This window comes from Diuraphis noxia, unplaced genomic scaffold (assembly GCF_037042655.1).
Source record: "Diuraphis noxia isolate RWA-SAM2 unplaced genomic scaffold, SU_Dnox_SAM2 contig0004, whole genome shotgun sequence".
In the NCBI taxonomy this organism is placed as follows: Eukaryota; Metazoa; Arthropoda; class Insecta; order Hemiptera; family Aphididae; genus Diuraphis; species Diuraphis noxia.
In genome coordinates this window covers 49,159,225-49,212,747 of record NW_028301714.1, presented here as the reverse complement: position 1 = coordinate 49,212,747, position 53,523 = coordinate 49,159,225, and the positions used below count along the sequence as shown (strand labels likewise).

Below are 53,523 nucleotides of genomic sequence, written 5' to 3'. Positions count from 1 at the left end.
AAATGGGAAAACATATTTTTCAGTTTTTTTTTTTTTTTTTGACAGATTTTATTTTATTTCTCTCTTTCCTTATCAAACTACAAACCTGAATGCCAAATGGTCATTTTTGAATATTTATAATTAGAATTGAAAATTAAAAATATTTTGATTCAAATAAAATAAGAAAAATAGAAAAGTAAAAACCACTCTGCTGTATCGTAGTTATCAATTTATAGTCTTATAGATAACATTTTAAATGACGTATTGATGAGTTAGATTTGAAATCAATACTAAATTATTGTATACGTAAAACGATTGTGGATGAGAATGGAGCCAGTGTGCCATTCATATTTGTATAAAACTATAAATAGTACAATTTAATAATTAAAAAACCTAACCTTTGAATTACACTTTTTGTTTGTTAAAGATAGAAAAAACTCATGAGGGATCTTATATTAAATTTTCAGATGTTAGCTATGAAAAGCAACACTTTTATGAATTTTTAACTGAAAAATAATTTGCAAAAGGCAATTATAAAAATGTATAATGAATGTAAGACACTCAACCTTTTTTTAATTACATTATTAACAATTATGATGAACCTCGTATTACATTTTTAAGAGTTTTTTGATCGAGCAAAAAATTATTTATCGGCAATTATTGAAAAATCAAAAACGTCTCATAGATGTAAATAGCGCCAAAATAATTAAAACAATTTTAAAATGTATTTAAATATTTTTGTCATATATGGAAATCAGTAATATTAAATCCCGGAGAAAATTTAAAATTTAAACAGTTAGGTACCTATTAGCTTTTGAGTTACACAAATAAGTCGATTTTTCAAAAATTGGTTTTGTTTAAAAATGTTTTCCAACGCTTTCAAATGTAATTCAATAAAATAATAACATAAACATAATATAATGTTATATAAATTATAATATACATATATATTTGGTATAGATATTGTTATAATGTATTACAAGCGTCTAGTGACAGGGAATCCGAATGGCTGCAGATGGCCGACTTCGTTATCATTATCAGTTATTACAAATTTTACTATTACTTCATTCTCAAAAATGTTGAGTCAAAATAATATATTTCTTTCCCTTACCTTACTTCTACTTAAGTTGTATTCTAAGTCTAATATACTAATTCCAAGTTTATTATACTATAGTGATGATAGTAAAGTATCTGATTACTTTATCTTATTTTAAATATTGAACAGGTAAAATGAACTCGTTACATTAAATACTTCTAAAAATATTTGTGTTTGAACGAATGATTATCAAAAATCAATTTAAAAAAAAATTGTTAAACAACTTGTCTGTTTAATTAAATGTACAATACTGTGAAAGTTTACACCACTACTTATTTGAGTTTAAAATTTTAAATGTTTTATTCATCCCTTTTCTTGATGTACCTACTAACCTGGAATATTGTTTTAATTTGTATTTTGTATTTTGTTTATTTTGTTTATTTATTTTTATTATGGTTTTCGTTAATTATGTTATGGAGGCCTATGTGGTGGCTATGGATGTCATTCTCGGGATATATGGATTTTTCAATGTATTATGAAGGTTATAGCTTATTAATAATTAACTGGAATATTATCATTTTTGATAATTATAGAATATTAATAAACTTGGAATTATAAACAATATAATATAATATTATTTATTATAATTACATATATAGGTATATCATTTTTAGAATAAAGTGATAGTAAAATCTGCGATAACTGATAATGATAACGAAGTCAGCCATCTTTCAACCATTCGGATTCTCTGTAACTATATAAACGCTTATTAATATGTATCACGATTTAGGGAAGATAATATCTTCTCTATATATTGATAAATGATAATGTATAGAGGGTGATTCACCAAGCATGCTCGCTCCCTTTTTTCTTTAATAATGCAGTTATTCAAAATCTGATTTTTAGAATCTTTAAAGTCCATATTTACAAATTCTTGAGATTTTTTTTGTACCACTTAAGGAATGTGCTGTGAGCTTGTGACTAATGTTTTTCAAATGAGAACCCCAATTTTTCACTGTAAATTATTTAGCGGATAGTTTTCTTGAGAATTTTGATGTATTAAAATCAACATGAATAATTTGTCAAAACTATCTAAGGATCATAAATACTAGTTCCAATAGCACGTTTATTTAATACGGTAAACGGAAAAAACGTCCCCTGAAAAAAAGTCCCCGGTAAGAAAGTCCCACGGAAAAAAGTCTCCAAATTAATATTTTATTTAAATTCAGTCTTTTATCATATAGGTATTTATATAGGTATACATAGCCCATAGATAATACATGTTACATATTTTTTTGAAAATAATTCTAGGATTAAAAATTATGGTAGATAAATATTTATATACATAATTTATTAGGTACATTTAAATTTATTGAAAATAATATAATATCTTAAACATATAATAATATTATTTAAAAAATATAAAAGATCTCTTTCTTATAATATTTTGACTTATTTGTTTAAAAATATTAGAAATATCTGCAGATTTGTCTTCATCAAAACGTTGACATAACATGTTCAATCGAACTTCAATTTTTTTTACCAGCTTTTGTTTTTTCCGATTTATTTCTTCTAATTCAGCCAATGTCATTCTTGCCTTGTGATATTATACCATTATATTATTTTCAGATCTTTTATATTTGAATAACTACATTTTTATATTTTTTAAATAATACCTATTATTATATGTTTAAAATATTGTATTATTATATTATTTTCAATAAATTTAAAATGTTCCTAATTATGTATATAAATACTTATCTACGATAAAATATTAATTTGGTGACTTTTTTTCCGTGGGACTTTCTTACCGGGGACTTTTTTTCCTAATATTATTTGATACTTCTGTGAAACGATTATTAAGGATTATTACCTATTCTTAGTGCAAACATTTTAATTACTAAGAAACTACTCATTCAATTTTTTTATTAAATACATCAAAATTTAAAAAAAATCATTTACCAAATAATTTACAGTAAAAAAGGGGGGTCCTCATTTGAGAGACAGAACTTTGTATCGCCACAGGACACTCTTTAAGTATTACAAGAAATCTCAAGAATTTGAAAATATGGTCTTTGAGTATATTTGAAAATTCCAAAAATTAGAATTCGAATAAATTCATTATTAAAGGAAAAAATAGTGGTGAGCATGTTTAGGGAATCACTCTGTATTATATTATTTATATTTAATATTATAGCATCATTATATTAAGTCGGGCGGCTAAGTGTTGGATTCAAGGACCATCATGGAAGACAAAAATGACTACGACGTTGTTTCATTTTTGGAAAATCCATGCTTCACAGACCGTAGGGTCTTGTAAAATTAAAAGTTGCATACAATCAATATTCAATATCAATCATAACTTTAGCATAAAACACCATCTTAGATTATTATATATTTTAACTTGTAGCCTAATAGGCAATTGGGCTGACGGGTTTGTCAAAAATCACAAATTTACAAAATCATTGAAGAAACAATGAGTAAATGACGTCACGTACATCATTCTATTCTAACAATATGCGTTATCAAATTTCTTATCAATCAATAGTTTTCATTCATCCGGACTCCGGAGTTCGTACTCGTATAAAACATCCAAGACGTGTAGCACGTTTTATTGTTTTATAGTCTGTCCGATTTGACGTTTCTGGTTGTTGTCTAATGGCTATAACTTAGTACTGATTATAATAAATAGTAAGAGATTGTGTCTATCGTCTGTCGTCGCTATCGCTGTTGCTCATTGCCTTCCTCGTTCGTTCGTGCGACAATCATTGAAACCATCCGTTCTTGTCCGAAAACCTATTCTGTTTATATAATTTAAACGTAACAGTTAGGAAATCGTTGTTTTATGAAACGAATCTTTTTAGTTGTTTGTTCCGTTAAAATATTATTTTGTAATCCGCTTCTGTTTTTTTTTTTAAATTTAAATTTAAATATTTAATAATATTATAGTAATATACATTATAAATTTGACTTCAAGTATATTACTTTACATTTAATGAAGTAATGGCCGTTTGCAGTTCAGTAGTGAAGACTATTGTACCTGATTACAGTAATGGCGACTGTGTCAAATTATGTAGTGAACACTACTGGCCACCCAAAGATGAAAACAATCAAGTTTATCGACATTTACCTCCAACCACAGACACTGTGCTGACAAAACCATTTCCAATTAGAGGTAAATTATTTCCACACATTTTTTTGCCTTATGAATTAATTTTGATGGCTTGTTTCTGTTAAGTAGGAATTTACTAAGTTAATTATTAGGTAATAGGTACTTAAGTAGTTAGAAATACTATCATACTATATTTGATAGCTTATCTTAGGGATATGGTACAGTTTTGGAATTTAGACAAATATTTAGGTATATAGTTATTATGATATTATTTGTAGGTTTGAATGGAAGATTGCTGTTTTTAAATTTTAACTATTGATTTATTAAAGCTAGGTATCTAAATATAGTGTTCAAACATATTTTAAAATAATTTATAGCCTAATAATACATTTTAAGCTCAATTAGATAATTTGTTAGATGAAGAAATTTATTTAACTTCTTTATCTAGGTAGTTAACTTCGATAATATTAAAGCAAATGTAGGGTAATTGTTAATTTCAAAGTTATTTAACTTAGTCAATTTGAAAAAAAACCACAATATTTTTCTAGGTAAGTAACTACCGGTAACTACTTAAAAATCATTCAGCTATTTTAAATAATATTGTTATTGCTTGGATGTAGGTACATAGGTATATATTTATTTATTTCTTATTTGGTTAGCTTTATACAACTTCGAATAATATGGTAAGCCAATAATGTGTCTATATAAATATAATTAATAAAGTATTATGTTTTTATTTTTTTAATCTATAATCTATATTTCATATTTTGAAATGATTAACCTATAGACGTTTTTAGAAGTTTCTTTCAATGATTTATTGTTACATTAGGTATGACATGATAATTATTCAAAATATTCAGTTATATAGTCTCAACAGTGATGCATTGTCCTTATCATTCATGTTTAAAGATAAATAAAACTATAAAAGTAATTTATTGTTACAGTAATTGTCATTTAATTATATACCTACCGTGGCCTAATGAAGATGTTAAAAATGTTCATAAATTATCTGGGGTACAACTTTAACAGCACTAAGAAAACAATATTCTCTTATAAGTTATAATAATTGTTGGTGTAGTTGATAATATTCGTAATTGAAAATGTATATAAATACATATGTAAATAAATATTGAATTGGTAGGTACAGTGTCAGAATTATAAATGACAATTAGATTGGAAATTTACTAGATAATAATAACAGTATTCCAAAGTTTAAATTATTATTTAATAGTTTCATTATGTTAAACCTAGTATGAAAAGGTACCTATTTTAGATTTTTTTTTAATACAAATATTGTTTAGCAAAGAATAAGGATTATTGTTCAGCAATAGAACTCACTAATTCTGTACATCCTCCCCCGCTGTGTCACCCCGTTATCAAAACTGATCCCTATGCTGCTGCATGTTGATGCACAGAATGACCAATTTTTGCTGGTATTCAGCATATTCTCTTACTGGACAGAGTATAAATGTTTGTAAATATTTATTAGTCATTTTTTTTTTTTTGATATTTTAAATTTTTTAGTTTATTCTTTATTACATACATTTATATAGTATTTGATGGATATCGTTAAAAGCTTAAACTTTTTATTACCTAGCTGTAAAAATATATTTCTAATCAAACACCTACCTAATACTCTGTTTAGAAATAAAAATGTACTTAACTACCTACCTCATAAATTTATTATAAATGATAAATCTCATAAATTAAAAATTAAACATTATAGTATTGATTCCATTTTTGTGTCATAAAAACACCTCCATAAAATATGTTCAGATGGTATTTAGATTTTCTCCTACATATTATAATGTAATTTTTATAATATTCATTAAGAGATACCAGGGTTTCTTGTTAAGTAATTTTTTCAATGATAAATACTTATTAGTTATCACCTCGGTTATCACTTATATGTATGTTTAACTAGATATAATATAATATTTTGGTGACAGTTTCATTCAAGTTTTATTTTTATGTTGCTTAAACTTCTACTTTTGGTAGGTACCTAGCTTCCTTTTTAAAGAAATTATAGCTGAATTCAATTAATTTTAATAATTAATTTTGAATTCTTAAACATTATTTTCATTCTAAATTTCAAAAATTATCTTATTCATAGTTACTTAAAAATATATCAACTGATGGGATTTTTTTTTTAATTGTACCTACAGAGGATCCAAAACAACATTTTTGATTTTAATTTTACATATTTTTTATGGTCTTAAATAATTTAGTTTTTAAATATAATTCTTGAGCAACAATAAGTAGCCTATTGAAATTGTATTATTTTAAATGGAATAATTTAGGTTAAGATACCTAAATAAATAACAGTTATTTTCTAGTTCTGTGTTAGTTAATTAAATGCTCGTAATTTATAAGTATGTTTCTATTTAATTTAATCCTAATCATTTTTAAAAGTATTTAAAAAAAAAATTTAATTGTAAATATGAGGTATCTTATTATTATTGTAATTAAATATTTTTTAATAATATTTTTTAATGATTACAAATATTATAAGTGTCAATTGATAATATTTAATATGCATTTACATCTATATATTATTTTTCCACAACTAATGTGCATTAAAAATATTTTAAAGCAAATTGACACATCATAAGTAGGCAAATATGTTTATTAATTGTTTTGTAAATCTTCAAAGATAAATAAATTAAGATTTCAATTACAATGAATAAATGTATGAATAAATAAAGAATGGTTGAAATATTTTTAGGTAGGTGTATTATATGTGCAATATATTACACTTAGGAGTTAGGATAGTGTGGATTATTTTTATTTTGTATTGCATAGTTTTCATTATTTTTTTAAAAATATTTTTTCCAGAGGACTGGATAAGTACCTAACTGAAAACCTGGTACTCTGGAGCAGGCCTGTAGCCAGACCAAATTTGCAAGTGGGGCAAACAAAATTTTAGGGGACATTATATTTAATAACAATATAAATTTATAAAAATTTTAGAGGGGACAACAATTGTGTTTAAGTGGGGTAAGGCCTCCTAGCTACGGGCCTGCTTGAGAGATACTCATTTTGGTCTTATGATATCATAGTATTATTGTATGAGTTTAATTAATATTCTATAAATCAAATAGATACATAAGTAGATTTCAAGCTATCTTTTCTCTTAACAACATAACATAATATGTACCTAAACTATTAATCTATATTAATGATCATGAGCAACCAAAAGTGCATTTTCCGAAAAGTTTTTATTCCAATGTTTGAACAACCAAACCTAGAATAAATAATTCAGATGTAAAGCCATCCATGAATATTATTTTGATTTCAGTTATAGAAGGTTAGTGAAATTAAAACAATTAAGCTATTTTTTCTCATTCAAAATTAATGTTTATTATATAGGATAAGAAAACATTAAACATTTATTTTTAAGTATTTATTTACCTCGTTTTCTGATATTGCACTACAAAAAAAAAAAAAAAAAAAATGTTTTTGTAAGAAAAATAATTTATGAAAGAGTAGGAGAATTTTAATAATCTAAGATATAATATACATAAAATTATACAATAAATACATATAATTCAACACAAATAGGTATTTATCATAATTTATTTATTAATATTTATAAAAACAATGTTTTCTAATTGAGTTATCATAATTCTAAGAACACATACAATCATCTTTTAGGTATTTCTGTAAACATTTAGTTTTCTACAGTTATCACTTATTGCGAAATCATTTTTTTTCCAATAAGCTAACCTCAAAGTTAACCTATGTTACGTGTAACGTGTATGTCAGATTGATAAAATATACGGATGTGTAGTACTCTCATAGGTATATAAGTAAATATAAAGTATAAATGTTACAGAAAAGTAAAAAATAATTTAACTAAACAAAATTATGGTTTATAAATTATAACAAATCAAAAATTTAAACCTATAGATTGATAATTTAAGATTTGGTTTTTATTTAATTTCTTAAGTATGTTAAAGATTTTTAGATTTATAAATATAACACATAATTAAATTATTTTATAATGATAGGTATATATAAAAAAAAATGTAATAACAAAAAGAACATAATTCTACTGCCAGTGGTGTATTTTGGGTGATTTCTCGGGGGCACCGGGGACAACACTAATGTCCAATATATTAGGATTTTTTTTTAAATGACGGGGGGTGTCAAGACATGGAGGACACCCCCCCAAAATACGCCACTGTCTACTGCCCTCATTACTCAACCTACCCTTAAGGAAATAAATTGAATACAAATAATATATTATGTACACAAGCCCGGGAAGGCATAAGAAATGCAAGCCTATGCCTGCGGTGGCATTATGTAAAAGACAGCATTTCTTCGGTGATAGGCAGGGCTGTATTTAGGGTAATATGTTGATGCTTAGACTACAAAAACGAAAGGGCGGCAAATTTTGATTTTGTCTAGAGTTGTTCCTGTATAAACCTACTAGTATTTGATAAATTAATGAGTGTTTCTGTATAGATTTTTGAAAAAAAAAAAACATTTTTTTAGGCTTGAGTGATTTTGGGTTGAAATTTTGGTCAAAATCATCGTTTCAATAAATACTTTATGTATTTACTTCTGAATACATTTTAGAGTATCTACTTATGTGATTAATATCAATTTTAAATTTTAGTGCTAAGTAATATCTCTTAAAATATAACTGTAGTTTATTAACTGATAAGTTGGGCTCAGAAATTTGAAACAACAAACAAAATAATTTGTATCATAATTAGGGCCCAGAATTATATGCACTAAAAATGTACAAAATATGCATGCATATATGCACTGATTTTTAATCAATTATGCATTTTAATTTAATTTATTTAGTTTAAAAATATATATAATGCATTAAATAATTAGTACGGAACAAAAATGTATTAAATGCCTAGTTGATATAATTTAATTGTACTTTGTATGATGTATTTAATTGTTTGTTTCATTTCGAACATTCATTCATCTAAATAAAATCTCATGAACAAAAATCAATTAAAACAAATTTTATATAATTTTATAATACAATATTTCAAAGTTATCTGGAAAGTTACAGTTAACTACTAAAGACTTGGATAAATTTTCAAATAAAAAAGCACTTCAATTTTCAGCAGTTTTTTCTTTTCACATTTGCTGTAGGTTTTACATAGGACAAAGTGTTAAGTATTAGTATTAATAAAATAATAACTTAATACTATTTTTTCATAAACATGCATTATATTTTAGGAAAAACTACTTTTTAATTTAATAAATAAAAATATGCGAATGCATACAATTCCGGGCCCTATCATGATCATTAAGCATTCTTAAAAATTCAAAGGTTCAAAAATCATAATTTAAATTAACTCATTATTTAAATGGAGCCTAGCTTGCACTCAATGAAACACCCTGTTAATTTTTGCTATAACCTAAATAAAGAAGGAGTATAACTATACTGTAGCATCTGAAATTTAGGTTTACAACGGTTTAAACATTCCTATGAAAAGTTACTGGATATTTTCTGCCTCTAACATACCAAAAGCCTAAGTAGGTAGGTACCAATTACATACAATTTGCTTTCAGATACCACCCCTAATGACTCAATGTTAAAACATTCTTAGGGCGAAAAAAAATGATACTATCCAATGATAAATATAAATATTTTGGAAAGTATCGAGCTATTAGTATATTTTAAGCGCTTAAAGAAGAGTAAAGGTTAGATGAGCGGGAGTATTCTATCATGCTACACCACTTATCTTATCATTCTTATCTGAATGCTCACAAAAATTTCGAATACCATTGATGCATTGAATCATGATACAATCGAGCTGTTCAATGTTGTTGTATTTACAATTTTAGTATAGTATTTTTATTTTTTATTAAATTACGCAGTTTTTATCAAGGTCATAAAATATTATATGAATAAATAGTTAATAATAATACAAATAAAATAACTATAGAATTGTAACTAGGTATGAGTATATAAATTATTATAATTGGTGTATTTTTAAAATTTAGTTGTATTGAATATTAATTAATTGTATTTACTAACAAAAGAATCGAACACATTCACCATTTTTAAATTTCTGTGTTTGATTAAGACTTATACCAGCAGTTGAATTATAATTATACTTACTGCCTATGACTCTGTGTACTAAGAGAAAGATTATAGTTTGATGCAAATGACGCAAACTATTAATTCACTCATTGTGACTGACGTTTGTGCTTGTCATTGTCAATATTATGGTATGTATGTGATTGTATAGAATTTTTTGAATATGTCCTTAAAATTGTTAGTAATTGTTATTAAAATAGCACTTGAATATTCGTGAATAAATGCTTTTTTAGTATAATACATTATTTGAATTTAGCGTGTAACACAGTTAACATTACATGTTGAACACTAAGTATGATGTTGTATATATATTTTTTAAGTATAGATAAATTAGTATACACTGCAGTTAATTTTAAAACACTTACTCAATGATGATTTCTATTTATTCATTAATTTTTAAAAATGTTTCATAATTTTATATAATTTACATGGAACAATATTACTTTTAATATTACCTACTGCTAATTATAAATAATATATTAATTAGTTATTAGTTTATAATATTTGATTTGATACCTCTATACATATAATAATAATGTGAGGTATACAGTGCAGTATTTAAAAATATTGCCCCCTCCATGGTTAAAAATTCATGAAGCTTAATTTCAATACATATTTTTTGTATCATAATTTATTAGTATAGTGGTGGTGGTTAAAATTATTAATTTTTATGTTTCTCATCAACTACCGAATGAGTGAAAAAAAAAGTAATTTAAATTAAACATTTTAAAATGATCATACTTCTGAGGGCTGAATAATAAACTATTGCGATTGACCAGTAGTAGGTTGGCTACTCCTGTTTTCATATAATTTCATTTATGATAGTTATATGAATAATCTAATAAAACTGTTCACAAACCTTTGGTGAAAAACTTGAGATGTTAAATACTAACAAAACTAACCATTAAATATTTTTCTAATTTTAGTTTTAAAGGTATTTTCTTAATTACAATATGCAATTTCAATTCACAACAACTTCTGATCTAGATATTATAATATACTAAATGAGTAAACTTTCCTTAAAATAAATTATAACATTACAACTAAGAAATTAAAAATCAAATACATACTACACTATTGAAGGTACAGAATCAACTATTAGATTCAATTTATATTTTTAACTCGCATAATATTACAAAAATATTAAACTAAAATATCAATATAGTTGTTATTTGTTCAGCATATAATTGTTCAGATTAGATATTCTCTTTACAAACAAAATAAAATTTTTGTTTATGGAGATATTTTCTGAGGTAATTTTCCAACCACCAAATTGTCTCACCCTTAAAACTGGCCCTAAAAGTATATTTATTATTGTAGGATATAGATAATCTAATTGTGTTAAATTTTGTTATTTTATAATTTATTATAATGCTGCAGTGTTATTATCAAATGTATTATTTAATTCTATAATTTTTTTATTTTTAAGAAAAGGTACTTAAATATTTTAGTAATTCATAATCCCAAAATTTAAATTAAAAATTTAAATCAATATTAATACTTATTTGATTAAAATTAAATGATAAAATTGCTTGTAATATAAATTATTATAAATTATACTGTATTAAGACATATATATTACTTGATATTTTTTTTAATGGAGGGTTTAAAAAAAAATGTTGTGTCTATCATCACGTTTTGGAGCAGTAAAAATGAACAATTTTCGACTTCAGTACCTTGTTAGATCAGAAAATGAATCTAGTTGGTACTCTGAGAGTCAAAAATAAAAAGTTCTCAATATTTTTCTTAATAATTGGGATAAACAAACAAAAAAACAAAAAGGAAAAACCGGGAATTTTTTGCATAGTAAGTTTTTGACAAAATCGATTTTGGTTTTTGATGTAGCTTTAAAACAAATGACCATAGATACATGAAATTCTCACCGAACGTTTATATAAGAATATTCTAGCCTCCATGTAACTTTCAAAAAATTTCGACTTAATTTGAAAAATTTATAGGCATATGCAATTTTCAATGATAATTAGTTTTTTTTTAAATTAATATCGATAAAAATTTTATTGGTTGGGTCAAAAAGCTTCAAAATTTAATATAAGCTTCCATCATATTGTTACAATAGCAGTTGAAAGATAAAAGAAATACATTGTCACAATTTTATTTTATAAGCATTCAAAGTTTGAATTTTGACAAAATACCTACGTAAAAATCACAAAAATTCGCAAATTATTTTAAGCTATAAATTCATGAAAGATGTTCTTTATAATACAAGATTTTTTACAAGTTTGTCAAGCTTATCATAAAAAAAATGTCCACCAGAATTTCAAATCAAATTTTTATGAGCGTTTAAAATTTAAATTTTTACAACTTTGGATTTTCACTATAGATTTCTTATTTAACGATTTTCTTATTTTGGTGTAACACTAAAACAAATGACCGCAGATCTTGAAATTTTTATTGAATGTTTATATAGGCATTTTCTATATTTGATACCATTTTCAAAATATTTAGATTTGTTTTGAACTGTTTACTGACATTTTAATTTTTCAACTTTTTTAGTTTTTTTTTCTATTAATGTCAATTATTGGTTGGGCCAAAACGCTTCAAAATTTAATATAAGGCTTTCAACATATTGTTTCAATAGCAGTTGAAAAATATTAAAAATACGTATGTACGATTTTTTTTTTATAAGCATTTAAAGTTGATTAAATACGTAAAAATGACGGCAATGTTCAAATTATTTTAGATATAAATTCATAACAATTTTCTTTTTAAATTTATGATTTGAAAATTTTATTCAATATTCCTTATAAGTTTGTCTACCTTTATCAAAAAAAAAAAATATCCACCGAAAGTTCGAATATTTTAATAATAAGTAATAATAATCTATAATATATCCTAGACAGATAAACCGCCTCCGCTCAGAATCATTTTTCGCATACAATGATATAATATCATTGAATTCAAATTTAATTCCATCCATTACAGTAACCCACTTGTAACCTACTGTACAGCAGAGCGATATGCACTTTCCCGCTTTTTTTATTATTTGAGCTACCACGTTTAATTATCCTAAATCGCAATTATTATTAAGGTATGTAATAAAATAATTTAACACTATAAACGATTTTGATGCATAACTCATATTTCACACAGCTTTTGTCTTTAAACGAAAAAAGGGGGTATTGCTCTGCCGAATAGTATAATATGTTTCGAATGAACCTCGATATTGAAGTTTTTTAATAGATCACTGTAAAGGATATTTATTAAATTTGAATTCAATGCAAATCATTGGATTCGAAAAACTACTCTGCATGTGCAGAGGTGTGTTAACTTCTTTTCCTAAGGATATGATGTTTTGATTTATTTATACCTAGTCGTACGCTGTTAATTTATTTATGTTTTCGTTAAATTTCTGAACAATTTTTAGTAACCATAACTCCATCACGGCATCACAGGACTATTTTTTTTAATGCCACCCTGTTAATTTTTACTTTTTGCTGACGATGTCAATGTTTCCTAAATCAATGAAAATATCAGTTTCATATAAGGATGTTTTAAATAGATTTTTAAATTCGAGTTATTGTGATTTGTTAGCTTATTATTTAATATTGATAAATGCATGTCTTTCCACGGATCTTATGTTCCATTTGACTTCACTTACAGCTTGAATGATGTGCCTCTAAGGCCCTATTACATATTTCTCATTACTCAAGTAAAATATAGGTAAGTGTAAGTATATCATCTTTATTCTATGCCATGTATTCAATTTTCATACAGTTCACATATAGCTAATTGCTAATATAGAAATGCGTGTACTTTGTTTTATCAAATTTTATTCACTGCAGTACTTAAATTAATTTTAATTCGCATGCATGGCATGCCTTACTTTACTTTGTAATTCGTTAGTTCGATCTGTCTTATAGATTATACAGAGAAGCACAGTTATGTTTGTCCAATATATACTAGACATATGGATATAAATTGTATACACAACAAATTCCTCAGTTACTCTGTGTTATTGCCAACGGGTATAGACTTAGGTCTTGTTACGCGAATACTTAGTTTAAGAACATTATAAATGAGACGCAAAACTCTCAAAGCGCGTTTAATGAGGTGTTTACTTTAAGAATAATAACTAGAATAATATTTAAAACTAGAAAATATTTTGTATGCCCCTCCCTATACGTGGTTTTAATTGATTTAATTTCATAACATATTGTTAATTTAAATTTAAGAACGACTCTATTAGATATCTTGTGACACATTTTGAACTTTTTTACATTATTTTTATTTATTTTTTAGTGTTTTGAAAAGCACTGAGAAATTTAAGAAATTTAAGTACCAACTAGATTGAATTTACTACCAAAAACTGCTTTATTTCTGAATCCTTTCTTTGCCCTTAAAGCTGGGAACACAATGTCCAATTTTTCATATAATTCTAACCGTTGCGGTAGAAATTATCTGGTTGTCCGGTTTTGAATTAGACCAATCACAGTATCCTAAAAATAATAACCACTGTGGCGCTGTCACTGTCATAAATCGCGCGCAGCATGTTGCTGTAGTTGACCCGATCGGTTTATTACTGCTGTGGTTGTAACCGGACAGTGTGTTTACATAAATACACATAAAAAAACACATTGTTATCCAATACATCTATCGCTTCTCTCGGCGCTTAGAATCTGTAATTTTAAAGTTTTATTTACTATACGATCTATTATATTATATTTAAGAAAGATCGACGTGCTTTTTTTTCTAAGCTTACCTCATCGTATCAAATCAGCCTTCTACGAATGTTGTTTAGCTTTTAGCAGCGTACAGGTGGTTACCCACTTAATTTTTATCTTACTATACATTCTTGTATAACTCACATGTTTTGTACTACAGTATCTACTTACAATATCCTCTAATAGTCTAACTAAATTAATACCTAAGTGAATATTGTGCAACACTTGTATTCATTTCAAGACTCTGAAACGACAAAAAAAAAGTAGAATTACATTGTTCATAAATTATTATTCCTGTAAACAATAAGTTCGAATTTTGTTTAATTTATTTAACTCGATTGTTTTAACATACCAATTAATAACTATCGACTAATAGTTATGTGCATAATACCTATATATTGAAAAATACCACCTATATAAACCACGCATTTATACATAGGTACCAAGGCCTATACTTATAGTATATCTACAGCGTTTTTACAAAAAAAATTCGTCATATTGCATCGGGTTTCTTATAAATAAATTAGTGAGCATATACCTACCGCAATGTTCCTACGTTTTTTTTCTAATAAATACTATGTATATAATTTAATATATTATAATTTATGACTCAGTATTTTAAGGTTTTCACCTGGATAAGATTTTATTTCGTTTATTTAATACATGCAAAGAAAAAACTAGAGTTAAAATTTATAACTGAAGTATAAACAAAAAGCCCATTCATATACACGATATACATATTATACATTTATACATAATTATAATATTGTACTATGATGAATATTTTATAATATATATTATATAATATATAATATTATATTATTTGTATTCAATTGTTCGTATTTGATTATAAACATTAATAAATAATCGGGCGTGCGCGCGCTGCTGCAAGTCATATTGGCACACCGTGGCGGTGGTGGATTCTGTGGTATTGGACCGGTTTTATGGTGGTGGAGTTTCCGTTCGCGAACGCTGCATTCTGCGAACGCTTCATTCTCCGTCAGCCATGCATTATAACCGTGACTGCGGGCCGCAGTTCGTAACGCTCGCCTCCAGATACCTGAATAAAAAGACTAGGATTGTGTCTAAAATCTGCGTCAAGGGTGAGTACACACCATGCACGGGTTCCCTCTCGAATTGAATATTATTTATTAGCAGTAAGTCTCGAGTGAACCACATAATTAAATATAACCTTTTAAGTTATTGTAATGGATGTATTAGATTTTAATCTAATGGTAAATCATTGTATTGGAAATACGATTATGAACAGATAGTCTGTCAGACGATATACCTACCAAGTAACATTTGTACTTTAATTGCCTATAACAAAATAATTGTTTATATATTTTTAAAATTTTTAGGTTTCAGTAAGAACTATTGATGTAGTATATTTTATTACATTTTGAAGTTCTTTGACCGAGCTTAAAAAATGTTGTAATTATGTTTTTAAAAAACTAAAGAAATTTAAACTAAAGATCTTGACTTGAGTAACAATGATGAGTTTCTATAAATTAGATTATTTGAATTACTTTAAAAAAAGAATCGTATGATGATATAAATCGTGTACCTAGGTATTTAATTTGTGAATATTCAAGTTCGTTTAAATTTGAACTAATATAAAATATTCGTGGACTAGCAATCAAGTTTTTTATAATTTTAGTAAGTAAAACTTATATTTAACTTTTTATTGAATTTTCAAACCTATGGTGGGAATATTAAAAATATATGAAAAATTTTGGTGAAAAATTATAAATACCCATGTAGGTACATTAAAATGTATACACAATTTTATACATACAATACTGACTCATTTTTGAAATAAAATAAGAAAATCGATTTTTTGAGAACCAGTTTTGTGTAAAAATCTCTGTTTTCACCTAGAATAGTAAAAAAGTACTGAAAACTTTAACCCACCATAAAGTAACAACTATTAGATTCACTTTCCTAACAAAAAGAGTACTAATCTCAAAACTTTAAGCATTTTTTCATCTAGGTAAATTAGAAATTTTTTTACAATATCAGATGAGTAGCAGCGAAGAGGTTTGGTACTATAAATTATTACATTCATCTATATTCTATATTATACTTGTTACATTATTAATATCATCGTCATGGTTATATTCTCGTGTTCTGTTATTTACAAATTTGTTTTAAAATTAGATATTAGTATTTATAACGCACCTTTATTATCATTTTTTATTCGTGTTTTCAAAGTTTTTACTAATACATGGTCATTTATTTTATAGATTTACCTATCTTTAAACAATACACATGCGTTAAATAATTATTATTTCGTAATCACTGTACACAATACCTATACCTAATTAGTAATTATTTTTAATGCAGTAAAGGAGTATCTATAGAGGGTGTCCCTCGAGGATTTACCCATTGTTTGAAGAAATAAAATATAGATTACTTATATAACTATTAGGAACATGGAAAGTATTCGGCGGCGCGGCGGATCACATGTTTGTTAACATTACGGTGTTAAATAATTCGCAATTTTTCTCGAAACTAAAAAAAAAATCAGGAAATTAATGAAAATACAATTTTGAAACGTCAATATTTTCAGAAAAATAAACTCTACAAAATTTCTACGGTCAATTTTTTGGAAATAATTAAATAATTGTAGTTCTTATCCCTGTGAGTCTTATTTCAAAATCAGAATTTCGATATCACCATTATTTCAGGAGATATCGCAATGGGTAAATCCTCACGGGACACCCTGTATATCTTTTGAGTACCTATAGTTAATTCTTAGATAATCTATACAACATTTTTAATTTTTGTAGAACCTATATTGTAGTATTTATGATACTATAATAATAGGGAACATAATATTCACAATTTTAATCTTTGAAGAAACGTAGTAAATTGTTATTTAAACAAGTTTTTTTCTGAAATCCTCAGCTGAATTAAATATAATTAATTTTTATTTACTATGTAATACATATATATAACTAAGAAGAATATTATGTCATAAATACTAAGCAGCATTACAGTAACACTATATTTTATGCTGGAGGTGAGCAGCAATTATAAATCTGGTGGTGGCTGCGACTAATGAGTCTGTAAAGGAGACATTCAAAATTGTATATTACATAATTAAATTTGCATATACCTAATTATATAAAAACAAAAAATTAAGTAGATATATTAAATTATTATTAGTATTTGAATTTAATGTATGTTGTTTAGTAAGGTGTACAAAGTTATGTTTACAAATACTTAAATAGTTTTTAATCTTCTATTCTCTAGTAATGATATTTACAGTTGAAGATAGTAAAATAATATATATATAGGTACTTTGAGCTATTTTTCAACTACTTAAAGCTATAATTTGCTTCATACTAAAATCATCTAATAACACATAAATTGATAAATACATAATAAGTTTCTTGGCATTGTGAAGTAGGAGGGTGTAATACGTAAATAAATAACGTTAATATTTATAATACTTCACAAGGCTCAAAGTGACATATTTTAATGGCGGTATATTCAAAATGAAATATACTCAATATTTTCGTATTATTCGATGGAACAAATAACATTAATTTACGTATGTGTATCTAATTTACACACAATAACAATTATAGAAAGCAAATTTGAACATTGTACTAAAATTATTTAATGATATAATATGCCACCATTGTGTTAATGGTAAAATATCCGAGAAATGTTAATTGCGGAGCATCCGTCATTCGTATGGATGAGTGGTGTGGACGTGTGAATTATAGAAAGGTTGCAGTTGTTTATACTATAAACAATTATTGTAAAATCGAAAAATTCTATTGCACTCGTGCAGTGCAAATTATACATTTATACACCAAGATCAGCATCCTCTTTACATCAGACTACTTGAACTCCAGACATAGGTACACCATCTATAGTAGTATCATGCGTATATCGTTTTAATTTCAAATTTCATATCATGGCTTTTTTTAAAAACATTTTATAATTGAACTATCAAATATATTTATTGAGACATAAATGATAAAATGTATTAATGTTTAATATGATATAGGTAATGTATTCTATATTCAAATCTGAGCGATGTATGTATGCAATGATTTGTGTTTTTTTAATTTTTTGTGTCTGTGTACACAATAAGAAGCCGAATATTCAGCGTTGTCCTCAAATATGGGAGGGAGTTTAGGGTTATAATCCATATATAATTATACATGTATATTTTTATACAAAAATGTTGTAATTATGTTTTTAAAAAACTAAAGAAATTTAAACTAAAGATCTTGACTTGAGTAACAATGATGAGTTTCTATAAATTAGATTATTTGAATTACTTTAAAAAAAGAATCGTATGATGATATAAATCGTGTACCTAGGTATTTAATTTGTGAATATTCAAGTTCGTTTAAATTTGAACTAATATAAAATATTCGTGGACTAGCAATCAAGTTTTTTATAATTTTAGTAAGTAAAACTTATATTTAACTTTTTATTGAATTTTCAAACCTATGGTGGGAATATTAAAAATATATGAAAAATTTTGGTGAAAAATTATAAATACCCATGTAGGTACATTAAAATGTATACACAATTTTATACATACAATACTGACTCATTTTTGAAATAAAATAAGAAAATCGATTTTTTGAGAACCAGTTTTGTGTAAAAATCTCTGTTTTCACCTAGAATAGTAAAAAAGTACTGAAAACTTTTCATTTTACATTTTACATTTTTCAATGTATTATTATTTATAACATCCCCTCCCCCAATTCAAAATTTCTGGACACGCAATTGCGAATACTCGATCTAATTTTCCCTTTTTAATACCTATTCATATTCATGTACCATCTATAATAGCTTAAAAATTGAATACACGAGGTTTTATATGATTTTGTAAATAAATATAAAATAAATTTAAACGTACTTAATACCACAAATATTTTTCATGGGTGTTTGAAATTTTGATTTTGACGAAATTGGATATTTTCTACAGTAGCGCGTATTAACAAGGTTGGGGGAGTTAGGCGTCGGTTTCCGTGAATTTTTTTTTTACTACATCCCTGATTCACTCGTAAATTAATGATTTCATATCAATCGATTTTAGTATTTTCGTTGTAACTCATAAAGGATGAGTCTCTAAAACTCGAAATATTCTACTGTTAGGTACTTAAAATGATTATTTTCCTTATTCTTTGTTATAATATTCTTCTATACTTTTATATTTTATTTTTAAGACATTATAAAAAGTATACCTCTGTACAATTTCCAAATTACTTCTTTTGGAGTTGTTAATACACTTTTCAAATTTAAACTGTTTTTAGTTTTTTCCGTTTGTTGATTGTTTTTGTTTCCATGTCAAAAAGCTTGAAAATATGTTATAGAGTTTCACATAATTTGTTTTTACAGCAATATAACTGTAATAACTAATAATAACTACTTTACAGTAGAGAAGATTCCTAAATAACTGATAATTTTATTTCTTGATTGTTAGTTTCAAGTTTATTTTTTCGAAAGTCGCTCATTAGTCATTATACAGTTTGAAAGATATTATGTTATTTTAATACTTTATAAAATCTTGTTTGTAAATGGTATAGACTTGTTAATAAATATGAGTAATTTCAAACAAATACAGTCATTGTTATTGATTACATTAGCAATTCTTAACTGTGTTATTAAAGTATAAAAGATAAAACTTTCAAAAATGATAATTTGTGTGATGTTATTGTTTTTTATTTTGTGAAAATATTAGTTGTATAATATATACTTCAGTATTAGTTATAATTTATAGTATAGTTTTTGTTTAATTATTTTAAAAATAAAACTTCTTTACACGATTAAACGATGAATTTTGTACATTATGCAACTTTAGTAACAAATGTTAAAAAACTATATGTTTCACTAACACTTAGATTTTTGACTTGCTGCCCGTTTTAAAATTCGTACGCAATAACATAATATTTTTTTCAAGCTTCTATTTATAAAAATTAAATTTAATAGTTCAACTTTTCTTAAATACATTTTGTCATACCAATGGATAACATAGAGTGGTAATTCAGTAATTGTCTTGTATGCTATTTACCGCAACGCCGTTGTGGCAACTATACCATCACTTTTTTATCTAGTAGTATACCTAAATTGCAATTCTAACAACGCAAAGATCTATTTAATTTACTTTCAGCTTTTAAGATATATATCATCAGAATAAAACTATACAAAGGTATAGTTAGGTTTAGTTAGGACTATATTGATATTGATTTTGTAGTAGTATAATATTTTATATTTATTCAAAACTGATAATTGATTAAAATCTACTGGCGTACAAAATAAACGATTGTATATTAGTAGATTTTGCCAATGATTTGTAATGAACAAATGCTTTAAACGTTGTAGAATTCACTTATTTCTTCTTGATTTGGGCTAAAAAATATGTGTGTATATACTTACTATAAATGAATAGGTGCTATAATAGCAATATTTAGCATATAAATAATAAAAATAACAATACATTGATTATTTGAGTATTAGGTATATACCTATGTATGAAACATTATGCACTTCCTAGGTGTATTAATAAAATATTAAATAATACATTTATGTTGTACCGTATGTAATAACTAAAATAAAAAATGTTTTTGAAAGAAAATCGATGTTGAATAAGAGGTTATCATCCCACAATTATTTTATTATTATTCGGTAGATATACAAGGTAGCTTTTAACGTTTTTAACGAGTTATAACTACAATAATAAGTAATAACTAATCGTTTCGTATAAATGTGCACCTTATAATTTTTCCTTGAAATAGAACAATACGTTACACAATAGACTTAATGAATGTGGTTTTGCAGAATCGTACATATTTTAAGGAGTGCTTTGACTACAAAAAAATAATTTTTACTTATATATTAAGTATATAGGATGTTTTGTACGTCCTTTTTATTACTATTTAGTATTAAGTATTTATTTTTAGGGTTTTAAATATACCTATAGAATGTTTAGGTAGGTGCCTTATAGCTAAATAATAGATTCATTAGATTTTGGTAGTTAGATAATTATAATTGTTGATTTAGTTAACAAGGAGATGGTTATTATTCGTAACATTATTATTATATATTATCTGCTAGCTGGTGCACAGCATTGTCCGAGAAGAATGAAATGCTTATGAATTAACCCCTACAGTTTTAATTGCATTAAACGTAAACTGCACAGATTTTTAACACAATTATATTGGATTGTTTTTGAGTATAAAATATAGGTGAAAATTATATATAAATAAATAAATGATTGTTTTTCGTGAATCAACTAAATCACTCATTTTTAAAATTTTTTTTAGTTTTTTATTAGATATAAACAATCTGTACAATATTAGCACAATAAGCTTATTTGATGAGAGCATAGAAAACAAACAAAACAGAAAAAAAAATTAAATTAAATTAAAAAAATAAATAAATAAATAAGACATGAAAGGTGTGATTAAGCAGCCACCCATTAGTAACTCTTGACTATTGATTAATTATTATAACTACATAGAGACGTTAGCCATTTAAGTTTTGTAAAAGGTCATGGCACCATTTCCTTTTTAATCTGCGGTTAGGATTTCCTGGGAGTGTAAGGATGGAAAGATCTTTTATGAGAGGGTTTGGATGAGTTTGAAGTCGTTTGTGAAAACGTGTATAAAAAATATGTGCTTCCTCTACAATAGTTCTCATATGAAGATCGTTATGAAGAGTTTGGTCAGAGATATAAGGCGGGGCATTAGATAGTCGTCGGATTGATATATTTTGGAATGTTTGGATTCGATTAGTGTTGGATTTTTTGGCAGCACCCCACAGTTGGAGTCCATACGTCCAGATTGGTTTAAGTAGAGCTTTGTAGATTAATAGTTTGGTGTTAAGGTTGCTGAGCATGCGCATGCGATTATTTAAAGTTAGTCGTTTGGTTTGTAGGTGTTTATTCCATATCAGTCTTTTATCAAGGATCAATCCTAAATCACTCAATAATTATGTAATTTCTCGAAATTTGCTAGGCTAAACCGATTAAAGATAATCCCACAATATCCCGCAACGGGATACTGTACCATATAAGACGTGATATGGTCTTTAACATCCCAGTGTGTTTTTTCACACTTGTTTAGTGTATCGAATTTCTAGAATAGTAAAGATTAATAAATTATTTTAATATAATGGAAATATATATTTTATTATGTGTAAAATAATTTTTAGAAACCGTTGTTAACTTAATACACTCGTTGAGTGAATATTCGAAACCGGCTTTATTATAATTATTATATTTTAGCAATACATTTTGGATATTTATTATTATTTATTAGCTCAGCGTTTCCCAACCTTTTTGCAATGGCGACCCATACATTTAATCTTTACTAGGTACGCGACCCCCCCCCCCCCCCCTTAAAAAAAGTATGCCTTAAATAAATAAGATTTTTACTATAATCCATTTTATCATTGAGTTTTTTTATAAAATACAATACGAATACAATATAATGAATAATAATAACTTAATTAATAAATTATAAAAAAATACAAAAAATTAGTATAATAGAAAATTTAGTGTGAATATCGACTAGTCATTAGCACATTTACCGATAAGATAAAAAAAATTCCATAATCATAATAACTTTACGTCATTTATTCTACAATACTAGTTATTTATACTATTTATCAATTTACGACTAAAATAACTGTAATCGTAACCGCGAGTCGCGACCCATCAAAAAAATTTCGCGACCCATGGTTTGGGAAACGCTGTATTAGCTTGCGTCATGTTGAGATTCTGAGTGTAGTGAATAAATGTGTTTTAATTACATTGATTTGGTTTGTTTCTGTCAATCGTCAACATAAAAATCAGAAGTACAAATGATCCTATTATCGTCATCAGCATCTTTTCTGATTTCAAAGTAAATCTAGTTGGTACTTTTGAGATATTAAAATTGAATTTCTTAATACGCTGGAAAGAACAAAAAAAAAAGGTGAAAATAAACGGTTATTTTTATGCAAAATTAATTTTGTAAGTACATTTATAAATTTTATTTTTTTGGTGCAACTACAAAACTAATAACCGTAGTAAAAACCAATTAAATTACTGTCAATAAATTCTTTTTCACTTTATAAAGAATTTTGGAAATTTAACCCAAGGGTCCTCATATAAGATTTACTTTAATAGCTGATCAAAAATATTAAAGATACATAGCTAGACACGATTATTTCTAATGTGCATTTTAAGTTCAAATTTTAAAAATATTTTTCAAAATCCCGAAATTTTAATACAAGATTTCCAAACATGTTTTTCTACCTCCATCAAAGAAAAAACATTCACCAAAAAAATTATACTACGCTATTTATGCTAGGTACCTATGAAATATTTTCGATATTTTCGATGTTTTCGATATTTATTATTTATATTTTAAACTTAAATTTGATTATTTAATATTTATACAAGTACCTATATTGGTGACTCAATGTCTCCCCTCAGAATCGTTTTTCGTCGACAATAAATCATTGTTGAATTAAAATATGCTTACACGACAAGTATAGTCAAAATAATGCTTTAATAAATACTTTAATCCTTAATCAGGAGCGTGCTTATTTTTAATGTTCATAGTCACGTGGGGGTCTATCAGATCCCATTTCTAATAATGTGTAACATAAGTACAGAAATTTCGTTTTTTTTAAATTCAAAAACATAATTGGTTACTACATGATACATAAATATGGATAAAAATGTAACAATAAAAAAAAAATTAAAATAAATACAAAACTATGTGAGTTACTAAAAATTTTATTTAAGGTTTTCAAAAAAAATATTTTCACTTAAAATCTTATTTTTGGGACAATAAACAAAAGTTTTTCCTTTAACAGAATTTTTGTTACACTAATTTTTCAACCTAACTTAACCTCTCAAATTAGGGGGTAAATATGAACCACTCCCATTTTGAAGCGTTTGGCATATTTTAAAACTTTCTATTTTACGCTGATCGATTAAACATTATCATAAAACCATCTTTTAATAATAGAAATAGAAATGAATTATTTTTTCTGTATTATAAAAGTTTAATTTTTGATGGGGGTCAACTAGACCTCTTTGCGATTACTTAAGGGTTAAAGGTGACTTCTTATGCAAATAAGATATAGTTGATTATATTAAGAGGTCAAAATTTAAAATGTCATCGTTCTTTTCAAATTTGACAGAAAAAAAAGCCAAAACAAGAATTATTATTTATTGTGCAAAACCCCTTTAAAAAAATGTCTTAAATTTTTTAGCTGTTTCTAGAAATTTAATAAGTTTGATTTATTTTCTTTGAAGTTCGATGAATATGTCCTTTGGTTACTTTTTATAATAATCAAAACATTGAATTTCTATTTTTTTTTTTTAAACCGTTGAAATCATAAAAATGCACAAATTATTTATAATTACGAGTATATATATTATATATATAATAATTATTATTTATAAATAATTATTTATTATATGTCAATAAACTTAATTATAATGTAAAAATACTTAGTGTATTGAAACAATTGTATAAGTTATCTTAAAAAAAAAAAACATTTCAATTATAAAAATGATCAAACGCATAATACACATATTTATTATTTTTTGTTTTATTTTAAATATTAATTTTTAATAAATTTAAAGAAAATTAATATTTAATTTTTTTCACTTTTAATTGAACTACCTATTACTTAAGCTTTTGTATATTTGTGTAATTAAATTTGGCTGTCTTTTGAAATACACCATGAATATTATCATATTACGATTAAATATGGTAAATAATAATTGTTTCTCGTCAGTTTTTGATATTTTATGCTATTTTTGGGAATTTATACCAAGTTATTTTACTGAAAATTTCACAACTGTTTGCTGACATGCCGTGGCTGTCTCCACTCCACTTTGCATTTTTCGCAATAGCTTATTAATTATCATTGTTTTCAAATTAACACGCTATTCATTACACTCATTACACTAACTTTATTCAATGATGAAATACTCAATAGAAACCTATATAATATAGTTAATAGTTATACTTATAATATAGCAGATCGACTTTCCTGGTTTTTTCTTTTGATATTGTTGTTTATATTGCCCTGCAAAATGTAGTATTATTTAGTATCTCCGTTTTCAGTTCCGCAGATAAAAATTGACAGTTGCTTTTATCATCTACCACAATGATGTATAAATAATGTATTACTGATACCCGTCGCACGATGATGCGTAAGTTGTTGGCGCGCATTTCAGTCCGGTTCCTTCCGGTTCGGGGAAATTGGGTCGGCGTGGCCGCGACTTCGCTGGAGACGCGCTTGCGAGAATAGACTGACGTCTGACAGGCCTAGCTGCTGCCGCCGTCTCGCGCTCGCTAAATCCCTCCGTCTACTATTAATAAACGCTACACCGCGCGCGTCACACAATGGGCTGAAAATACGACTATCGCGCTTAGACATTGATGTTGTATAGAGTACAGCTTAGCGCATGTACGTTTTGTATTATTATCGGTCGTTACGCGGTGCAATTTTTTTTTTCTAACGAATGCCTATACGTTGTTTCTCCGCTGTCGCGTTTGTTCAACGACAACGTGACGCGGCTCGGTGACGTCGGCGCGGCGGCGGCGGCTTAACGATTTTGTTCGACCTCCATACACCCCGATGCGTACCTGCCTACAAACGCACACGAGTATAGTAGTTACCTATATATATATCGAGTATTATTATAATCGCGTAAGTGCGGTTTCGTTCTCTTCTATACTCGCATGCACCGTTCGCTGTAAACTATGCATACAACAGCCGTGTTATTATTGTTACTGCATTCATTCGACTGCGGCATTTATCGGCCGGTCGTTCGGACGGGTCTGCTCGTCGTCGCTGCGAGATAAATTATAATACTTTACACGACACATAATATAATAATATCTTTAAGACACACGTGACATCGTCGATATATTGACCGCGTCCGGATTTGTACGTTTTCCAAAATAAAACTTTTCGCATTCGCACATTTACAGGTCGTGTCCGCGTTGTCGTTCTAGTCGCGCATCGTCGTAGTTGCTATCTTTCGAAACGTCATTCTTAAAACCATGTTCCCTCGGCGGCTGTCGCTTTTTGAGCGACAAGAGTTCATAATGATCGGTGAGTTGGCCAAAAAGCAAAAATATGCGCGCGTAAATTTTTGACCTTGAGAAAACTATAACCGTTTCGTTTTCGTCTACGAGTTTTTATCTTATATAATACATGCATGTATTATATAGTAATAATCATATCACGTGCGTAAAAAGTTATCCTCTCTCCAATCTATACATATCGGGCATATTCTCGGAATATAGACATTTTTAAATAATAACCTTTGTAACTTTTGCATTTCTGTTTCACAACGGGCTGATTAATTTTTGAAAAATAAATTTCTTATTAAATATGTTTTTTCATCGTTGCACTTATATTTGTTCTTCATTTTAAATAGAGTTTATAGAATTGACGTAGTGAAAAAAATCTGAAGACGTCACTCCCGGTATCTTAAGACCTTATCCATTCGGAACTTAGGTGGACTTGACAATTTATTATCGTCTACTATACATATAATTAATATAGATTCAATGTATACTCAAATATACCAAAATTATCACTCCGGTTGGCAAAATATATTAATGACTTATATATATATATATATCCTTTAGTATCGTTTGGTTTTTATCTTTAATTTATTAATCCCGTGGGAATAAGAAGTTAAGTGTGAATAGCGTCAGTTTTTAAATTTTGCAACTATATACATATTATGTGGATTATAAAATAGTTGTATTGATAATACATGATACGAGATGCACAATGAAAATTGATTGATTTAAAAAGTATTAATTTATGATAAACTGAATAATATAGGTACAGTAAAATATTGTATCACTTAAATGATACATTTTACACAAAAACTGTAATTCTTAAGATACATTTATTATATTTAAAAACCTAAGTTTAATATCTTTATTGGTTTTCTGTAATTTACCTATAATTTTTTTCTCACCTTGACATGGTTAGTTTTAAACGTGACAACGAAATTGTGGATCATAAATAAATTATAATATTTGAGACTGTTTAAACTATATTCAACTTTATAGTCTGAACATGTGATTATTTATTTATAGAATTACCTACCTAGTGAAATATTAACAAAACATATTTATAAACTAATGTATGCGTGTATAGTTTGTAAGATTCGTTTAAATTATATACCATAATATAATACTTTTATTAGGTTTCTGGTCCCAGTGGCGAATTTTCAAAAAAAATTCTAGTTGGGGAGCCTAAAATATAAAATGCATTTCAAAGGTATTTTTATCATTATGAAAACAAATGTTTACAGTATTTTAATAATTTAAGTATATTATATGTTTATTTTTAATGATTTAATAATTATGGATTATATAGTGTATTAAGTAAATTATAATGAATATAGGTATATGTATATCGATGTCTTGGGGGATCTAGCCCCTCCTTCCCTACCGTAAATCCGCCACTGCTGGTCCTAACATAACACGACTTTAACGTTTCTTTTAAAATTAAAAATATATTTTTATAAAGGTTATAACTTATAAGTTTTACGATGATCAAGAATAAGACTGTGGTATTTATTTCTAATAATAATGGAGCTTAAGCATAAATTTGTGTTTTTAATATTATATCAATAATAAAGTTTCTTGTGTAATTACCTATATAATTTCAAACTGCATATTCGTATTTGTATATAATAGTACAGTATATTAACTTAAGATTTAAAAATATTTATTGTCTATTGGATACATAGTTATTCTGCCTACTACATATTGCAATGATTAAGAATTATACAATTTTTTTATTGTTTAGCAGATAAAAACGAATTAACGAAACCATATACTTAAATATCACAAAATGTTTTCATGTACATATGTATAGGTATGTACAAATTACTTCAATTTATTTATTAGTACGGAAAAAGTTGTTAATCTATGTGTAAATTTGCGTTATTATTGTTTTTCGAGTATTTATCAGTAAAAAATCCTTTAAGCTGCATAATATAAATTCATTTTTATTTACCTTTACATGATTTATGGCATTGTACATATTAGGTATATTTTATTCCTTTTTAATTTTATTAATATAATTATATATATATATATATATATATATATATATATATATATATATCACGATTATTGTTTTTTACGATAATACGATATAATATTATGTATTTAGTAGTTAGTTATACTTTATTAAGAAGTAATTACACTGACAATTGTAACTGCAGGTTAGTTTTATATTGGTTATTGTACCAACGTATTTATATAACTGCAGTTATAGTAAAGTACGTTAGTTATGATGTGAAGACATCTCTTATTGTTTTCTTAAAACAGTTATATTAAGTTATAACATACACATTATTTTTGTTTCTTAATTTATATGTATATATTATACCATTCATATGACATGTACCTAGTTTGAAGAAGTTGTATTCAATTATGACATTATAAAATATAGACTGAAAAAAAGTTGTATACCTAATATTGTATTGATTAAAAAATTATTTATTTAACCTATTTTTGTAAGAAACTTATAAATTGTTAATAGATAACCTTTGTAACTAAAATATACAAAATTGTATTTTAATAATTAATTACACAATTACATGGTCATAAATTAAAATGTTGATGATAATAATGACTTTTTTAATAGTTTTACTTAAGTGTTATTTAATTTTAATGACTAATAAACATGTTTATCATAACGCAACTAAACAAAATGCATTCTTTGAATAATTGTGATATCCAATTCTATCAATGGAAATTAGAGTAATTTTTTTTAATTACGCATTTTAGTTAATGGCTTATCACCTAATTGTATAATTATTTTATTATAATACATAGCAGTGTGTATATACAGTTATAATATGTGTCAAATTATATAAAAAGAATATTTTCAAAATCTTAAAATTTCGAATAATGAGTTTAAACTTAAGCTTAAACACTTAAATTGATAAACATCGTAGGTATTAATATATTATAACACGTTTATATATTATACATACTTATATACAATATCATATCATAAAATTATATTTATTTAATCTATGATTATACTCGTATCAATATTTTATATATGACACGCCTGACACGGCCAGTCAGTCGTCATGCTAATGAAAATTGTAACCACATTATTTACGTATATTGCATTAAACGCGTGGTAAACTTATAATATTTCTACTAAAATTTTGCAGGTGAACGTCTAAACTATGTCAACACGCCGCACGTTATCGCCATGGTCGGACTGCCGGCGCGAGGGAAAACTTACATTTCGAAAAAACTTTCCCGGTACCTTAACTGGATCGGTATCAACACGAAAGGTGAATATAGAAAGAAAATAATATTTATGTTTAGTATATAATATACTGTATAGGTATATTATATCTGCCTGGTTTTGAGTGTTAGTCAATAACTTACTGTCGTGTATCATGTGAAATTGAAAAATATTTTAGTTTTCAATCTCGGAGAATACCGGCGTCATGCCACCACTGCGTATAAATGCCATGAGTTCTTCCGTCCTGACAACGTTGAAGCGATGGCAATTCGAACGCAATGCGCAATCGATGCGCTCGACGATGTCTGCGCGTGGCTGGACAACGGCGGCGAAGTCGCTGTAAGTACATAAAATTCTATTAAACAGCAATAATTTTTTTAGACATTTTTTTCAAAATGTATTACCTAACGTTTTTGAAAATATTTCTTTTTTAAGTTTAATGTAACTACATAATAATGTTTTTGCAAAAAAATATATTTAACTATTTATTTATACCGTTGTAATGTTTAGTTTTTTAAACTTTAGAATGAAAGCTTATTCATCTTCATTGTATACTCCAAATTTGAATAATTTTGTAATAATATGCATGTTTAAAAATTAAATTTTTAACGACTTTAATTATATATAGTATATATTATATTTACCTAATGTTTAAAAGAGATTAAAGTATGTATATAGTAGACAAACATTTTACGTTGTCACTCCATTGCGGGCTTTGCACTTCAAATCTTATAACTAATCAGTTACTTATTAGTGTAATGTTATAATTAAAAAATTGTTATACATTTGATTTCATTAAAAAGACGAATATTTAATAATATAATTAATATTCATTTTTTTCAAAAATCTGTTATAATCATTAGAATTGTTTGACATATCGCCATGTTTTTAAAATATATGGCTTATGTATCTATGTGTGAAATTTTATTACATAATAATAATATAACTTTGGTTTATAGGTGTTCGATGCCACTAATTCAACGATTGAGCGTCGACAATTGATATTAGATATCGTTGTAAAAAAACGAGGGTTCAAGTTATTCTTTGTCGAATCAGTGTGCGATGACCCAAAAATAGTCGAACAAAACATAATGGTAATAAGCTATAATAATATATTATAATACCAAATACGATAACTGCTTTATGCATATTGTATAAAATGTTGATTATATAATATATATAACGCTGTTGTAGTCTCCAACTTCTTTTGACTTAGAATTCATTTTTGTGGAAATTAAGTCATACAAATGGTTTGAAAACCAGTGTTTTAATATAAATGCGTGTAATTGTTTAATGATGAGTTACCAATAATACCAATTATATATGTATATATATCGTATACCTATATTATATCGATTTATTGCGCAGGAAGTGAAGATTAACAGCCCGGACTACCAGAGTATGGGTGCTGACGCGGCACTCATGGACTTTTTACAGCGGATAGAGCACTATCAGGAACGGTACGAACCACTTGATGAGGTGACCGAATCTGAATTGAGCTTCATGAAGATATTCAATACTGGTGAAAAAGTGTTGGTGCGCAAACACGAGGGTCACATACAGGCACGCATCGTCTACTATCTGATGAACATTCATATCATTCCAAGAACCATTTATCTTACTAGAGTGAGTGTGCCAATACACAATAAACTATGAATATTTTATTACGGAAAATATAGCTTTTCTCGTTTAACTTAAAAATCTGAGATACTCCATTCGTATAAATTTTTGTTGAATTTGCAAACGTTTACTGCCCTGTATTCTTACGAATCGAAATAATAATAATAAATATTTTATAAATTTGACATCAATGACTAATGACTATGCACTTTTGCAGCATGGTGAGAGCGAATGGAACAAGGAAGGAAAAATCGGCGGTGATTCCCAACTGTCGCCAAACGGTGTCAAGTATGCCATCGCATTGGCCAACTACATAAACGAACAGAATATCAAAAACCTTCGGGTGTGGACGTCGTGGCACTACAGGACCATTCAGACCGCGAGCGGCGTTCGAGCTCCACAGGAACGATGGAAATCGTTGAACGAAATCGATGCGGTAAGAAACACAATACCTATATTATTAATAAATATAATATAGTATTACCACAGACTATATTATTATAGTATATTGTTGTACCTGGCCCATGCGCAGTATTTCAAAATGGGGGTGTTTTTTTAAAAAAAAATGTATAAATAGATCATCAATAATTAGCAAATAGTGCAGAAGATAACGTGAAGATACACTATATTATTATATTATAGTATTGTACTATATTATGTTAAACATTATTATAAATAAGGTTATAAAATATTATATATAGGCAATAGATCAAAAATGAATAGCACGATTTTTTTGGTCATGGTGTGGGGGGGGGGGGTGAACCCCCAAAAACCCACCTTTGCGCACGGGCCTGGGTTGTACAACTGTACCCATCACAATCAACGTATGTCGTTTTGACAATATGACCTGTTTTTTGTTAAGTCTATAATTCCGATGAGTAAATGTTTGTTTTTAGGGTGTATGTGATGGTAAAACATACGCAATGATCAAACGCGAGTATCCTGAGCAATTCGCAGCCCGTGACAAGGACAAGTTTGCATACCGTTATCCGAGAGGTGAATCGTATGAAGACCTGGTTGCCCGGCTAGAACCGGTGATTATGGAGCTGGAAAGACAGGGAAATGTTCTGGTGGTCAGCCATCAGGCAGTGTTCCGGTGTTTGCTGGCGTATTTCTTAGACAAAAACTCAGGTAGGTCGCTATAATTGTATTCTTTTTCTATTGTTATGGTATATTTTTAAATTATAGTCTATAGTCGCTGCTTGTGTTTATAGAAAATGCTATACTTATAGCATTGATTATAGAATAGACTGTTTTATAATCAATGCTTATAGTTATTTTTTTACTAATTATTTCTTTACAAACTAACCATCTATCATATAGTGTGAGTAGATTACCAATTAAAAGAATATGTATTTTTTATTTTGTAGAAGAGTTACCATACTTAGAAGTGCCCTTGCATTCGCTGATAAAACTTACACCTGTTGCGTACGGTTGTAAAATGGAGCAAATTAACTTTTCCATCGATGCTGTCAATACACATCGTCCCAAGCCTCAGGTTAGTTATTTAAACAATAATAAAAAAAAATAGCATATTATAAGAATTTAACATAGTATAAACACAAAGATCAAAAATGTTATTTTTTTTTAATCCCAAAACTTAATATGTTTGTTTGAATATTAATATTTACAATTTTACATTTTTTCATGTGTAAATTTAATCACATGTTTTGATATTCAATGATACCTATAATAAACAGATAAAATCTGAGTTTTAGAAGACTTTCTTTACTTTTAAAAATGTGAAAACTTGTTTATTAAACTATTTTAATTTCATTGTTTGTTTTTGTATTCATACAAAATAATTAATCACTAATACAATGCACATAATATGTGAAAAGTTTTTTGTCAAATATACAGGATATTTTTATGTTTTTAAAATGTCCTCAATATTTAAATATTTTAATAGATATCTTCATAGTAATTCTTTTCCAAAGAATTAACTTATACAAATTATTTATGATGTAAAGTTAGCATATTATATTTAAATCAACCTTATATTGTTTCATAGATTTATGTGTCATATACAATATATATTACCAAAATAGGTACTTCAAAATTTGTTCAATTTTAATAACCAATTAGTTATATTCTGTGAATAAGTTTTATTTATGTTTTGTGCATTTTAAATTCTATCAAACACGTGTAAACTGAATATCGAACAAATGACAATGTTTGCATGTCTCTTGATTAAAAAGTAATTTGCACTTATTAAAACCTTATAGTTTCAGTAATAATTATATAATACATGTCCACAACTACAATCTATTTTGGTGACCTATCAGAACAAAATATGGGATGGGTAAACATAAAATCTTAGAACTATATAGTTTCACATGTCATCAAAATGTATAAGACATTGTAAGAGAGTATATTTTTTATTATGGTACCTTGGTACCCAATGTCTACCGAATTTAGTTTCTAATCACATGTTAATCTTCGACCCCCAATTTCATACTTCTAACTTCTATAGTTTTGCTTGTTCTTAACTAATGGTTCAGCTAATCTTAGGATTTTTACTTCAAAATATCTACATTTCAGCTTGGTTTTCAAAAGTCACACGCCAAACATTTTTTCAAAGTGATATAGTCACTTCAAATACACTGTGGTGTCATTCCTAAGATTAGGAAATGGATCAAAATGTTGATTGACTCTTTTATAAATTATAAATGTTTATTTCTACCACATTTTTCTTTTTAAAATAAAGCTGGTAATTCCTCTAGTTTCGTGATACTGTAAAGTCCTTCCATAAACTATATGTAAAAATTGAATACTTAAAACAATAATCAACTTTACAAAAATATATAAAAAAAAGTATTAATTTATATGTAATAGGTATTTTTGTTTAAAAAACAAATGTATGGGAGAACAGTCTATCTGGCCAATCTCAAAAATGTCAACATCAGCACACTTTAAACTTTAAACGATTGCGTAGAGATAGTGAACTCAAATGACGCCACTGAAAATTATACAGACAATTAATATTGTTATACTTATAGATACTTCAATAGTTCAATATAACATTTCTAATACTTATAAATACCTAACATCAAATTATTCGTATATATAAACATTAAATATTTTATTTAAAGCAATTTAGTATTATATGAATTTAAAATGGTCAAAATATTGATAATGACACACATTCTTAATTATTAGAACAAATTTTTAGATTTAGTTGTCATATTATGACAAATAAAATATTACAGTTTAAAGGTAGGTCTGATTGGGCTCATGCACTCAAACAATACCATTCACATTTGAGTCCTAGCTCATTAGATGTGAAGCACTTGCGTTCATGAGTTATACATATTGGAATAATTCTGATTGTCCTGATTCTCAGTATTTATTTTATTTATTTATGGATCTGTGAGATATTAAACACTAAAGTTAAATTCATAATTTAAATAAAGGTATTTAATTTTTATACACGTTTATTTTTACTCACATACTCTATAAACTATATTACCTTTATAATAAAATCATTTATTTATATCAGTTTAGTAAAAAAAAAATTGTATTAAACATCTCGTGTACCTATTCTACCTGTTTATAAAATAGCTTCAATTTTACTTATTGCTAAAATAAGCTATGTCCGAAATGATTTTTTAAGAACTATTGTTCCTCAGTTCCTATAGGAATCCTATTATAATATTGTTTTTCCCATATTAAGATAGCTAAAATCTCAAATAAATCTAGGTATTTAGTTACCTACGTTTATTTAACGTTTACGTGCATATAAATAAAAGATATTGTTCCATTTCTCAAAGTTCAATTTGTAAAACGCTCATTAAAATGTGTTGATATTTTTGAATAATTTTTTTAGAATTTGCTTAAAAACCAAAGACACAAAGTAATTATTTCCAAAGTAAGTCTATTAATGTATTTGATTTTAAATATTTATGCTTGACATGAAAACAAGGGTCGGTATTATTATTAACAAATACATTTTTGTGTAGGTATATAAAACATGATATTTTGTAATAATGTAAATAAACAAATTATAACTAATATAATTGGCTTGATCCCTATATTGTAAGTATCACTGCTGTCTGCTATCTATGATTAATAATAATTAATATTGTATATATATATAGCTATTTTTCACTGATATCAAAATATTTGATACCCTTACTTAACCTTAACTTTAATACCTATACTTAAAAATTCAATATGCCTAAAAATATATATGTGCAATTAAATGTTATACATTTAAGAGTTAACAACCATTAAGTATTTTTAATATTTTTTTACTTTGTTGACATATATTTTTATATAATTGTTATCATTCCTAAACAACATTTTTGATAAAAATAATTTATCGTTATCAAATTCTCAGTTTTTGCTTTTTTAAACGACAATATATATTTCATATTTCTTAAAAAATTCCTAGTTACTCAGTAACGTCGTAAAATGAACTTCCCAAAGTGTGTGAAAAAAAAAATTGTGTGTTAATCGGGACTATTTGTTGTACTATTATGTTTTACTTGATAGATCGTGTGAGTTGGTGTCAAGATCATGGATGACTATTTACTTTCAAGTATTGTGTCCTATAAAACTTGTTAATAAAACATGTCTTCAAAAATTGCCAACTTTTATTCTAGAGAAGGGGGAAACGGGGGACATGCACGAGCAGTCTTTCGAAACTTGTATAATGACATTGTGTGTGGAAAGGAAGCCATTTTTAGCTGCAAGTTGCAACTATGCGTGTTATAACTGTAGGCGTATTACATGAGTCATTGCCATTTGTCAATAATATATATTGCATATTGATTATCATTGCATTATTATTATTTATTACCATCATGTTATATTTTATTTGGTCAAGCATTTTGATTTTTTTTTTTATCCATCTATAGGTTAAACCACACGAGGTTTTTTTGTGCTCGAAAATTTGTCACTTGATTAATTCGTTAATTATATATGTAAATTAGGAGTTAAGGTCTTTGGCGTCGTACAAATGAGTCTTAACGTCTTCACTGTACTAAGATAGATGATTTGGAGACGGCGAAAAACCTTATTATTCAGTCTTTAAGGCAGTTTATTAGAGTTGATATTTATTATTTTATCGTCTGAAAATTTGACTAATGACTGTATGTATAATGAACAAAGTTAAAGACATTTTTATAATCATACAATAAAATATGTAGGATGGTCCAAGCTTTTTTTTTTGGCCCTCCTTAGAAGACATATATTAATTAATTTTAGTGTTTATAAGTGTGAGGAATTTATAAAAAAATCTAAGGTGGTGGGAGATGGCGTGGTGGCAGTACAATACATACATATTCCTTAATATAATAACTCTAGTATTATAATATGTTGGTTATAAAATAAAATACAAATAAAAATATTTTTTCTTTCCCCCCCCCCCCCAAATTGGATCATCCTGTGTTAGTATTTACCATAAAAAACCGATCGCTAAACTTTGGACAGTATTTTTATTTTTGACAGCGTATCACACTAAATACTCATATGAAATCGTATGAAATCATTGTTGTGTTTTGTTTTTAAAGGATTTGCCTACAGTCTTCGATAACACCGGCACCAGATCTACTAATACGGTGTGTGTTCTTGTAATAATTTAGTTATAACTAGTGTTTGGATTTTTATGTTTTTGCACAACTTCATAGAGTGTATATCACAAACTAAGATCTACAGGACTGAAAACGATCTGATCAGTTCAATGCGTGAGATAGGTCAGAAATTGTCTAGCTAATCGTACTTATTAATTTTGAGTGCCATCTATATTACAACAAAATGTTACCTAATCACCAAGTTAATTTTTGATTTGCGGTTACAAATGCTATATAACTTACTTAAATATAAATGTGAGTTTATGATTTGATAACCATTTTTTCATTCGGTGTTTTAAAAGTGTATGTACATCTAACTTTAATATATTATACAGTTTAATTGAAAAATATACGTACCTATTAAAAAAAGTACATACTACTTATTAGATATTTAGATTTTTAATTCATTGTTGTTTTCTTATTTTCTTATTGCTTACAATTTATTATCAAATTTCGAAAACATTAAAATTATAATTTCTAATCTATTGACATCAAGAATCGTTGTGTACCGTTATTGAGTCAATTGGGTTCCCTATGATATTTGGCAGTTTCCAGTCCTGTACCTACGTATATCTCAGTTCGTGGTATATACCTATGAAGTTTGATAGCAGTAAAAAAATTATAAATGATATATAAATGTTTTTTTTTTTTACATATTTAAAAATATTTCAAGGGTTAGAGTACCTATTATATTTACTAGTACCTATATCATGTATTTCGCAGTAATTTTTATAATAATCGGAAAAAATATATATGAACATTAATTATTATTATCTATTAAAGTAGCTTTTTGGTAACCATGCAGCTTAGTGATTACCAAAAATTTAAACTGTTTTCGATCAGGATCGTTTTTCGTTTAAATTAAAATTGTACACTTCCATTATAGTGACATACTCATTAACTATAATTCACTTAACCCTAATGTATACTGTTACTGTAGTAGAGATACCTACTTAAAGAATTTTTTTTGAAAGTTGTTTTTGGTTGGTTTCATTCTTTGTACATCCAATAGTTTTTTACCCACTCAGTTTAATTTTCAAGTTGTATGCTGTTTTTCATGTTTAAGTTTTTGCTAATTTTTTGATTTGCTTATTAAAGCAAAATATTTTTAAGTTCATTGATTATTTTTCTCATTTTTAAGATTGAATATCTGTAGATTTTTTACAGTTTATTATCATCATATTTTTTAAAAAATTTGCATAAACCCCGGACTCTAGTTAAAACATTGTGGCATGTGCGAACTTTCATTTTTTTAACACTTTAATTTCATTGTTTAATATTAATATTATTTGGCTTAATGTAAATAATTTACACATACGCATAAGGTAATGTATTGGTGTATATATACACTTTATTAATTTTTAAAAACATTTTAGTACCTTCATATAAATATAATACTGCTCTTGTTAGTATATTTTAATGCACTACATGCAAGCTACATCTAAGCATGTAAATTTGCAAATTTCTCTAATTTTTTGACATACGAAGTCTTCGGAAATTATACAGTGGTACGCAGAAATAACGATATCAAATCGATCGGTTGCACAATATTACTTTAAAATTCTTTAACGTCGTACATCTTATCTTATAGGAACCGGGATTTCTAGAGGACCGTTTCAGAGATGATGTGGAAGACGACGTCGGAAGTGGCGACAGTACGAATGGAAAAAAGGCGAACAACGGAGATGCCACACTGCCCACTTAACTTACAATCCACCACCATACGACCACGACCACAACTATAATATTACTAAACTTTTACCATGCTGGGGCCGCACCACCTTTTCTGTTTGTGCGCACGCCGTCAGAAACAACTGTGTTTCTGCAGTGGAGGTCGTAATGAAGAAGGCATTGTCCACGCACTAAAAATAAAAATAATTAATTACCCATTATTATTATGTATTGTTTCCGTATTGGGGAAGGGGTAAAATGGTGAATTTTGATTATTTTTTTTATATATAATTTAATATTTAAGAAATATATATATTTGTGTGTTTGTGTGTTTGTGTGTGTGTGTGTGTGTGTGTGTGAATGAATGATATCAATATGTAAACATATTGATATTTATATATATATATATAAACAGCGACAAACTATCCGAATTTGACTAATATACCTGTGTATATATTTTATTTTAATAATATATGTATATACATGTTTACAATTTCTTTTTCAATTTTTAAGATTTTTAAAACGCTACTTAATTATTACACAATATTGTAAATACAATTTTACTTTATTATAGCCAGATTTACATTGTATAATATGAGTAACATATGCATAACCACACATTACCATTAAAATATTTTTTATCGGTACCTTACAAAATTTACTGGATTTTTTTTAATTCCTTAGTTACGAAACATAATTTACTATTATTATAAGGAAATTGTCTGTTTTATTGTATAAGCTTAAGTTTTAATAAATGGAAAAATTTTAATATTTTTTCAAAACCATTCTTCAAATAAACATGATATACCGCCTATACTATAGCATAAATGATTGCGTTAAACCAATACATTTTATTGTGATATTTACGGAAAACGACTGTAAATTTTTCATTTTTTGTTTTTGTATACCAACTGTTTCTTCATAATAAATAATGTTTGTTTTTTGTTTTAAATCTATTTTACGTTGGAATAAATCGTTAAGTAGGTGCCTAAAATATTTGTACACACACATGTACCTATTGTACCTACTCGATTATATCGATAACAGGCCTTTTTTCTAGCGTCATCATCTGCAGTACAAGTGAACCGAATTGTTTGCACATTGATTGATCGATCCCCTTGTAGCATCGTTTATAGTGTTTATATAATAATATATACAACGTTAGATGATCCTTAAAGAGCCCGAGTTTACTTTCCTTAATATGTACTAGTTAACTACTAGTATGTGTATTGTGTATGCATCATAGACTCAAGGGTGCACAATGTGGTGGGCATTTGGTTGAACCCGAAGGAGATATATAGACAAGAGGGTCCCGCCTTAACCCCTTACACATTGTACAATTATTTAGATGGTCGAAATACCATTGGGACCAATATCTTCTCCTAAGCCAGACATCTCGAGATAAGCGATTTATTCCTGAGCCAGCCCTGGCCAGACGCTGTGGCGATTCATGCTTGGTTAGGCATGCAACCTCAGCTTGGCGTTTTGGATGAGACTTCACAATAAACAAGTCTAGCTGTCATAGGTATACCAACTTAATGTATTAACTATCACGATATTCCGAACATTTTAAAAATATTTTATAATTCCATTTACGTCTTAGACTTTTATTTTTTTTTCGTGAAATACTTATGTTTCGCATGGAGAGCGCTCAACACTTCAACGTGATTGCCACCACTTGGCGTTGCTCAATGATTTTGAATCCCCCCGTACTCATAAAATATTTTGGAAGAATCGTGTAACTGAGAAACTAGCAGTTTCCAATTAACGATGCATACCTATATAGGCTATAATTTAAACATATCTATGTCTAATTATTACTAACTATATATAAATATTATCTCGAGTTATAAAAACTCGGAACACCACTCGCATGTGCAGTTTACAATAATTATTATTGTACGCTCAACGTTCAACGACACCACTAAAATAACTAAATCCCCCATCGGCGTCCGCCATCGTAGGTAAATTATATTATTAATATTACATCATAGATCCATGGTTTTTTAATGGATGGTCTATGCATCATATATTATATATATTATGACGTCGTTCTTTTATTTGTGGCGACAGTAAAACGTAAATAATTTTACCGAATTTTAGTTGCTGCCGCAGCCGCTGGCTTAATATACTTGCTTTTCGGATTTGTAATTTTTATTGTTGGGCGTGCTTGTTTTTCTCTACAATGCACTGGTATAATAGTATTTTTTAGTGCGAACGACTCTGTTCGTTTAACAAAACTATTATAGTAAAATACATTTTACGATTCCACAGTCATAGAGGCTGTTGGTAATTTGGTAATGTGATTTATTTTTTGACGGCATAGGTATTCTATGGGTACACAAATTAAAACTCTGAACTCGTATTCTAGTTTTTGACGCCTAAGCAGTGTACGGACGTTTAAAGTATAGTTTTCTGGTCATCAGTTACCGGACTCGAATTATATCATATAATATAATATTTTTATGATTCTAAAACTATGATACCTCGGCATTGTATACGGCTATCAAACGCACATTATTATTATCGGCGGTTCTGTACGATAGAAGTCTATTGTGTGACTTGACGTCATGCATTTTAAGTTTTAACTATGTATTTTGTTTACATAGTACATAAAAATCATCGTTACGAAATTTTGATTCGTATAGATATAACATTATATAGCTATTATTATCATCCGATTGGAGTATGGACAGATGCTACTTATTTATTGAAATCATAAGTTGTGGGTATATTACGATCTGCTTTGCTGTAGAACGTATATAGAAACCAAACGATCAACGATGCAGACCTTTGGCAACTATTCAGCATAATGGTGAGTAAATAATATGAAAAAATTCTCATTCAAACATCTGTACACCACTAATACTAATATGCAACTATGATGGTCAATTGTAGACTATTAGAGGTCAATTTTTAATACCTATATAAAAATATCAGAATCTTCAACATTTGAAATTAAATCAATATGATGGTATCAAATTGTTCAAATTTAAAAAATGTAATAAAAATACTTGAAACATAATTTACTATGTAAAATATAATAAGATAATTTTTGCACAATATTGTGCTATTATAAATATATTTATGAGTTATGATTGTACATTAAGTTTAAGTATCTACACTAAAAAAATACATACAATATTTACTTATATAACGAGTGTACATATTCATACGCAAATCGCCATATTATACATAATATACGAGTAAGTACACTAACTTCATAAGAGTACCTATAGCGCACACGTTGATGTTTATGATATCATTGCAGATGACTGATGAGTACACAAATATCCATTCAGTAAATAGATTAATATTTTTTCCAGGGCAGGTTTATTACATCTCAAAATGGATTTTTCAACCGACGGTATGATAGTAAAATATACATTTTTAGAGTAGGTACCCACAGGGCCGTCCTGATGGGGGGGTGTAGGGGGTGGGCCACCCCCCCACGACAGTTATAGTTGGGCCCAGTTGGCACAATGGCTCATCAATAGGTCATTGAGTCGGCAATTTAATAATATTTTAAGTATTTTATTATAATATTTAACTATAAATTGTATTTATATTATACAATAAAATTCATAGTTTAAGTATTTTCCTATGAAAAAAAAATATCTACTTTATTTATAATATTGTAGATATAAGAATATCATACAATAACTATGGGTAATATTAATATTATAACTTACTGATAAGTAAAAATAAAAATAATAATAAAATGACAATGAAATACTGTCGTTCCGCGAAAGTGCTTACTTAAGATTATGTCCTAAACGAATTGACTCAAGACCATCAACTGAGGTTGAATTTACAATACATTTATTTTATCGAAGAGAATTTAAGTTAGTTCTTGATACACTGATCACATTATCAAATAGCAACTTAAAACAATGTATTTCTTCTATTCAGCCATTGTTCAAATTATTTTCACAACCTTTAGACAAATCAAATATTACTCTTGAAAACATCACAAATTCACTCTCTTTATTTCCACCAGATAGTATAGATTCCAATCTAAAAGATCTAGATTTAGTCCAGGCTCAATTAGAGATATTATTTAACATGTTACCAAATGAATCAAACAATTTTAAATGTTTAATGGAAAAGTCTGAAGAAGTCAAACATATTTTACCATGTGCTAATTTATTATGTCGTTTGGCTTTAACTTCTCCAGTGACTGTAGCATCGAATGAAAGGACATTCAGTAAATTGAAATTAGTTAAGACATTTCTCAGATCGACAATGAAGGATGACCGATTAAATTCCTTAGTAATATTAGGAATAGAAAAAGATATTGTGGACCAATTGGACATTAATAAATTAGCACAACAGTGGTCAAAATTGAAAGAACGCAGAATAGAAATTTAACTGTTAATATTTTACAAGTTTAATTTTTAATAAAAAAAAAAATTGTTTATGTTTTTTATATTTATTATATATTATATTTGTATGTTTAACATGTATTAAAATATTTTTATTTGAATACCTGTTCATCAAAATTATATTCTATTGTTTTATAATAAAATGTAGATTTATTATTTTGTACTATATACAATATACCTACTATATAATGATTTATAATATCAACATAATAAAAAATAATATTTTGGCATTTATACTACTATTTGCATTTGATATCAAAGAGAATAATAACAATATTTTCTTTTATTTAAATTTATAAAACTTAAAAAGTATGTGTTTTTTTTAAACGCAAAGCAAATAAAAATGATAAAATAACATTATAAGATAATATTGTTCGAGCGAAGCGAGAAAATTTTTTTTACTCAATGAGTTGGCAATTAGTTAGTCTACACCCCCCCATAGTTTTTTTTTCGGGACGGCCCTGGGTACCCACATTAACATTTTACATTTATATTGTTACTATATTACCTACATATTACTATATAATGCTACTTATATTGTTTACTACAAGCCAAGTTAATTTTAATTAATTAATTCAATGAATTGTTTGATTTTCAAAAATATTTTCATATTGTTAGGTCTTAACTCTTAATGTATAAAATTGATTTGGGTGAAAGTAATTTTTCCATTTTTAAATAGGCTGGTTGTCAGTAGGTACCAATATTAATTAGCTATATAGTGTGAAATTTTCTTTTTAATTAATATTTCAATGAAAATATTTGGTCCCAGCAATGACTTTAGAATAAATAAATAAATTACTAGCATACCTATATTAATATGAATGTATTGTAAACTAAGTATGTTGGTACCTATATCTAAGTAGTTACCTATATATTTGAGTTGGTACCTATTTGATCAATCATTAATTGTAAGATTAATATGTTCTTAAAACTGTGCTTATTCTTGTTGTGATAATAATAACAATAATGATATAATATTTAATATTATAAATGTTGTATTATATAGGTAGTAGGTACTACCAGCATAATTAAACGGTACTATTTAAGAATTGTGATATTGAGAGGAGTGTTTGGTTTTTATATTTAAAGACAATATGTCTGCTATTTAATATCAAAGGATCAATGACGTTGACTGGTAAGACAATAGGCGTTCATATAATAAATCACGGTTTGCTAGGTAACAAGGTCGTATGTACCTATTTTATATTTTTAACTCACAACTTACCCAACAAATATGTTAATTATGTTTTAGAAATAATTCATTACAATATAATCATAAGAACAGTTTAAATTTTTAAATTTAAGGGATGATTGTTTGAAGTAGAATAGTGCCGTAGGCCGTGAGGGTTTATCTAAATATTTACTCTGTGCAATTTTTTTTTTTAACTCTGTGCACTAGGTGCGCTATATTCTTATTAAACAAGTATTTTACTGCAGTTTCTGACTCACTTCAAATCTATTATAATAGGCCTCTATACCTATTCATTATTTGTTATGACAATATTGAAATTGTTAAGCGTATACAGTTGTACCGACAAAAAAAATCTTTATTATTTTAGCAATAACACTAATAACTAATTAACAATAACTAGTTATTCAATCTTATTGATTCTAAAAGCGATTTTTATTTTTATATTTTTTTTATTAACAAAGATTAGCTTGTTATAGATATCATGTTGAAATAAATACCTACCAAGCGGTAATAGATAAGCAAAGAGTACCTTAAAAAAACAATAATAAATATAACAAACATATTTCAGTCACACTTCAAAATCGTATTGAGAAGATGTATTACACGTGCGGGCAAGGACGGACACCGCCGGGGTCGCCGATGACCTCTTCATCATTCGTACCGACGTCCACTGTCGATGCCACACGCAACAGGTGGTCGATCGCGGTGTCCGGTCCTATCTTGCAATTAGTGCTATACGTTCCGACCAGATTCGGCAAATGCTGCAGAACGTGAACGTAAAGTGCGCAGAGTCGCTGCAGCTGCATGTGCACGTCGCCGAACAGCACTGCAGCAGACTTGTCACTCCTCGGCAAAGGCATTAGCTATACCACCTTGTATTGCACTATTGCAGCGGAACGCGTACACGTTGGACGCGTTGGATGTTCTCGCCTTCTCGGAGTTCCGGTGTGCGAAATAGTTTGGGTTCGATGGCTGGATGCGCCAGCAGGTTCTCGTACAGCATTCGGCGCCACCCGTCTGCCGGCCACACAGCTGTTTGGGACGCAAGTACGCAACATCAGTATCCTGCACGACTCACCTGCTGCGACGGGTATACCGCGCGATTTTATAGTACCTGAATCCTGATCCACGATCGCAGTCCGAGTTTTCACAGAACTGTTTTGGAGAATGAACTCGCCCGACGGGTCCGCGTAAATAGCTTCTATATACATCATACGCATGTATATATATATATATATATATATATATGCAATGCGTGTTAACAAACGACAGGTACTCTTCCGCTGATCGTTGGCGCAGAGCTTTACTGGTTCCCTAATGCAACGGTGGACCGCGGCCGCTGCCGTAAACATAAAGGTAAATGTTTTGAACGTGTGATGGGATAGTAACGTTAGACCTAGCGGTATACCACACGGTCTAGGCCACCGACGCCGTACACTCTTAGCGGCCTTAGCATTCAGCATTTTAGCAGCATGGAGTTCACCGTTGGAAAACCGTATATTCGAGTCACCGGCAAGCTGGCCGTAAATGTTGGGCCATTGCCTAATCGGTTGAAACTTTTCAGTCATGATGCCACACAGACTGGCCCACGGTGATCTGTCTGATAAACCCGTTCGAAGCAGCTGCAATGTCGTTGTCCAGCTCTTCGCTTCTCGCCGTGCGGCCACTAATGCTGTGGCCAGTGACGTGCACCACGCGTATTGCGATATGGACAGGAAACCTGCACCAAGCGCGTGATACTCGATCTTGGTTGCTTTTATTCTCGAACTTGAGTGAGTAGCGCAGCTCGACAGACAAGATCACACAACTTGGCACACCGATCGCTAGAACTGCCGGTTTCCTTTTCCCCCTCGTGCACCTTGGCCAAACAGTATATGTGAGGAGTCGGTGGACGGTGTGGCCATCTCGCGTGCGCGATGTCAGTCCACGTCAGACATCAACAACAAGTTGTCAACGAACGACGACCGCACGTTCGGCATTATAGGTATCTATTGTCACCACAGAATATAATAAAGTTGTTTTTTGTTAGCTGTCACTAATCAAATATGCAGCTGGCCACCATACTGGCAGGTTACCAATAGTGCCCCCTCCTATATACAATGCAATGTGTTGGTTATTAACATTGTTAATAATTTTTTGAATAGTATTTTTGATCAGTTTTTATACTTGTATTAACACAATAATCAAATTGCATTTCAATCATTTAAATGTTTGTTGATATTATATTACCTACTATAATGTAGTCTATACAGCAAGTATATACCTATATGTCTGTACATATAATACAATTACAGAGAACTAACTATTAATGCTCCTTTAATTAAGTTCACGAGATTTTTCATAGCTAATGAGATCCAAACTGATCTATTTAATTTTATTAATTTTGTAATTATATCATTAAATATATTATCAGTAATTTATGTTTTTATTATATTCAATAATTTATTGTACTTTATTATTTTTTACTTGTTATTCAATTCTTCTGTTTCATAAATTCACTTTAATATTAATACACGTATGATTATAACTTGTAATGGACATTTTCCCGTTTAAATTAACAATAAATAAATCATAGACCTAATCGTTATTAGTACACAAAATAAAATAACTCAACAACGATTTGTTCGAATTTTTATTATGATATCTACTACCTAGTAACTACGTCATAGTTTTCAGAGAAATTATTTGCTGAATATTTTACAACAGAAAACGGCTTGTATATCCATAGAGAACTTCGAATAAGTTTATTACTTATACAATAAGTATTCTCAAAAATTAGAAAATATGTTCTATTACTTACTTATAACTGATAAATTAATTTAAAGATTCCAACAATCAGATTTTGAATAACTACAATCTTGGCGGGTAGACCTTAAATTATCCATAAATGTATAATTATTATTATTTTAACTAAAATTAAAATTATTTGATTTAGAGAGCCGTGTTTCGTATTTAATAAATTAGCATTGATGATTCAACCAACAAAATTTCCAAACAAAAAAGACTATAAGTTCCTTAAAGAAATCCACAAAAAAATGTTATTTACTATTTAAAAAATTAAGTTGATTTTTTAGTTGATAAAATTGTGTGCTTAAAAAATTTGCTGTTCAATAGAAATGAAGATGTCAGTTTTTATATATTTTTTTAAATTTATATCTTTTCGATAATTTTATATTGATCCGGAATTATTAAAGAAAAACACGTACATCGTACATCGCATTCCATCACATTCACTCCGTAGAGTATTTAGAGCAATGTGTTGTTTTTAGGTATTAAAACAAACATTATTGTGATACATAACTGTATATGGTATAAATACTATTATTCCTAAGCTAATATATGTGACTTGATTACGTAGATAACATTATATAAGATAATATATTAATACACTATATATAGCATATTAGGATCAGTTGACGTAGATATGTACGTTAAGTGGGGTCTCCCACAATAGCTAATTTAATTTGAAATTATTTAGTGATCTTATCTAATTAGTTTTAGAATTTTCAAATAATTTTCCAGTATAAAATAAAGTGTTAATGGCAAGATTCACGCATCTTCTCCTCTAAACAGGCTCCCGAAAGTCCGCTAATGTCTTGGCTAAATGGTTTTTAAAACCGCTATAAAACGTGTTAAAAAAATGCAATGATGGATCTGTAGGTATTCTATAATGTGTATTGCTTTAACTTTTCGCAATTTTTTACCGATAAATGGGTGTATCAAGACACATAGTACAGCATACCTCCGTATAAACTAACCATTGTAATTACCATGTTCTTACACCAATTGATGACTATAGATAAATTGCATGATATAAAAAATTTGTACATAATTAACCCCGCCATCAAATAGTTTAATATTTGACAAAATGTTTATGGAAAATAGTCGAGGGAAAATAAAAGCTCGACGATAAACATATTTCACATTTTGTATCTATATACATTATATTATACAACTATTATACAAGAATACTGTGTTCTTAACTCCTTTTGTATTGTATTATTGTTGCCATATTGATATCCCTGTGCTTTGGATTTATTACTTTTGTAATAAAATTATGTCAAGGATATCGAGATTCTTTTTTTTTCTTTAGATAGAAAACAATAGGATTACGGTGACTCTGCTGGTCTCTTTAGTAGCTGGGCATTACTCGCGCAGCACCGGCTAGGTGCTGTTACTAGACTGATACTTCAAATCGAACACGGAAAGACAATCGAAATCGACTTTTGGGATCACTGAACATGATTTAATCTAACTTCGGAGTATTTATATTATTGTCATGATTAAAAATAATAATTACTACACGGCCGGAAATTTACATATTGGGCGTAGCTACATATATATTACGGTATTGTGAGTACGCCAACTGCATTAGCAACTATACATAATACAGTAGCACTCCGATTAAAGTATTGTGATAACTGATTAGTAATATCCTGCAATATCCATTGTATTTTAAAAAAGTCATACAATTACAATATACATATAATACAAAAATGTATAATTAGTTATCATTGACAAAATTTAAATCTGAAGCTTATTTTTAGTACAGCAGAAATCTGGAATGCGTTATACTAATACTTATACCTACCCATAATACATTTAGTTAAAATTTTTTGTTTTTATCATTAATTGACACAATGAATATAATAAATAGTAACATTATACATATACCTACATGAAATTAATTATATCGACAGAAAGACGATACAATAATACATATTTAAGTTACTGACTTTTCAACACAACCATATAAAAATTTTAACTATGTATAGCCAACTCATAAATAGATTTTCCAGTGCAAGCATTTATCTTTTGCTTTTTAGACTTACCGTTACCACTAAGTAATATATTATGCCTATAACCTTCTACTCCCCAACAAAATATCTTACACTATGAACTGTGGATTCCAGAACCCTCTTCCTGAAGTAAAATATTGGATGTGTCATTGTGTCGTACCTAATTACAGTACCTCCCACATAAAAGAATATAATAATATAATACCACCGTATAGAACATATTATATAAGATATAAACAAAATAGTCGAAATGTATAACAAACAAATATTATATTATATTGTATTTAAGTTTTTTTACTTCAATAACAAATCGTTGATTAAATAACGTTTGTTTTTTATAAATAAATATTTAAAAGTCATTCGAAAATAACTTGTCCATGTATTATACACAGTTTTTAAAAAGAAACCTTTAATCGAAGGCCATTTCAATAATTTGAGTCTAAAATAAACATCCTTGCGCTATACGCTATTAAATTATATTCTTGCAGGTGAAATTCAAAAAAAAATTTTTTTTAACGCTTATTGAATAGGTAGAATTTTGCAGTTCATTATTTATTAATTGTAATCAAACGACAAATATTACAAAGTAATATACTATTAACGTTTTTTATGGCTTCGTTACATTATTTGATTGTAGTTTTTAAACGTTTTAAGTTATTACCTACTTACATAACAATATATATATGTCATAGAGTAGCTCAATGGCATTAGGGTTGGGAGTGTCGATCACCAAGGGCCGCCAATAATAAATATTTACCGACTAAGGAGGCCCCGGCCAAACCAACAATATTCTATTTCCGTATTTGATTTTATATTTAAAAGTGAATATCAAAATCATAATAGATATTATATTGCATTAAAAATATCAAGAAATACGGTCCAATACGACAATATGAAATATTAATAAAATGTATTCCAGGCACAATACAAAAAATTATAATAAGTATACAAATACGAGCACCTACCTATATTATAAGTATGTCAAATTATTCTATCTATAAATAGCATTCAATCAATGTGTTGCTAAAAAAATGGTTAGGTATATGTATACTAAATACATATTTTTTGCTAGAATTTTAGGTAAATTAGATTGTAACACAATTACATAACTTTATTATCAAGTCAAAAATACATTTTACTTTTTCACATTGGATTATATATACAAATCAAAAATTTATCTAAATACAAAAAACCCTTAAATCAAATATTTTGTTTAGGCACTAATATATAGTAGTATATATAATATATAATATATATAATATATATAATATGAATTTATATGATATATAATAGTAGCCTAACTTAACACGAGTGTATTTAATATAAATAATACCTATGTTAATAAAAATAATACTAAACCTCTTATAACGATATTACCTTTATAATTTATATAATACGTATACATTTTGTTTAATCTGAAAAAATGTTTAGATATTCTATTGATATCATAAAATCAGTTAGAATTTTAAATTTATTTACCCTAATATTGTGTTTACAATTACAAGGATATTTATAGACTTAAAAAAGCTTAAGAGCCACTTCATTAAAAGTGATACCGGAGCCCTATTTATAGACATTTGAAGTTTTCCGTTTTTTAGTTTTTTATTCTATAAATGTCAATACAATTTTATTCAGTGAGTTAAAAAACTTGAAAATTTAATACAAAGTTCCCCATAATTTTGATATAATAGCAGTTGGAAAAATATAAAGGCATGTTTTTTTTATAACCATTTAAAGATCAAATTTTGATAAAATTTGTCAATTAAAAATTTACAAATTCTTTAATGGTTAAAAATGTATAAAACTTATAGCTTTTATAGTTAAAATGTATAGCTTAAATTTAAAACAATGTTCAACATAAGTAGTTAATTCTGTGGCAAAAAAATCTAAAAACTATACAAACCTTGGTTTTTTTTATAGTTATTATAAGTTCAAAATCGGATGAAATTATATATTAAATAACCAAAAATAACAACTTTGGTTATATTATTGTAATTTAAAAATATTATTCGTGGGTACTTCAATAGTATACCTACTTTATATTCTATAATATTAATAGTTAATGCCATTAATTACTTATGTTAATACTTTATAATACATTTTTATACCATAAATTACTGAATGAGTCGTGTACATAATGAATCTGATTGGATTAATTTTTAATTTATTTTATGGGTGGGTAGGTACTTTTTATCTGAAATAATAGCGATATAATTAATATAGTATATTAGTATATATAACTATAAAATATCCTAGACAGGCAAAACGTCTTCGCTCAGAATCGTTTTTCGTATACGATGATATTATATCATTGAATTCAAATTTAATACCATCTATTACAGTAACCCACTTGTAACCTACTGTACAGCAGAGTGATAGCTACTTACCCACTTTTATTTTTATTTTTGTCCTTTAGAAATGGATAAAAGTCGGTAACATACTAACATGCGAATAATAATAATTAATAACTACAATAATTAGTTAGTTATTTATAGGTACTAGTTACTACTATTGTAAGTACTAAGTAGATTAATAAATAATAATTGATATATTTGTGTTGCTAATCTTAAACTAATAAAGTCTTTCTATATATGTCTAACTACTCTAACTACATATTATACAATGATGTCGAAAGATAAAATCATTAAAATATCTTACAACTATTAGCAATTGGCTAATACTGTAATGTAAAGAATATTCATTATTCTAATTTTGAATGTATTGATTTACGAACGTCATTATTTTTATTTTACACATTTTAAGCCGTCTAGACGATAAAAAATGATTGAGAAGTATATTAATAATGTCCATTGTCCATGCATTTTAAGTTAAGTAAACGCTTTAGTTAGAAGTAAACTTTATTCAATTATACGATTGTCGATTTTACAGTAAATATAAATTACATTTAATATTTAGAGATACCTTGTACTTACTGCTATATATAGATACTACAGTGAGGTGTTTTCGCCTAATAGACTTATGACTCTGTCGATAGAATAATTAATATACATCATAACTGAAAAATTCTTCAATTAATCAACTTGAAATGTATTAAACAAATTGCAAATAATATAAAAAGTATGTATAATTAATGAAATTAAAATTATTTTGTATATATTGATTTGTGAATAATATAAACAATTTTAAATTTTAAATAGTATCGTGCAGTCATGCTAGAAAACTTAACTTACGGAACAACATATAAAATTCTATAGACGTTACATTATATTGTATAGGTACCTATTTAATTCGCGGAAGTATTGATAACGCTCTCCCGTGGCTTAGGCGGTTCAAATATGTAAAAAAAAGTTACCTTTATATTGCTATATAATATATTCATTACTTTTCTTAAACAACTTCACAATGTGAAAACAATCATTTCAAGATTAATAATATGATAAGCCTGGTATAATAATGATTAATAGACATAAGAGACTCACTGCACTAAATGTATTTTGTTTAATTTAATAGGTACTTTTTTGAGTTATAGTCGTTGAAAAGACGAATCTTTTAAGTGCAACAAATCGATTATGTTGTTCCTTAAACGAGTAAGTTAAATACATGCATGTATTTAATTCAAAGTTTTAGGTGATTTTAAATTGTTAACCTTAACCTATTATGATGAAATTTGTTATTTCTTTTAATTGTATTTTTAACCACCATCGCCTTATTTGTAAACGCTAGAATCCATAATAATAAATTGACATAATGAAGACGGCGAGTACAAAGGCGGTTAGTTTTATGAAAGGCATTACAGACAAATGGTTTTTAAGTAGAATATCACCGGTATAGTGGAATATAGGTATAATAAAAAAATATGTATTTAAGGAAAATAAACCTTGTTCTATCCATTTAGACAGCTCACAGCTCATACTTGAGCGGGAAGGGATTTACTTAACCATGCACTGCTTCAAAATTCATAAGATTACGCAAATCGGTTATTGGAAATGTTTTGACTAGCGCAAGAATATTAAAGTTCAAAACAGATTTATTAGCTTAATCTGGAAAAAAATAGTCAAAAAATACACGTTCGAAATCATTCCTGTCTACTGATAATATTTAGATTTAGTTAGGTACTTATCTATATTAAAGTAGGTATTTAAAAAAAAT

At 27.5% G+C, this 53,523-nt stretch overlaps 1 protein-coding gene across 8 annotated transcripts; it reads left to right on the top strand.

Moving 5' to 3' along the window:
• Positions 1–3,573: 3,573 nt before the first annotated feature.
• Pfrx (6-phosphofructo-2-kinase/fructose-2,6-biphosphatase) lies at positions 3,574–39,989 on the top strand. Of its 8 annotated transcripts, none has more exons than XM_089225625.1 (11): positions 3,574–4,190; positions 30,094–30,219; positions 30,352–30,512; positions 31,133–31,267; positions 31,542–31,799; positions 32,011–32,229; positions 32,690–32,924; positions 33,164–33,291; positions 35,620–35,661; positions 37,307–37,354; positions 38,958–39,989. In XM_089225625.1, exons 1-11 carry the CDS (start codon positions 4,019–4,021, stop codon positions 39,069–39,071), a joined length of 1,638 nt encoding a protein of 545 aa, XP_089081751.1. In that variant the 5' UTR covers positions 3,574–4,018; the 3' UTR covers positions 39,072–39,989. The 8 variants fall into 8 exon arrangements, with proteins under 8 accessions (XP_089081751.1, XP_015366398.1, XP_015366400.1 ...); XM_089225627.1 differs by lacking the exon at positions 3,574–4,190 and adding an exon at positions 10,253–10,331; XM_089225626.1 differs by lacking the exon at positions 3,574–4,190 and adding an exon at positions 15,848–15,985.
• The last annotated feature ends 13,534 nt before the right edge of the window (positions 39,990–53,523 follow it).

Excerpts from the sequence above, each read along its gene's own strand:
- Pfrx (XM_089225625.1), top strand. The coding sequence starts at position 4,019 with ATGGCCGTTTGCAGTTCAGTAGTGAAGACTATTGTACCTGATTACAGT. Across the intron at positions 30,513-31,132 it reads ACAACGGCGGCGAAGTCGCT|GTGTTCGATGCCACTAATTC; the intron begins GTAAGTACATAA and ends TTTGGTTTATAG. Across the intron at positions 32,230-32,689 it reads CGTTGAACGAAATCGATGCG|GGTGTATGTGATGGTAAAAC; the intron begins GTAAGAAACACA and ends GTTTGTTTTTAG.